Source organism: Lolium rigidum, chromosome 1, assembly GCF_022539505.1.
Source record: "Lolium rigidum isolate FL_2022 chromosome 1, APGP_CSIRO_Lrig_0.1, whole genome shotgun sequence".
NCBI lineage: Eukaryota > Viridiplantae > Streptophyta > Magnoliopsida > Poales > Poaceae > Lolium > Lolium rigidum.
This window is the reverse complement of record NC_061508.1, coordinates 75585768-75656637: the sequence shown is the minus strand read 5'-3', so window position 1 is coordinate 75656637 and position 70870 is coordinate 75585768. Positions and strand designations below refer to the sequence as shown.

At 45.6% G+C, this 70870-nt stretch overlaps 6 protein-coding genes across 8 annotated transcripts; 3 read left to right on the top strand and 3 right to left on the bottom strand.

Annotated features, from left to right (window-relative positions):
• Positions 1–11574: 11574 nt before the first annotated feature.
• Positions 11575–15420, top strand: LOC124675931. Of its 2 annotated transcripts, none has more exons than XM_047212015.1 (2): positions 11575–11630; positions 14335–15420. In XM_047212015.1, exon 2 carries the CDS (start codon positions 14362–14364, stop codon positions 15163–15165), a length of 804 nt encoding a protein of 267 aa, XP_047067971.1. In that variant the 5' UTR covers positions 11575–11630; positions 14335–14361; the 3' UTR covers positions 15166–15420. The 2 variants fall into 2 exon arrangements, with proteins under 2 accessions (XP_047067971.1, XP_047067980.1); XM_047212024.1 differs by lacking the exon at positions 11575–11630 and adding an exon at positions 13560–13635.
• Positions 11764–14035, top strand: LOC124647556 (pentatricopeptide repeat-containing protein At1g11290, chloroplastic-like). The gene has a single exon (XM_047187481.1). The coding sequence runs from the start codon at positions 11764–11766 to the stop codon at positions 13543–13545; it is 1782 nt and encodes a 593-aa protein (XP_047043437.1). The 3' UTR covers positions 13546–14035.
• A 1543-nt stretch (positions 15421–16963) lies between the features above and the next one.
• On the bottom strand, positions 16964–18187 carry LOC124647546 (F-box protein At5g03100-like). The gene is made up of 2 exons (XM_047187470.1): positions 17243–18187; positions 16964–17113 (listed from the first exon to the last, which is right to left on the bottom strand). Exons 1-2 carry the CDS (start codon positions 18185–18187, stop codon positions 16964–16966), a joined length of 1095 nt encoding a protein of 364 aa, XP_047043426.1.
• Positions 18188–24246: 6059 nt separating this feature from the next.
• LOC124660594 (transcription factor BHLH6-like) lies at positions 24247–29448 on the bottom strand. The gene is made up of 6 exons (XM_047198732.1): positions 29258–29448; positions 28981–29170; positions 28663–28878; positions 27362–27532; positions 24766–24849; positions 24247–24561 (listed from the first exon to the last, which is right to left on the bottom strand). The coding sequence occupies exons 1-6, from the start codon at positions 29326–29328 to the stop codon at positions 24556–24558; spliced, it is 738 nt and encodes a 245-aa protein (XP_047054688.1). The 5' UTR covers positions 29329–29448; the 3' UTR covers positions 24247–24555.
• Positions 29449–33049: 3601 nt separating this feature from the next.
• LOC124661514 (transcription factor bHLH168-like) lies at positions 33050–54234 on the top strand. 2 transcript variants are annotated; one of them, XM_047200344.1, is made up of 4 exons: positions 33050–33147; positions 33257–33437; positions 53120–53509; positions 53945–54234. In XM_047200344.1, the coding sequence occupies exons 2-4, from the start codon at positions 33261–33263 to the stop codon at positions 54017–54019; spliced, it is 642 nt and encodes a 213-aa protein (XP_047056300.1). In that variant the 5' UTR covers positions 33050–33147; positions 33257–33260; the 3' UTR covers positions 54020–54234. The 2 variants fall into 2 exon arrangements, with proteins under 2 accessions (XP_047056300.1, XP_047055671.1); XM_047199715.1 differs by lacking the exon at positions 33050–33147 and having other exon boundaries at positions 33189–33437.
• Positions 54235–59969: 5735 nt separating this feature from the next.
• LOC124647535 (F-box/LRR-repeat protein At4g14103-like) lies at positions 59970–61362 on the bottom strand. The gene is made up of 3 exons (XM_047187461.1): positions 60412–61362; positions 60148–60282; positions 59970–60032 (listed from the first exon to the last, which is right to left on the bottom strand). Exons 1-3 carry the CDS (start codon positions 61360–61362, stop codon positions 59970–59972), a joined length of 1149 nt encoding a protein of 382 aa, XP_047043417.1.
• Positions 61363–70870: the final 9508 nt, after the last annotated feature.

The window sequence follows — 70870 nt, the reverse complement described above, 5'->3', positions numbered from 1 at the left end:
CAAGTAAAAGGAAAATATGCATAACACAGCTCACCAATATAGATAACGCACATTACTCGGAAACTTACGTTGCACCCGGAATACAGGGGCGTGAAGGTTTTCCTGCTGTCGAAAGCATCTTCAGGCGTTGGCGTTCTGCCTTCCTGGAATCAAGCGGAGGTGGTTTAACCACTCTGGGTTTCTTGGTGGAAGCCTCACCGCTGCCTCCAGCGTCGGAGCCGGAGACTTTGGCGCGGGAGCGCTTTGTAGGTCGAGGAGCAGCCTTTCGAGGTGCTTGTTCCTCTTCCTCTTCGGGGTCCTCCGGATCCTCTTCCGCCGAGTCACCGCTCACGGGAACTCGGAGTATGGTGCGCAGGTTTTCCTCCGCCAAAGAGTCAAGCTGCGAAAAGAGTGAGCAGAACAAGTTAAACACTTAGAAAATTGTGAAAGGATAAAGGAATGCGAAGGTATAATCGCTTACCGGAGGACATTTATCATGTGTGTTGATATCCTTGACCAGTTCCGGGACCTGTTGGCCTCTAGCAATCTTCACCAACGTTTTGAACCTCCTCTTGAGGGAGTCGGCCGGAAGATCGTGGCGGGTGACTCGGAGGAGATCGTCAGCCCCAGTGTACGCGCACATCAGACGTGCGTTGTAGCGCAAAGGTTGGATCCTCCGCGTGAACCAGCTGAGGGTGAGCTGGGCTCCGGTTAGTCCATCATGAACTAACCAGGAAATCCTCCGCGCGGCCTTCTCCAATATGGGTGTATGGGCAAGTGTGGGGATGAAGCTCCAACTCGCCAATTCTTCCGGAGGCGTGTTGCTGAAGGGCGGGAGTCCGTCGTGGACGCCTGGAACTGGCGCGTTCTTCACATAAAACCATCCGGCGTTCCAATACCGGACGGATTCGTGGGAGTCGTGAGGAGGATACATCCGACCGGAGCGAAGCATGAACGTCATACTTCCGCAGTTTAGCATGGCCTTGTCCTTCGTCTCCTTCTTCACGCGGAAAAAGAATTGCCATAGTTTGATGTCGGGACGAATTCCGAGATGCCCCTCGCAAAGAGTTGCGAAGTTTGAGAGCAGAAGGTAGGAGTTGGGGCAGATGTTGTGGGGCTGAAGCCCGTACGTGTCGAGGACGGAAAGGAAGAATTCCGAGCAGGGGAGCGATAATCCGCGCTCGACCCACGCCTTTGTCATGACACGTTCATCCGCGTCGGGCTTGGGGACGTCGGAGTCGCGCGTGAAACTCCAATGTTCGGAGATCATGCCCTCATTTTGGAGTTCCCGGAGCTCCGCGTCTGTTGTCTCGCAGGGCCACCATTGACCCCGCACCCCTTCACGGCTCCGGGCCTTGGAAGCCTTTTTGTTTTCCACCTCTTGTACCTTGGCTGCCATTCTAGCTTGGCCTTGTAGCTCCTCTTCGAGCTCTTGGGCTGTTGGGATCCGGCCTAGTAAAGTACTGGAAGAGGCGGAGAACGGTTGAGCAAGTCTAACGTCGGAAACATATGGTGGTAGGTATGCAATGGGATCCAGGCAAATCGGTTCCACGCGCACCGGGATCCGGGTTACTCGGAGAACTACCAAGTACGGTGAGGAGAACCGTGAGGCATGCTTCCGGCTGCACCCATGCGAGCTAAGTTGAGTAACCGGAAAATCTACACTACAGCTACTTCTTCTTCTACAAGTCCGGTGCACGTACCGGCAATGACGCGGCGGTCCGGCGAAGTTCCGGCGAAGTAGAGGTCAACAAACTGGCGGCTTCGAGCCTCCGATGACCACGAATCGGCAGCGGAGTTGATTTCTTGGTCAACCGTAGCGATCTTGGTTGGAGGAGAGGCTTGAGGCGGCGGTGCGTGAAGCTCCCGCGCGGAAGGCTCGCCGGAGTTGAGATCCGCTCGGCGGCGCGGCGCGAGGAAGAAGATGAAGTGGTGAGGAGCGGTGAAAGAATGAAGAGTTACCGAGCCGCGGGGTATTTATAGGCCACGCGCGGAGATTCGGGATTCGGATCCAACGGTGGAAACGGAACGGTCGCACCATTGGATAGATGACACGTGTCTTAGGTCAAGTGCGGTAAAACGACGTAGAGGTAACTTAACCATGCGCTTCCGAAATTTCCGGTTAAAGATTTGCATCTGCGAAAATTTAGCGCGGGAAAAAAGGAGGTTGTGCGCGGGAAAAGTGGAATCTCCGTTGCGATACCTAATCTGAAGGTGAAGGATTTCCGAGTGAGCGAACCCGGAATCAAGTAAAAGTTTTGAAGCTCTTCAAGATTCACTTCGGATCCGAGCTGAATGAAGTCGGAGGAATGATGAATCTCGGAGAACTTCGGGGGCTACTGTTGTGGGTATACTTTATGGGTATATCAACGGCATGGCCTAGATCCGGCAAGCCCGGGTGGCCCATAGATGGTGGTGAGGCATGTGGCCCATCGGGCGGCCCAGCTTGCTGTAGATCCCGAAGGATGAAGTCCAGCCCGAGAACAGGAAGCCGGATCTCTACCGACCTACGAAGGAGGCCGGATCCGTGACGGCCCATGAAGTATCCGGATCCAAGCACGTACTTGGAGGAAGGCGGATCCTTGACGTACACGGCAAGACATTGTACCGTAGTTAGACAACTTGTATTCCGGCTAGGACTCTCCATGTAAACCCTAGATCCGTGCGCCTTTATAAGCCGGATCCCGGGAGCCCTAGAGGCACAACCACAACTCATTGTAACAACGCGAAAGCGCCCGGATAATTCCGGCATAAGCAGCAGTAGGCCCCGTCATCGTGCGGGTGTTCCGAAGCCGGGTAAATCGCGTACCACCGTCCGATACGTCTCCGACGTATCGATAATTTCTTATGTTCCATGCCACATTATTGATGTTATCTACATGTTTTATGCACACTTTATGTCATATTCGTGCATTTTCCGGAACTAACCTATTAACAAGATGCCGAAGTGCCGCTTGCCGTTTTCTGCTGTTTTTGGTTTCAGAAATCCTAGTAAGGAAATATTCTCGGAATTGGACGAAATCAAAGCCCAGGGGCCTATTTTTCCACGAAGCTTCCAGAAGTCCGAAAACGAAACGAAGAGGGGCCACGAGGCAGCCAGAGCATAGGGCGGCGTGGCCCCTGCCCTGGCCGCGCGGCCCTATGGTCTGGGCACCTCGCGCCGCCTCTTGACCTACCCCTTCGCCTACTTAAAGCCTCCGTGACGAAACCCCCGCACCGAGAGCCACGATACGGAAAACCTTCCGTAGACGCCGCCGCCGCCGATCCCATCTCGGGGATCCAGAGATCGCCTCCGCACCCCGCCGGAGAGGGGAATCATCTCCCGGAGGACTCTACGCCGCCATGGTCGCCTCCGGTGTGATGTGTGAGTAGTCTACCCCTGGACTATGGGTCCATAGCAGTAGCTAGATGGTTGTCTTCTCCCCATTGTGCTATCATTGTCGGATCTTGTGAGCTGCCTAACATGATCAAGATCATCTATCCGTAATTCTATATGTTGCGTTTGTTGGGATCCGATGAATAGAGAATACTTGTTATGTTGATTATCAAGACTATGTCTATGTGTTGTTTATGATCTTGCATGCTCTCCGTTATTAGTAGATGCTTTGGCCAAGTTGATGCTAGTAACTCCAAGAGGGAGTATTTATGCTCGATAGTGGGTTCATGCCTCCGTGAATCTGGAGGAGTGACAAGAACCACTAAGGTTATGGATGTGCTGTTGCCACTAGGGATAAAACATTAGTGCTATGTTCAAGGATGTAGTCACTAGTTACATTACGCGCAATACTTAATGCAATTGTCTCGTTGTTAGCAACTTAATACCGGAGGGGGTTCGGATGATAACCTCGAAGGTGGACTTTTTAGGCATAGATGCAGCTTGGATGGCGGTCTATGTACTTTGTCGTAATGCCCAATTAAATCTCACTATACTCATCATGATATGTATGTGCATTGTCATGCTCTCTTTATTTGTCAATTGCCCAACCGTAATTTGTTCACCCAACATGCTGTTCGTCTTATGGGAGAGACACCTCTAGTGAACCGTGGACCCCGGTCCATTCTTTAATACCGAAATACAAATCTGCCGCAATACTTGTTTTACCGTTTTCTCGCAAACAATCATCTTCCACACAATACGGTTAATCCTTTGTTACAGCAAGCCGGTGAGATTGACAACCTCACCGTTTCGTTGGGGCAAAGTACTTTGGTTGTGTTGTGCAGGTTCCACGTTGGCGCCGGAATCCCCGGTGTTGCGCCGCACTACATCCCGCCGCCATCAACCTTCAACGTGCTTCTTGGCTCCTCCTCGGTTCGATAAACCTTGGTTTCTTTCTCGAGGGAAAACTTGCCGCTGTGCGCATCATACCTTCCTCTTGGGGTTGCCCAACGAACGTGTGAAATACACGCCATCAAGCACATTTTCTGGCGCCGTTGCCGGGGAGATCAAGACACGCTGCAAGGGGAGTCTCCACTTCTCAATCTCTTTACTTTGTTTTTGTCTTGCTATATTTTATTTACTACTTTGTTTGCTGCATTATATCAAAACACAAAAAAAATTAGTTGCTAGCTTTACTTTATTTACTGTCTTGCACTCTATATATCAAAAATACAAAAAAAATTAGTTACTTGCATTTACTTTATCATGTTTAGATCCTGCAATTGCATCTTTTTGTTTCTTATTTACACTAGTTAGACATAATGGACAACAATGAGCTTCTTATTCTATTTCCTGATTTAAGACATGGATGGTTTGACGCGAAAATTAGAAAACCCATGGAACATGTTAGCATGAATACTTTGAACACCATTGTTGCTAATGATATGGAAAATTCTAAGCTTGGGGAAGCTGGTTTTGATGAGCATGATCTTTTTAGTCCCGCAAGCATTGAGGAGAAAATTTACTTTGATGATACTTTGCCTCCTATTTATGATGATTATAATGATAGTAGTCTTTTGGTACCACCTGTTATGGAGGATAAATTTGATTATGATTACAATATACCTCCTATATATGATAGCTACTTTGTTGAATTTGCTCCCACTACAACTAATAAAATTGATTATGCTTATGTGGAGAGTAATAATTTTATGCATGAGACTCATGATAAGAATGCTTTATGTGATAGTTATATTGTTGAGTTTGCTCATGATGCTACTGAAAGTTATTATGAGAGAGGACAATATGGTTGCAAAAAATTTCATGTTACTAAAACACCTCTCTATATGCTGAAATTTTTTAAGCTACACTTGTTTTATCTTCCTATGCTTGTCACTTTGCTCTTCATGAACTTGTTTATTTACAAGATTCCTATGCATAGGAAGAATGTTAGACTTAAATGTGTTTTGAATTTGCCTCTTGATGCTCTCTTTTGCTTCAAATATTATTTCTTGCGAGTGCATCATTAAAACTGCTGAGCCCACCTTAATGGCTATAAAGAAAGAACTTCTTGGGAGATAACCCATGTGTTTATTTTGCTACAGTATTTTGTTTTATATTTGTGTCTTGGAAGTTGTTTACTACTGTAGAAACCTCTCCTTATCTTAGTTTTGTGTTTTGTTGTGCCAAGTTAAGCCGTTGATAGAAAAGTAAGTACTAGATTTGGATTACTGCACAGTTCCAGATTTCTTTGCTGTCACGAATCTGGGTCCACCTCCCTGTAGGTAGCTCCGAAAATTATGCCAATTTACGTGCATGATCCTCAGATATGTACGCAACTTTCATTCAATTTGAGCATTTTCATTTGAGCAAGTCTGGTGCCATTTTAAAATTCGTCAATACGAACTGTTCTGTTTTGACAGATTCTGCCTTTTATTTCGCATTGCCTCTTTCGCTATGTTGGATGAATTTCTTTGATCCACTAATGTCCAGTAGCATTACGCAATGTCCAGAAGTGTTAAGAATGATTGTGTCACCTCTGAATATGTCAATTTATATTGTGCACTAACCCTCTAATGAGTTGTTTCGAGTTTGGTGTGGAGGAAGTTTTCAAGGATCAAGAGAGGAGTATGATGCAACATGATCAAGGAGAGTGAAAGCTCTAAGCTTGGGGATGCACCCGGTGGTTCACCCCTGCATATATCAAGAAGACTCAAGCGTCTAAGCTTGGGGATGCCCAAGGCATCCCCTTCTTCATCGACAACATTATCAGGTTCCTCCCCGAAACTATATTTTTATTCCATCACATCTTATGTGCTTTTTCTTGGAGCGTCGGTTTGTTTTTGTTTTTGTTTTGTTTGAATAAAATGGATCCTAGCATTCACTTTATGGGAGAGATACACGCTCCGCTGTAGCATATGGACAAGTATGTCCTTGGTTTCTACTCATAGTATTCATGGCGAAGTTTCTCCTTCGTTAAACTGTTATATGGTTGGAATTGGAAAATGATACATGTAGTAATTGCTATAAATGTCTTGGGTAATGTGATACTTGGCAATTGTTGTGCTCATGTTTAAGCTCTTGCATCATATGCTTTGCACCCATTAATGAAGAAATACATAGAGCATGCTAAAATTTGGTTTGCATATTTGGTTTCTCTAAGGTCTAGATAATTTCTAGTATTGAGTTTGAACAACAAGGAAGACGGTGTAGAGTCTTATAATGTTTTCAATATGTCTTTTATGTGAGTTTTGCTGCACCGGTTCATCCTTGTGTTTGTTTCTAATAAGCCTTGCTAGCCTAAACCTTGTATCGAGAGGGAATACTTCTCATACATCCAAAATACTTGAGCCAACCACTATGCCATTTGTGTCCACCATACCTACCTACTACATGGTATTTTCCCGCCATTCCAAAGTAAATTGCTTGAGTGCTACCTTTAAAATTCCATCATTCACCTTTGCAATATATAGCTCATGGGACAAATAGCTTAAAAACTATTGTGGTATTGAATATGTAATTATGCACTTTATCTCTTATTAAGTTGCTTGTTGTGCGATAACCATGTTTACTCGGGGAACGCCATCAACTCGTTGTTGAATTTCATGTGAGTTGCTATGCATGTTCGTCTTGTCTGAAGTAAGGGCGATCTACACCGAGTTGAATGGTTTGAGCATGCATATTGTGAGAGAAGAACATTGGGCCGCTAACTAAAGCCATGATTCATGGTGGAAGTTTCAGTTTTGGACAAATATCCTCAAATCTCTAATGAGAAAAGAATTAATTGTTGTTGAATGCTAAAGCATTAAAAGAGGAGTCCATTATCTCGTTGTCTATGTTGTCCCGGTATGGATGTCTAAGTTGAGAATAATCAAAAGCGAGAAATCCAAATGCGAGCTTTGTCCTTAGACCTTTGTACGGAGCGGCATAGAGGTACCCCTTTGTGAAACTTGGTTAAAGCATATGTATTGCGGTGATAATCCGGGTAGTCCAAGCTAATTAGGACAAGGTGCGGGCACTATTGGTACACTATGCATGAGGCTTGCAACTTATAAGATATAATTTACATGATGCATATGCTTTATTACTACCGTTGACAAAATTGTTTCATGTTTTCAAAATCAAAGCTCTAGCACAAATATAGCAATCGATGCTTTTCCTCTATGAGGACCATTCTTTTACTTTCAATGTTGAGTCGGTTCACCTATTTCTATCCACCTCAAGAAGCAAACACTTGTGTGAACTGTGCATTGATTCCTACATACTTGCTTATTGCACTTATTATATTACTCTATGTTGACAATATCCATGAGATATACATGTTACAAGTTGAAAGCAACCGCTGAAACTTAATCTTCTTTTGTGTTGCTTTAATACCTTTACTTTGAATTATTGCTTTATGAGTTAACTCTTATGCAAGACTTATTGATGCTTGTCTTGAAGTGCTATTCATGAAAAGTCTTTGCTATATGATTCACTTGTTTACTCATGTCATATACATTGTTTTGATCGTCGCATTCACTACATATGCTTTACAAATAGTATGATCAAGATTATGATGGCATGTCACTCCAGAAATTATCCGTGTTATCGTTTTACCCGCTCGGGACGAGCGAGAACTAAGCTTGGGGATGCTGATACGTCTCCGACGTATCGATAATTTCTTATGTTCCATGCCACATTATTGATGTTATCTACATGTTTTATGCACACTTTATGTCATATTCGTGCATTTTACGGAACTAACCTATTAACAAGATGCCGAAGTGCCGGTTCTTTGTTCTGCGTTGTTTTGGTTTCAGAAATCCTAGTAAGGAAATATTCTCGGAATTGGACGAAATCAAAGCCCAGGGGCCTATTTTTCCACGAAGCTTCCAGAAGTCCGAAGACGAAACGAAGAGGGGCCACGAGGCAGCCAGAGCATAGGGCGGCGCGGCCCTGCCCTGGCCGCGCGGCCCTATGGTGCCGGGCACCTCGCGCCGCCTCTTGACCTACCCCTTCGCCTACTTAAAGCCTCCGTGACGAAACCCCCAGTACCGAGAGCCACGATACGGAAAACCTTCCGGAGACGCCGCCGCCGCCGATCCCATCTCGGGGGATCCAGGAGATCGCCTCCGGCACCCTGCCGGAGAGGGGAATCATCTCCCGGAGGACTCTACGCCGCCATGGTCGCCTCCGGTGTGATGTGTGAGTAGTCTACCCCTGGACTATGGGTCCATAGCAGTAGCTAGATGGTTGTCTTCTCCCCATTGTGCTATCATTGTCGGATCTTGTGAGCTGCCTAACATGATCAAGATCATCTATCCGTAATTCTATATGTTGCGTTTGTTGGGATCCGATGAATAGAGAATACTTGTTATGTTGATTATCAAGACTATGTCTATGTGTTGTTTATGATCTTGCATGCTCTCCGTTATTAGTAGATGCTTTGGCCAAGTTGATGCTAGTAACTCCAAGAGGGAGTATTTATGCTCGATAGTGGGTTCATGCCTCCGTGAATCCGGAGGAGTGACAAGAACCACTAAGGTTATGGATGTGCTTGTTGCCACTAGGGATAAAACATTAGTGCTATGTTCAAGGATGTAGTCACTAGTTACATTACGCGCAATACTTAATGCAATTGTCCGTTGTTAGCAACTTAATACTCGGAGGGGTTCGGATGATAACCTCGAAGGTGGACTTTTAGGCATAGATGCGGTTGGATGGCGGTCTATGTACTTTGTCGTAATGCCCAATTAAATCTCACTATACTCATCATGATATGTATGTGCATTGTCATGCTCTCTTTATTTGTCAATTGCCCAAGCTGTAATTTGTTCACCCAACATGCTGTTCGTCTTATGGGAGAGACACCTCTAGTGAACTGTGGACCCCGGTCCATTCTTTAATACTTGAAATACAAATCTGCTTGCAATACTTGTTTTATCTGTTTTCTCTGCAAACAATCATCTTCCACACAATACGGTTAATCCTTTGTTACAGCAAGCCGGTGAGATTGACAACCTCACTTCGTTTCGTTGGGGCAAAGTACTTTGGTTGTGTTGTGCATGTTCCACGTTGGCGCCGGAATCCCCGGTGTTGCGCCGCACTACATCCCGCCGCCATCAACCTTCAACGTGCTTCTTGGCTCCTCCTGGTTCGATAAACCTTGGTTTCTTTCTGAGGGAAAACTTGCTGCTGTGCGCATCATACCTTCCTCTTGGGGTTGCCCAACGAACGTGTGAAATACACGCCATCACCGTCCCGTGTGCACTCCGCCCTATGGCCCCTACTTCTTCTCCCCCTCGTGAGGATCCCTCCTCCGAGGTACCGTCGATTAGGCAACGACAGTGGCTCTAGCGGCACAACGCATTTTTTGGCCGAAACATTTTTTTTAACATGAAAACATAATTTACATAGTTTAACACATGAAAAAAACCCTAAACGCGTGCGCCTACTGCTGCTCGTCGTCGCTATCGAGCACGATGAGCTCCGGTATCGCCCACGGCCAGTTGCCATCCGGGGGAGCGTACGCCGGGCGCGCCGGTGGTGCTAGAGGTGGAGGCGCCCAGAGCTGTGGCTGTGGCGGCGGTGGAGGCACCCAGGGATGCGGCTGTGGCGGCGGTGGAGGCGCCCAAGGATGCGGCTGTGGAGGAGGAGCCCAGGGGTTGTACGGCGGCGGTTGTGGCGCGGCCGAGTCCTGTAGTGCCTGTCGAAGGGCTTCATCCTCCGACAGGCCCGGCGGCATGACGCCGGTGGCGTAGCGGCGGCTGCACAGGCGGGTCGTTCTCGGAGACGAGGACGTCGAGCTTCGCCATCTCGTCGTCCGTCATGTTGTCGTGGAACTCAAAATTGCGGCCCTCCGCCATGGCCTGCTGCCATTCGTGGAAGACGGTCGCGACGTAGTCATCGATGTCGTCCTTGACCTCCTCGTTATGGTACGTGAGCGCCTCGATGTAGTCGTGGTCGTCGTCGTAGGCGTCGTAGGCATCGTCGTCATCGTTGTACTGCGCGCGCGTCGGCGCCTGCTGACGACACGTCGGCGCCTGCTGTCTTCGTGGACGAGTTGGCGGTGGACGCTCGAAGGGAAAATCCCTGTCGCCCATGAAGCCCGCCCTCCTCTTCCTATCCATCTCGGTCGACAGATAGGTACGCCAACTTTCAGAGTCGATGGCGAACGCCGGATCGGTGCGGAGGTCCGGCGGCAGGTACCGCCTCCTTCGCCGGATCTCCGCGGTCCGATCAGGCTCGCGCAGGGACGGGAGGGATGGGCACCCGGCGGCAGCTGAGCTGCCAGGCAGTTGCACGCCCGACCAGGCCTCGCACGACATCCATTTCCCGTGCATCAGCCTCCCCAGCGTGACGGGCAACGGCACCCTCTGCGTCCCCTTTTTGTTGCCGCTGCCGGATGCCTCGAAGTTGTTCTTCTTCCCCATGGCGCTGCGGCGGTGGTGGTGTGAGTGGATGTGTGGGCGAAGGAGGAACGCGGCCGGTGGACTTTTAAGGGCGGCCGCGCGCGGGATACGATGCTATTGAAGACGGCGCAGAAGCCCAGCCGCCGCCTGCCAGTGCACGCGCAGAACAGGCAGCCGCGCGGACGCGAAAGGCTGACCGCCGAAGCGATGCCCTCGATGCAGACTTGCTGCCAGGCGGGCCCGGTGGAGACGCGAGCGGACAGTTTGCGCGTCCGCGCAGCGGCCGCATAGACGCAAACCTGGCGCACACTTTGCGTCGCGCCGCTGGAGGTGGTACCAAACGCATTTTCGATCAAGGTGGACGCAAACGGTCGTTCAGCGTCCTGTGTCGCGCCTCTGGAGATGCCCTCAATGTTTAATACTCCCTCTGTCCAAAAACAGAAAATAAAAATAAAATAGAAAATAAAAAATAGAAAATAGAAACGGTAGATGCTTTTGGGCCGCATTTGGCAGCGGACCCATAAAGGGTACGCCAAGGAGCCCTCAGCTGGGTCCAGAACCCGGCCTGCTCAACCCTTAATCCGTCTCTCCGCCGTTCCTCGCCGGCTCAGCCGTTGGTTCGGTAACGCGCCGCCGCGCCGCCTGCTCCTCTGCCGTGCCGGCCGTCGGCCGTCGGCCACCGGCTCCGCGCCCCCGTCCCCGAAAGACCTCGCAGTCCTCCACTTTTCCTCCTGCTGCCAGCTGCCCTGCCCTCCGCCCCGGCATCTGGTCTCCTACCGGCTGCGCCGCCGAGGAACGCTGCTGGTCGATCCCGGCCGCTCGCTGCTCGACAGTCGCCGACTCGCAGCCGAGCTGCTGCTCCCAGGCCTCGCCTGCACAAGGTAATTTCTAAAAGTGTGTGATTTAGGGGATCACTGTACTTGATCGTTAGGAATCGAGCTCAAATTTGACACGAGCTTTTTCTAGGGATAGTTAGAAGTGCATAAATTTTGGCCGGAGGTTTTGCCTGCCCCGATGACCACACTGCCCCACTGGAACCGCCTGATCCAGCTCGCCGCCGCGTCCGGGGCATACACCCAGTGCCTGGGGCACTACGCGGCCCTCCTCGCCGCGGGTCTCCGCGGCGGCGACGCATCCACCTTCCCTTCCCTCGCCAAGTCCTGCGCGGCGCTCCGCCTGCCCCGCCTCGGCCGCTCCCTCCACGCGCACGCCCTGCTCGCCGGCGCCGCCTCCGACGTCTTCGTCCGCACCTCGCTCCTCGACATGTACGCCAAGTGCGCGTGCCTCCCCGACGCGCGGCGCCTGTTCGACGAGATGCCGGGCCGGACCCTGGTGTCCTGGAACTGCATGGTCACCGCGTATAGCAAGAGCTCTCGTGTCGAGGAGGCCGTCGCGATGTTCAACGCGATGCGGGGCCTTGGTGTGAGGCCCAGTGCGGGCACGCTTGTCGGTCTGATGTCTGGTTCTGTGAACTCCATGGCCACGAAAAATCTCGCCTTGTGCTTGTACGGGTATAGCCTGAAATCCGGGCTTGACGCCGATTTGCCGGTGTTAAACTCAGTGCTCACCATGCTTGTCCGTGGTGGGCAGCTGCACGCTGCGCGGTTGGTTTTTGACTCTATGCGTGAGAAGTCTGTAGTTTCTTGGAGTGCAATGGCATCAGGGTTTTTGCAGGCTGGCAACTATTTAGAAGTGTTTGGTCTATTCAATCGCATGCAGGGTGCTGGGCACAAGTTTGATTCGGTGGCACTTGTTAACCTGATCTCAGCCGCTGTTCTGTTAGGGAACCTGTTGGTGGCCAAGGGTATGCATGCTCTTCTGGTAAAGAGTGGTTTTGAATCTGACCGAGATCTCGTGTCATCACTGGTTAACTTGTATGCCAGGTGTGGGGATCTTGAGGCTGCTCAAGAGGTCTTTGATGCAGTTCACATGAAGGATGTAGTGCTGTGGACTTCAATGATAACTGGATATGTTGAAGGTGGCTATCCAGACAAGGCACTGACGATGTTTGATAGCATGTTGCGCACAGATGTAGAGCCCAATGAGGCAACAGTTTCGTCAGCTCTTTCAGCTTGTGCCAATCTGGGGTCTGCTAATCAGGCAAAAATGGTTGAGGATCATGTGGTAGCACTCGGACTGCAGTCAGATCTGCGAGTTGCTACCGCACTGATCGACACATACTGCAAGTGCGGGAGTGTTGAGCTGGCTAGGAAAATATTTGATGGTGTTAACATTACCAGTAGGGACTTAGCAATCTGGAGTGCCATGATCAATGGATATGCCTGCAATGGTGAAGGCAGTGAAGCTCTCTTCCTTTTCAGTGAGATGCAAAAGGAAGGTGTTCAGCCAGATGCCATTGTCTTTACTCATGTATTAACAGCATGCAATTATTCTGGTCTAGTAGACGAAGGCCTTCGGTGCTTTCACAGTTTGACAGCAAAATATTGCATCGAGCCATCTGTTGAGCACTATATGTGCATAATTGATTTGCTATGTAAATCTGGTCATATTAGTATCGCTAAGGAGTTCTTTAAGAAGATGCCTATTAAATTACAGAATCTTGTTTTGGCTCCTATTGTTAGTGCATCCAGTTCCCACTGTGCTGATTCTTCGATGGATTTGGTATCAGAGGAACTACTTAACCTAGACCCTCAAAATTCTGGTCACTGCATCCTGATTTCTAATATGCTAAGTTGTTTGGGGGAGTGGAAGAAGGCCAGGACTTATAGGAAGCTATTAAGCAAGCAAGCATTAGTCAAGGAACCTGGACTGAGCTGTATTGAACTGAGTGGCTAACTATGCTGCAAACACTTGATCCAAATACTTTCCAATCCTAGTGGGTGTCATTTTTTCTCCCAATGTGAACAGTTGGCACTCTCAGAACAGGTTTTTTTTGTCATGGACAATAATATTGTTTTATGATGTTCATTCTGTATTCTGGAGACTATACTCTTGCAGCCAATGTGATTAAATATGATGTCAAATGTTCAGGATAATATCAGATCTTGTGTCAGGCTACCCTCTTAAAGATCATACGAGCATGGTCAACCTTTTCTTGCCTAATAAGACTTACTGAAAAGTATCTTGATGTGCATTCATTGATTTCAATATACCTATCGAAGTTGAGGTGTGAAGATTCTCCCCAGTTTCCACTGTTTGAATGTTTGTTTTAATAAGCGTATTTCTGTCTCATTGAGCTACGGACCTTGCGGGGAAGCCATATGCTTGACCACCTCAAACAAAAATACTTCATAACTTGTTTGCTGCCAGCTGCTGAGAAGCTAGTTATCACAATTCTACAGAACTAACTACTTCCCCTTTTTTATCTCTTTGCACTAGCTGAACATGAATGTGATAGCATGTTCCCTGGCTTCATTTTTCACAATGTACTGTATATGATATTTCCTCCGTTCCATAATTCATGTCCTGATTGTAGTTCAAATTTGTATTAAAACCACTACAAAAAATTATGGGACGGAGGGAGTATGTTCTATTTTCTCATCTGATTGTATCTTACATATGTTTGTCTGCTGCGTCTTTTCTAGCCCTATGATCAAATTTCCTCATTGATATTCTTATTTACAGGTCCTAAGGTGCTGCCCATTTTAGTGCATGATCATGACTTCTGAAGATGGAGACATCTCCAATCTGCTCTCTGAACCAATTCTACCTGAAGAGCTGGATGAGGCATCTGGACCCGATGATTTCTTGCCTGCTATATTGGAAGCAATCATCAAATCAAAAGAGAAGGAAGTTGAACTCTCTCCTGAGGAGGCAACTTGGGCGGATTCGTGTTTTGTGCAGACCTCTGAACTGTCAGATGTAGACTGGGGAGCAATGAGGAAAGTCTTGCTCGATTCCCTTGAAAAGCCAATAGAAGAACCCTGTGATATTACTGAAGTCATGCATCGCCAAGGTACCCATGTAATTTCAGAGGGAGAAGCTCACGCTGGGCATCTTGAAGAAGATACTCAGAACGATGACATGGACATCGAGCAACAAGGCAGCAGTTATGATGATGAAGATGCTACTGAAGTTGGCGAGGCTGCGAATGTAATCAGAGGTGCAGATGGACATGGTAAGCAGGTGGACGGATACACAACAGCGGAACCTGATGATGGTGATGAGTTGGTTTCATCTGAAGTAGCCGAGCAGGCAGAGTCAAGGGACTCTATCTTCAAAGTTTGGGATCTAGGTGCGTCAGTTTCGGATGATGAGATTGAACTTGTCAAGGATCTGAAGAAACTCCTTAGAGACAAGCCCCAGGAGGCTGCGTATTCACCTCCCAGTGACACGGCCAAGGCTTTGAGCGAGATAAACATCGATGAACTTGTGTCGGGCTTGAGTGACTTGTCACTTCATCAAACCAGTGAATGTCGACCATCCAATGGTGATGCTGTGGCAGGAAAGCAGTGAGATTAGTTCCTTCAGTAAGATTAGTTCCTTCATAGGCGTCTTAGACTTCAGACTTAGTTGACTTTTTTTTTTGTATTCCTGGTTGCCCTTTTCTTTTGTTATTTTAAAAAAATATGGTAAGGTGTCATACTGTTCTTGTTTTAGTGTGCACGTGACTAGTGAGATCCATATTTTGTCTCAGCTGATACTATTTTTATTTGTTATTCTATCTGGAACTCCAGGATTCAGTTAACTGAAAATACGAATTTAGTATTCTTTGACCGAAAGGAATTTCATACTCCCTTTAAACTAACTGATGACACTTATTATGTATTGGAGGGAGTAGATGTTTTTATCCTTTCAAAAAAAAAAAAAAAATCTGTGCAGGTCGTCTAATGCATAGGGATTTGAATGCTACAAAATTTTACCCTGGAATCATTCAGTATTGGAGAATTTTTCCATCCGCTCAAAGTTCTTGCTACAATTTTGTTTTTGTTATGGTGCCAAGCATTCTTTAATGCAATTTTCTGTACTTTCTTTATCTCATGAATTCAATAGTACATGACACGGTCAACCCTATGTTTTTCCATTCAAGTGTTTTGACTTTTGAGAAGTTTGGAAGTAGAGCCCATCCGTACCGTACGGACAACACTGTTGCATATGAGTTTGCTATAAGAGCGAAAACGTTAAACGGACGCCGAGCTACATGTAACTCTTTATTTAAAAAATTCGGATGTAGACAATGATGAAATCTACAAACGTTTAAAATCTCAATTTGAAATTCTTCGTATTGTAGACGACACAAAAATGACAAAATCTGACAGATTTTATAGTTTTGAAATGTGCACTACTCACTATTCTCATATCCACATATTTGTTATTTTTGTGTAGCCTAAAGTACTAAGAATTTCACATTGAGATTTTACATTTTTGTACCATCATTGGCTACATCTAGAATTTTTTTCAGAATTTTCTAAAACTTAAAAATATGATTTACGATTTTTTGAAAATAAAGAACTACATGTAGCTCGGCCTCCATTTATCCACTCATAAGAGCAAAAACTGCAAACGGAGTCCGAGCTACATGTAGCCTTTTATTTTCAAAAATTCGAAATCATAGTTTTAAATTTAAAAAATATCTGGAAAAAAATCCACTCATGCAGGTCCAATGTACAGATTGGGAGAAAACACACGCTGTCTCGTGCAACAACATAGATGGGCAACGAAATACATATGCCGGAACAAAAGAAAATGCTAAATGTTACATATATCATTTAAATTCTTCCCAAACCATGAAATAACTATGGCTAAAGTATCTCAAAGGATATCAACGCTAGAGCATCGACATAAAGATCTATCCATGGGATCATCAGCAGTTAAATCATGGATGTGGCTAATATGTATCGCATCAGCATTGTACGAATCACCAGAAAAATCAATCTCAATACCATGGGAAGCCATATTATCGAGCTGTAGCATTGCGACTTGGTCATCAATCCATTTAGGTTCACGTTTCTCTGGATGGTTTTGAAGGCGTGTTGCGAACTCCATGCGTTCTAGCACCCTTGCATTCAAAAGACAGAAATTTGCAAGATCTACATCTTTCTTTGATCCGTAGTAGTTTAGCAGCACTATTTTCCTGAGATGGAGCTCAAAGCACTCGATATAACCGAGTGGAAAATGATGGCGTTTTCTTTTGAATGCCCCGTCCCGAGATAACTGAAATATGGTACTATGCACTTAGTATATTCTAGATATGGATTGATGGAATACAAAAGGAGTGAAACCACTAGCTATAAAGTAGTAAAGCACAATCAAATTAATCGATTCTCACCACAACATATAACTTCTCCACGCAAGGAAAGAATGTGACGAAGTTTATGAGGTCATCAACACTGGGAGGTGACATGCGCAAAACCAAAACTTTGACGGTTCGCATCACACTCATCAAGCTGGCAGCAGCAGTTCTCTGAATTAAGCAAGACATGTGAGTAATTAGCAAACAAGTTCACAAGGCATATGAGTGGATACCACACGAGATTGTAAATATGATGAGATGTGTCTCTTGATAGAGAGGAAAACAAAAGCTCTTGGTTACCTGAAGAAATGCTGCTTGGAGCTTGGCTGTGGTGAAACCTCGTGGCAGAGAACCCAAGAACTCCAGTTTGGGTGCCCAAACGACGCGAATCGATAGGCAGTACTCTGCTCCATCTAGGAAGAACTTTTCTAGGTTGGGGGCATCCTCAACAATCACCTGTTCCAACACTTCTTCTGGCTCATGTCCAAAACCAGAGGAGACACCTAGGCTCCCTAGGGTGGAGGAGCTGATCCGAACGCCAGAGACGCCATCCAGCTCACTAAGCACCAAGCTCTCCAGCACATGGCATCCGGCAAGAACGCCGTGGAGGTCGGCCTCCGAGATGATGACACCTTTAAACGTGAGCTGCTTGAGGTGGGGGAACTGTACATCGCCGTCGGCCACGCAGGGGAAACGGATCCTGTGGCAGGCGCACTTGACGCTGAGGATGCGGAGGGTGGGCGCGAACCGGAGGACGGACGGCGGCAGCGTGTAATGCGCTCGCCACAAGTCCTCATCCTCGCTGTTTGCCGTGCGGTTGTGCCGCAGATGGAACTCGGGGAGGCCGTTGAGGGCTGGCGAGTGGAGCCAGCGGTTCAGTAATGGGGACACCATGTCGCACTTGTAACCGTACCAGGTGAGGGAGAGCCGGCGGCAGGGCACCTGGTGGTCGGCGAGGATGCGGGGGACGAGGCTGGATGGGGCCGGCTCGTCCTCGCGGCGGAGCTCGACGTCCAGGTTGAGCGGGGCGGAGCGGAAGAGGTGGCGCCACCGGGTGGACAGGGACTGGGTGCGGGCGCCGTCCTTGGTGGGGAGCAGCGAGACGATGCTGCGGAGAGCGTCGACGGGCAGGTTGCTGATCTGGTCGGGCCCTCCTCCGACTTCGCTCGCCGGTGGTGTTAGTGTGACGCCGGCCTCCAGCTCGGTGTTGTGCCATTTTCGCACTTTGACTCTAGGGGTGGCCATCGCCGCAACCTCCAGCGCACGGGCATGGGGAGTTTGACTTTCGAGTTTGATCGTGGCTATGACTACGAGGGCGAGGAGAAGAAGCCTGCATCGGAGCACACTACCACGTCCAATGGCCTAAATTGCCGGGAGGCCAGCGTGTGCATGCATGGCCTTCACTGGCAATCGCAAGCCTGGAAAATGCAGGACATGCCGTAGGTTGGGATGCCTTTTCCATATAACTAGGTAGACTAATATGCTTTGCTACTAGGCAGCGGGCTGCAAAGTGGCACGTGATTAATATGTTCTCAGTGGTAGCTCACACCAAACAAGGGCACGCGGCTAATACGTAGGGCCCACATGAACAGAGGACCATATATTATCAGCAGCAGCGTGCGCTTTCTCAGACACACGACAGGTATATCACGACCAGCTGCGTGCAGGCCTACCACCACGCTACTAATATGTTGGCCCGGAAGGAAAAATTATATGTGAAAAATATATGTATAATACGCTTTTCTCACACGTTGCTCTGCCCGCTGCTTCGGCTGCAGCTTTTTTGCCCCTTTTAACCAGCGTTAATTGTTCTCACCTCGATCGGCCGGCCGACCCCCAAGTGGATAAGGGTTTGGGGTGCCCTGGGTTAGGGTTTGCGGCGCATGGGCATTCTTTGGCCCAGCTGGCCACCTCCCCCCTCCCACTATATAAGGTGGAGGCTTGGGGGAGGAGTGCACACAATTTCCCCTGAGGGAAAAGGAGAGCCCTCTTGAGGCGCCTCTCCTCCCGCCCTCTATCTCTCTCCGACATTTTCTCTCCGGCATGCGGTTCCTCGAAGAATTGTGCGTGGAGAGAGTTAACTCCACCCCAGTACGTCGTCGTGTTGCTAGTGTTCCGATCCAAAAGATCTACTTCCATAATCTTGGCTGGATAAGACGTCCGGGAGTCATCGCCGAACACCGTATGAGGATTGAAAATAACACCGAGGTCGGCGACGAGTATGTACATCATCCATGTTCCGGAGGAACATTAACCGTTTTCGGTCTACGAGGGTAAGGCACCAAAACACTCTCTATAGCATTGTCCTAGATAGATCTGGGTAATCGAGATACGCTAGTTAGAATTTATTTTTCTGCTAAGAACCCCTTCAGGCGGATCGCCACCACCGTCGTCGTCGATAGATCAGGAGTACTTCGAGTTCTTCATCTCCATCCATGAAAATCCTTTGGCCAAGAAGGTACGTATATATATCTCATGTTCATGTCATCATCATGTTTTTTATCCCCCCCCCATAAATGAAAACCCTTTCGGCCTCCCCGCAAAGACTCCCGGAAAATATCGCACAATTTCTTGAAGGCCAGGAACCCGCTTAACTTTATTTGCAGGCAGCCAACTGCGGTCCTTGCGTCTGGTCCGTGAAGGCCATGTTCGGCGGGAAGGCCAGATGTACCTCAACAAAAGCTGGAAGAAGTTCACTCGTGCGCACAGTGTGGATATAAGCTCGCCGTACACTTCAAATAAAAAGGCGATGACGTGCTCACCGTGAAGGTGTTCAACGGCACAATGTGCCGGAAGTACTACCACATGGACATGGACTGAAGCACGCGACGAATGCGACTAAAGCCTTACATTTTATTTATTAGTTTAGGTTTCAGTTCCTCGCCTTTGTTTTTTAATTACTCATTCCGTTTGCAAATAAGTGTCTTAATTAGTTTAGATAGGGAGTACTCTATTTTCTATTATATAAAAATAAATTATCGCAATATATATGGATATATATATATATGCATGCCATCTAAATCAAATAAAGGTATTGCATCCATCTGATTTGTATATATCTCCTTTTGTTTAATTAACTTTCATGATACAATTACATGTTTAATAAAATATTAGAAAAAGAAGGGCAGACTATTGGTGGCGGACCCTGTCAAGGCTCGCTGCCACTAACTTACTCATCGTGTGCCGGCTTGGGAGCCCGCTTCCAGTAAATTACTAGCAGCGGACCTGACAGGTCCGCCAAAAATATGTTTACTTAAGTGAAACGATGCGCAGGGCGACGATAGTTCCCACTTCACTCTCATCTGGATAACCCAACTCCCAACCCACGCATGAACCCTAGCGAGCACAACGAGCTGCCGCTGAACCGCCGTCCCCTGGACCGCCCCGTGTGCCTGCCGCCGCCTTCATCGATCGCCCCACACCAACCACCACCATCCCCTACAAGCCGCTGCTGCTTTTGCCGCGCGCGAAATCTCACATGCTGTAGTCGCGGAGCCACAGGATCCATCGCCGTTGAGCTCATCTGCGCCCCAAGACGTTCGAGGTAAGCCTCCCATGCATGTTTGCCTTTCCATCTCGCCCGTGTTCTAGTGTTCATGATTTGTTGTTATGTACTTGTGATCTGGTATTGTGTTGATGTTTGAGATCATGTATGACACTCTAGTTTTAATGAAGGTTTTAAATAGTGTGCTAAATGAAATAGCGGTAGCTTCCTTCAAACGCTATGGACGCTATATCGTGCTAATAGCATGACATATTTTCAATAGTGTTTTTAAAATAATACTAAATATAGCTTAAAAATAAATAATTTACCTAGAACGAATGGATATATAGTCCAAAAGTGACCGAATCATACATAAATAACCACATAAAAATAGATCTCAAATATTTTAGAAGACTAACATCAGCATTTCACAAGGCAACAATATAATATAAATTATTTATTAAAAGTTATTAGCATTAGCGATATTATCTTCTAATTTAGAAGTGAAACCAACAGATTACAATTCATCACCACGAAAAAGTGAAAGCAACTTACCTGAAAAAATAGCGCGCTAACACTATGAAGTTTTAGCGTGATATAGCATGTTATTTCGCAATAGCGCCACAACGAGCCACAACGAGCAAAATTACTAAAATTTGGTGTGAACCCTCTAGATATGCTATATATAGCGCGCTATTAGCTAGCGGAAAAATAGCGTGCTAGTTTAAACCTTGGTTTTAATATATATTGCTTCAGTGTCAAGGATCCACTTGATGGTTTTGATACATCCATAATTGTGTACTGGGAAAGCTATCAGCATTTACAGATTTATCTCACGATCCACTCGACAGAGTGCTCAAGTGTTTGTGCATACTTCTAATGCTTGTTTTTTTCCATCATGCCTCCAGCATGTCCTTCTTACTTCCATCTGAAACACCACTCTCCGTTGGGCTGGAAATAGTAGATCATTTGAACCCAATAATCATCCTCAAAAAATACTTTGCTACTAGGCATCGGGCCGTAAAGTGGCACGTGATTAATATGTTCTCAGTGGTAGCGCACACCAAACAAGGGCACGCGGCTAATACGTAGGGCCCAGGACCATAAATTATCATCAGCAGCGTGCGCTTTCTAGGACGACACACGACAGGTATATCATGACCAGCTGCGTGCAGGCGTACCGCCACACTACTAATATGTTGGCCCGGAAGGGAAAAATATATGTGTAATACGCTTTTCTCACGCGTTGCCCTTTTAACCAGCGTTAATTGTTCTCACCTCGATCAGCCGGCCAACCCCCCAAGTGGATAAGGCTGTGGGGACGCCCTAGGTTACGGTTTGCGGCGCATGGGCCTTGTTTGGCCCAGCCGGTTACCTCCCCAAAGCATCCTCCAAACCGCGTCGGATTTTGAGCGTTTGGTGGACGTGTTTCGTTCGTGCCGCGTTTGGGGGACGTCGCTCCCCAGTCGCGTCCCCCAAACAAAATTTCGGAAATTTTAAACTTAAGCGAGATTCGATTAGATTCATCCAAACTTGCCATATATTACTTAGATTCGAATGAAATTTGACTAAATTTAAACTAAACCTAATCTAGAAGTACTTACGGCGGCCGGAGACGTCGTAGTACTACTCCTCCAATCGATCCATAATAAGTGTCGCGGGTTTAGTTCAAATTTGACTAAAAATGAACTAAACCCACGACACTTCATGGATCGAAGGGAATACTTTATGTCGTTGCACTAGCTAAATGAATATTACAGCATGTTCCCTGGCTTCATTTTTCACTGTACTTAATATGATCTGTTTTATTTTGTCATCTGATTACCTGTATCTAATATATGTTCTTTGTCTCTTTTCTAACCCTATTATCTAATTATGCCATTGCTATTCATATTTGTATGTGTTATACACTCCTTCCTAAGGTGCTGCTCATTTCAGTGCCTGGCCATGACTTCTGAAGATGTAGACATCTTAGCCCTGCTCTCTGAACCAAGTCTACCCGAGGAGCTGGCTGAGGCTTCTGGACCCGATGATTTCCTGCCTGCTATTTTGGAATCAATTCAATCAAACGAGAAGGAATTTGAACTTCCACCTGAGGAAGCAGCTTGGGCGGATTCGTGTTTTCTGCAGACTTCCGAACTGTCAGATGTAGACTGGGGAGCAATGAGGACGGCCTTGCTCGATTCGCTTGAGAAGTCAATGGAAGAACCCTGTGGTACTACCTGCCGCTCACCGTGTTGAAGAAGATACTCAGAACGATGATGTCGTGTCTGACAGGAAGATTGCCTCCTTCAGCGGCATCTTTAGAACTTATGACTTAGGTTGACAGTCAACCAAAGTCATATGGAACACAGCTCATGCGTGCTTACTTGTTTTTTCAGCTGACACTATTTTCTTTTATTTATACGATAATAATGTGAAATATTTTATGCATAAGTCTTTTGATTCACATGATCGGAATTCTTAGTAACTTTCTCTATGGATCCTTTCGCACTCTTGATCTGCAGGAATATTTCCATTTGCTCACCTCCGTCCATAAAAGGATTCGTGAGATTTATCTAAATTCGGACATCAAGATACATCTAAATTTCAACATCTTTTTATGGAGTATTATGTTTTAGCCCCTTGGTCCACCTCACACCACTCCTCTAGTTCATCTTTACTCTCTACTGCCAGCCTAGCAGCATGTGCACAAAAAATGACATTTCAAATGTCCATTTTTTTTTAAATTTGGAACACGGGTAGTTTACGTGCCAGTGTCCCTTGTGCACACACAAAGTTTGCACGCAAAGAGAAGGTGGAAAAAAGACAAATTTAGTGCTCTAAAAATGGCTTTTTAGAGAACTTTTCTTCTTCTCTTTTCCTCTCGTATCTCTTCTATGTAAAACCTTGCCAAACGGGGAACACAAGATTCAAAGCCCTAAAGACGCAGATTTAGGTTCCTATTATTTTTATAAAAAATCACTAGGTGCTTCTCGTTCCATATTCCTTTCAGAAAAAACAAGCAAGCACGAAGGTGGATTGTTTACATCATTGCTAGCTTAATCGACCAAGGAAAAGTTCAAATCCAAAAAAGGATCACGGTTTTTCTAAATTAATTAAATGACATCACATATTATGTCATTCACATGTGTGATGCTAATCTGTGATGTTCCCTAGCCATGGGATGTTTTGTTGCGCGCCGCGTCACTAGGAGTAATCTGTGATTAGAATTCCATGATGATACTTGTGACGCTCAAAATACGCCACAAAGGGCTCTTCCGTGGCATTTACTGTTATTGCATCATGCTTTGAGCTTGTCATAGTATATCAAATCTCTTGTAGTATCCACTGAGAAGGTAGGGTGCCGAGCATCACACAAATTAATTAAAAAACGTCCCAAACAATACCACTATAACTTCCTAGATACTTAACACTATTTTATAGAACCTAATTTGTCTAATCTATTACTCCGATCGTGTGATCCCATCAAGTCTAATGATTCCATTGCTTGAGAGGACAAAATGGAAACTTGCTTGGTCCATCTCAATAGTGATCCAGTTTGACTCGCTAGCTGAACACTTTAGCCGAGTCGGTATAAATCGGATTGGAATCCCATGCCATGACTAGTGCAACAGAATCATTAGCCGACTTACACATTAGTGTGGGTTGTACTTGTAGCACAACCTTCGTAATAAGGACAAAATATTTAGGATCAAAAAATTAAGCATATAGTTCCACTGCTGAATCTCGCGAGGGATTTGAATTATTTGGATGTGGGTCTAACCATTCTATTTGAGTTTTCGTAATTAAGCTGAAAGTTTGCAGGTACACACCCATGTGTAAAATTAGTTTTAGTTGCAATTTCCATAGACAGAAATATATGAATGATTCGATGGCTCCACATTACAGTTCCATGATAGAAGGGTACAAATCATAAACGAGCTAGAGGTAGTTAGGTGATGCTGATCACCTCATCACCTAACGTTCTTCAACTTATATAGAAAGTATTATACCAATCAACAACTTTCTTCTCGTGGCTTGACAATCGTCAGGTACAAAAGTTTGTACAAAAGCCATACCAGATCCACACCTTATTCCAGTGTGGCATAACAGTGCCCATCTATTGAATCTGTAGGTGCACCAACCTCTACACCTAGTAAACCATGTGACACTTTGATGTCAAACGTAGATAACTGAGTTTCCTCTTAAATTTTCTAATAAAATTGAGATTCAATTTTAACTCTACAATTAAAGAGACTCATGTTCATCTCTCTACTTCAACAATTAGTATATTAACATATATTATGGCAAAGCTTCAGCGGGATGCAACCTGAACATATATCGTTCCAAGTTTTACCTTATCATCTTGCATAAGAGAAGTCTCGGAACTGAAGCCCATTTCATGAAAAATGCGATTTTTCTCTCCTTCCCATTCCTTCATCTGCATTAAAATTTTAAGATTGAGTACACGATGTTCATTTGTCAAACATATGCACCTGCTAATAAGTTTAAACAATACATTATGGACCTAGTTCCACCACCTATTAAAAAAGTGGCATCTTCAATATTACTACTGAACTTGAAATTCTAGATTATGTACTACTCAACGACCGCAATTATTAGTGAATGCTTTTCACCGGCCTACCTACACTTACTATCGAGTTTCCCATTGATGAGACGTACTATAAGACGAGTTTACACGAAGTAATATGGTAAGAAATGCTTGATTGAGATTTATATATTTCTGCCACTTGATCCAGTGCAAAACAATGCCGGTACATTTCATCGAACAAATCGAGTACCAACTCGTGCCAAAACATTTCAGTGAAAATATCGATAATTTATCTATTAACACACATTTTAGCAAAAAAACCATGCATAACAGAATTATCAGCATCAAACAAGTAGACATTGTTTTTTCGACTTTCCCATTCCTTGATTGAGATAGTGCTAGCGTGCCTACGCACCATTAGATTGATCTGACCATTGGTGCATGTCGAGTATGATGACACTTCGAAAAAATCTTGGCACACATGGTGGTTAGTTAGGTGGGGTACCCTTTGACGTGCATGGTGTCATTTTACGCGAGCACTATTTCTTGCTAAATCCAAGTTGTGTGGATTTATTTATAGAGGTAAGATGAGGCTTGAGGTCTGGAATTTCTTTTTTCTCGAGTGGGCCGTACGATTGTTTTATAAGTCCCCAACTATTTGGTCGTATGCACCATTAATGTTTTGTGTACTGATACAAGAGTTTGTAATTATTACTTTTTAAATTTCATGTTACCGAAATTTTTCTAATTATGCTTTTTTGGATAAATCTTTCTTTTTAAATAGGGAACATAGCCCCGACCTCTACATTAAATATGGCATACAATACTTAATTTAAATATTCCAGTGTTAGTTTCAGAGCCATAAAAAGATACAAATAGACAACCTATAGTCAGTATAGCAAACTTACCACCTTGTAACCGTATCTTTTAGTTCACATAGTGGCAAGTCGAATAGGTCAATTAATATGTCTCGTCTTCGAATCCTACTCATATGCATTTTTACGTAGACAACTGTGCAACCTTGCATGAAGAGGCTGACATTGGGGACCCACTATCTACAGAATAACCCGACAATGTACTTTTTCGAACCATAACAAGGTCCATTTTTTCGAAATGGGAGCTAATTAAGCCCCAGCCCCTACATCAAATTGATGCACATGGCTTCACTTTATTTCCGAAGATTCATTATCAAGTAGCAAATATCATAGGTTACAACTCATGGAGTGGACACATAACAAGGCCCACTTAGCGAGGTGGTTCAAAACTAAAGGTAAAATAACAAAAATCCAGAATAACAAATGACCCAACGTAGTACATGTCATTGAGAATTAACGAGCTAGACCACATGCTGACACAACCTTAACAATGTTAAATTAGCGAGGGCAACCAAAAAAAGAGCACTAGCTGCGATCTTATGTGTAAATTATTGAACATAGCTTGTAATTCTTGTATAGAGAAGTAACATCGTGTATCCACCACTTTCAAAATAATGCGAGGATGTCAATGGGAGTAAAATTTGTATGTGCAAAAAAAACTAAAGAAAACATTACTAAATACTAATACTGCAAATAACTCATTCCACAGTCATTAATTTTGTGATAGGATGAGCGGAAACAAGTGTAGATGGTGCTAGCCCTTCTCACTTCACATATACCAAGGATCGACATGAATACATACCATGTTCTGCCACAATCGGGGGTCGATTTGGGGGTTGTCAGCTGCCACAACCAACTCCCATGAAGTCAAAGAGACTGGTAGGTGTGCTCACATCTAACATGAAAATTTTCTATTCGCCGGGGCAAAACATGGTAGATGATCATACTTTTTTGTAGTGCTAATTGCAAGACAAGGGACATCCCAATATAGTCCCAACCATACTATTTGGTTTGCTCATACATGAAACCCTAGCTGTTGCCAGGGAGAGGCTGGTGGACGCATGGGCACCACAACAGCGACGCACTGGCCTGACACCAACTAAACCTAGACGCACATTTAACCAAAAAGGATATGTGGCACCAACACCATTAGTCAACTCACCAAATGGTATGCACGATGAGATAAAAATTTCTTATTGTTGTCAAATCAAAAACCTTGTTGGTACCACCCGCATATCATCCTCCGCTCTACGTATATTCATTCCATTACACATAACTAGGGGTGCCTAGTGGTAGCGTTAAGCTTTTCGAAGTTACTAGATTCGTAATGAAAACCAGCGCATATTTTACTCTATAAACAGTGTCATCTAGTGTATGGAATCATTCGACATCACCCAGAGAACTCAAGAGAAACCGAGCAAAAGAGGTGGCATCTATCCCTTTCCTTCAGCGAAATCAGGACATGATTCTAGAAGATCACATCAAATTAATTGGATGGGGAGAGGCAATAGAGCATGGATGTTTACCTCGATGAACATTGTGTGGATGATGCCACCAGCAATTGTGGTGATGTTTGCTGTGATGACCTCGAGACATAGCGACTCGAGCGCCCTGCACACCGTCGCTGTAGCATCCCTCATCTTGTTATGCTTCACACTCATCATCGCTAGGTTCTCACCTACCTCAGTCAGCTCCATCTGCACAAACCATCATATATAGCTTTGTTGTTCAGTTGTATATTTATAATGGGTTCTCGTCATGAAATTGTCATATAAGAGTAAAGTTTGATGTTTAGCATGTTGTCGAAAAATTGTTTCACAAAAATTAAATACTTCATAGGAATAAACCGAATGTTTGGTGCTCCTCTTTTGACACATTGTAGTTATACTGCAAGGTTTTCGTTATTTTGATCGAAACTATAGTTACCATATTTAGTAATCCTTCTTATGACCAAAGACCTCAAAGTGCTAATTGATGATCGCCCACCAGCGATAATAACTATGACAAAGACTCATAAAACCTCTAATTTGTAGACTATGGATTCAATTTTGTAGCAATAAATTTCATATCTTAGGTTTGAACTGCTGGATTATTTTGGAGTCGGAAGCTTTGACGTTAGAGACCAAATTTAGAGTTGAAAGCTGATGGGAATATTTTAGAAGCAGAATTTCGGTTGGGTCAGGTTCATTTGAATAGGACTGAAAGTTGATCCATTGACAGAGTAGGGTTTTGATAAGGCCGTGCATGATGGCCAAGAGCAGGATGGTACGGGATATGGCAACGGGATGCATGGCCGAAACATGATGGATGACCACTTGCCATGTTTGCTTGTTCTCACAATAACTGCTGCTATGGAAAATCAACAACTCACAGCCCGCTTGACGGTCAATCACTATCTGGAGGCTATTGTATACCCTATTTCTTGTTTCATTCACTAATAAAAAAAGGCTAGTATGTAACCATTAATATTTGTATTTATTAAGTTAAGTGATGATGGTGTGTGTCTACCTTTTTCCGTTTCAATGTTAAGAACTATATTTGATTTGAACATCAAGATCCATGCAGGCTCAAAAGCATACGATCGATGACCTTGATCGGACGATGTCAAACCGTGAAATAGCTTTTTCGGAGTCTGAGTGATCTCTATATATACAACCTTGAGAAAGTAATTTAATACTAATAGTCAGTAAGCTAGGTTTCGTGGAGCATATATTCATGAGTAAATTCAGTAGATGACATTGCCACCCTAGCGTATTTTTGTTCAATGCCAGTATGCGCCAGTGTCATTACTTGGATACTTTGTTTTGACATTTCTTGCAATAATTACCTCGAGGATTTCGACACGCTGATCAGTGGCAAGGGAAAAGACAGCGCCGTCGATGGAGGAGGCTGCCCTCCTCATCTTCTTCCACGGCGGGGAACCCTCAGCGTCCTCCTCCGCCTTGATGACAAGGTCGGATATCTGGGCGAGCATGTGCCGCTCCTGCTCCTGCAGCTCCTGGATGTACGCGATGGCGTCCTGGATGATGGAGGCCTTGTCCATCTATACATATGTCGTCCCAGTTGGATGTTACACAAGAGTAACACACAAGAAATCCTCTTCTTAAACTGATAGTGCATGCATGCGATCGATCCGGCAATCGACCTTGGTGATGTTGGGGACTACGCCGCGGAGGGAGCAGAGCCTCTCGTTGAGCTTCTTGCGGCGGTCCCTCTCGAGGACGATGTTTTTGGCCGCCCTCGTCAAGCACGGGTTGGCGCCCTCCGGCGAGCTCGAGTCGTCGTACCAGGAGTTGAGAGCGGACTGGAGGGAGTCCTCGGCCGGCAGGTACATACTGCAGCAGTTAGGCAGGCTAATCAAGATAGCACAATCACATAGAGACGCCGGCCGAGGAGACGAAGAAGCAGATCGGCCGGCTCACCTGTCGAGAACGGCAACATCGAACACTACGTCCTCGAAGAAATCGAAGCTCCCGTCCATGTCGCCCTCCATTAGGTATTAGGACGTCCGGCTTGCGAACCCGTCTCTTGATGTTCTCGTGCTGTTCTTGTTGTGGTCTCCACGTTAGCATGGGTGGCTGGCCATTTGCTGGTCCAGTTCGTTCTGCATCCCATGGAGATGGAATGATGGATGGAATTCGTGCGCTGGCTGTCGCCGTTTGGGTCCATCTGCTGTCGCCGTTTGGGTCCATATGCTGTCGCTTGTGACCCGTCGCAGGCCATTAATGTGGCAGCGGGCAGGGGCGTATATTTCCAAATTTGGGACAAGAACCCGTGTGAGAACGTGTGTGGAGATAATGCGAACATCGGAGCTGTGTGGCCGGGGACAATACATACGACATGTCAATGACCCTAATGTATGCTTCATCTCTCTTCGTTTATACAGGTATGCACTGTGTAATACTACCTAACCTAATGTAGTATCATCTGGTCTGACAACTGAGATTCGTCTTAAAAGTACATCTTCGTTTATACTTCTATTGGTGACATTTTTCACAAGTATGGTATGATGTCTTCATCTGTTCTGATATTTCCTCGACAAACTGCATGCTTCTTTCAGGACCATTGCTTATTGCTGTCAACTTAGGGACCACCCAATCGCAAGGATATGGGCAATATTTGGAAAACTGCGAGGTGGTCACGTACTGCTTCTTGTTGTGTACTACAATGGTGTGTACTATGCTCCAACACTTATGTGAGATGAAAAGTCGATGATGAACTGTCACTGTATTTGTACATGGATAGTTTGCAGAGCGACGTGCGACGTAGCTGTTCTTGTCTGGACCACTAGCCACAACTGAGTTGGCAACCTCTCCACATGGTTTTCGTGGCTATGTGTTTGGATCTCCGGTACCAGTGCTCCCTCCCGGTGCAATTTTTTTCAAATAATATTACTTTGTGAAAAATAAGTAAATTTTCAGGCACGTAGTAATCTACATATATGTTCAAATGATGAATCTATATAAAATAATGCAAATAATGTGACCTGTGCAAGAAGTTTCGGAGTGTTTCTACATATTTTTAATTTCCTCTTGACTCATGCTTATTATTTTTTTACATAAGGCAAATATCAACATTATGTTTTGAAGAAATGTGCAGGCATGATTTTTTAAAAGAATTTTTTGTGGCCCTACAAGATTTTTTAGCCAAAAAGCTTCACCGGATATACTCTGAATAATGGGTCACACCACAAATTTCTGTGGCTTTTAAATTTGGTCCACGCTAGCTAGATAGTTGCGTCCTTCCGCACATTATTGCCAAATCCATCGGTATAGTTGGCACTGACACCTTCCATACCAAACAATAATACTACAAAGTAACCATATATAATTTTCGTTAGTGTCATTAGGTTTTTACCCCGTTGTGGGTACTCGATATCAAGTATGTATCAGCGGATTTCCAGGTAGTGCGAGAGCGACCTCTTTCCTGTTACCTGTTTTCTGCGTGCGTGTCTGTTGTTACAAAGACTTTGTATTTCTTTTATGCACTAATATAGTTTGATCCCGATCCAGCTAGGTCGATCTATCCTCTCTTATGTACACCTTTACGAATGCAAGTTTCGAACCAAATGGCATGCACTCGGGCCCTAGCTAGATAGCTCAAATCTGGATCGCTCTGATGCTTGTACTCGGGCCCTAGCTAGATAGGTCAAATCTGGGTTGCTCTGATGCTTTCACTGCTTCACATGACCGATAATATGCTGATGTTTCACCGAGGGATCCACATATGCATGCATATGTAGCATGGCACGTGATTTTTTTTTTGCACAATTATTCCTAAGGCCAGGGTAACCTAGTATGTTCCTGCGGAATTTCAGAAAGACTGAAAATTATACTTCCTCTGTCCTAAAGTATAAGGCACACTTTTTCGCACTTTCTTTGATGCATTGTTCAAAAACTAGGCCGATTCAACGATTAATCGCTACTAGGGGCCTGACCGTGTCGATTACCATTAATCTCTTGTGTTAATCTTTTAGCCCGATTAATCGTACCGAAAGTCCGATTACTAGGTATGTTCCCGATTAACTACTGCACTTGCTCAACAAGTTATAAACTTTTCAATGCATATAGCTAGTACATGCGCTACCCCTCCCAAATAAAGTAGGTTTTGCAAAGCTCCCGCTTGATTGCAGTCTCCAACAGCTCGAATTCCGTTGTCGCCAACTAGTTCCTTGCTCTCCCAGATCAGTTACTCTCAGTTGCCTAGATACAGGAGCTCGACCACCTTGAGTAGCTCGTGCAGGAGCTCATGGGCACCTTCGATAGATTAGGTGGTTTAGGTGTAAGAGGGGTCGTACCCTAGGTAGGTGGTGGAAGAAGATAAACTTCAGAGGTGAGAGGATAAGAAGTGGAAGGAAGAAACGCGGCTTCGACTAGTGGATCCTGATTCGCTCGTGACCTTGAAGATTAGATCACGGAGGAGAAGCATACATGTTTTTCTGGGATTTTAGGCTCTAGAGAAGTAGGGGCAGACATATAGAGGCTCATATACTATTATTTTTCTTATATAAACTGTTTTTTACGTGCTAATTTGTGTAGGTTACACCGATTAATAGCCGACCGATTAAATCAGTTAATCGTCCGAATTCCAACTAATCGCTACTCCCAAGCTGACCGAGCAGTTAACGATTACCGATTTCCTTACCATTGCTTTGATGCATGACTTTGACCACTAATTTGTACAAAATTATATGTTCTCAGAATGTATAAACATCCTTAATTTTTTTGGATATATTATAAGTACAAATTATACTCAAACCTAAAATAAAATGTTGAACAGCGAATTTAAGTGTGCCTTCTTTTTGTTTTGCGAAAAGGGTACATATTTTAATACTCCCTCCCCCACAAATAGCATGCATGTGTAGGCTCTCCAAATATTATATATACTAGTACTACTGTAGGTCTGTAGCCACATACATCATGGCTATTGCTCCGGTGTCCCCCCCTCTAAACTTTGTTCTATTTAGACGGCTAGGATCTGCTGATACCCCTTCGTGGGTTGACTTAACATGTGTGTTTGGTTCATGGGCAAACATGTACGGGATGGGATGGGATAAAATATGTTTAATTAACGATTAATAGAAAATATAAATATGCCATTAACACACCGGTTAATATGTAATTAATGGGTCCTTTTCCCTTTGTGGTGGAGGCCGGACCTACCGGGCGGCCGCCTACCCGTGCCTAGCAAGGTCACTACCCGCACATACTTAGCGAGGCCGTTTCTTCGACTGGGTGTGGCGCAGACGTAGCAAGCTCGTTGCTCGCCACGCCATGGAGGCCGCCGCCGCCGAGCTAGGGAGCCACGTTGAAAATCAAGCCCGTCGCTTACCGCGCCCTGGAGGCCGCCGATGTCGAGCTGGGGAGCCACGCGGAAAAGCAAGCCCACCGCTCGCCGTGACATGGTGGCCGCCGCTGAGCTGGGGAGCCACACATACGACGGTGGCAGGTGTCGGAGTCGCGTCAACGGCCATGGATTCTCCGACGGCTAGTGAGATTAGTCATGAAATTCGCGGATCATATGGTCCAGCCTTTCTCATAAATATACGGCTTTTGGGATGGGATCATCCATATTTTCTGGTCACGAACCAAACGCACGTTTACCACTGAACGTCGTTCGCCAAGGGGGGGACACCGGAGCACAGCCCATACATCATATATACATATTTTAATACTAGCTAGCTAGCCATTTGAGCGTAAGTGTGCAGTGTCTTTATGTACATGGCATATTTCTAAGAGCCTATGCAGTCCTCCCTTTGGCCGGCTCTTATCCGTATACACGCATAATATCCCTCCCATTTAGACCAAGCCAGGTACGTTTTCTTCCTCTTATCCTGGTCTTTCCTTCTCCCACGTGGAATTCTTCCTGTCTATATGTAGGCTGAGAGGTGATATCTAGATAGATGGATATTTGTGTGTCAGAGAGATGGAGGTAAAGGAGAAGGCTAAGGCAGAAATGGTAGTGAAGAGAACCAGGATGAACAGCAGCACGACGACTGCGCCAGTGGAGAGGAAGGAGACGGAGAAGGAGAGGAGGCAGCACATGAAGGAGCTTTATGCAAAGCTTGCCTCCTTAATCCCAAAAGAACACTGCTCCTCCACTGTAAGCATTGCTGAATGTAATTTCTTTGTTTAATTACATTCTTATCTTTTTCCCTACATTAGCTATGTACCGCAGTCTCCATTTCGACTAGGAAAGGAAACACGAGAATGCTAAGTAGCGCGGTTTATCCAGCTCCACGTGCATTTTTAACAATAGTTATACATATGTTCTTAACTATAGCCCTTCTCTTCACATAAAATATCGTAATTAAGGAGACCAAATAAGTTATATGGGCATCTAATCTTCTGGCAATATGTTGCTAGCTCTCCTCATCAAGGGCAACACACGAAGTCACATGATACTTTTGTCATTACACACAGGGGCGTGTGTGTTAGTTTTTGGTGAGAGGAAAAGTACCTTATTACAGCATCTCCACTCGCGTCCCCCAAACCGTCCCCAAAGCGATTTGGAGTGTGCCGGACAAAAAAACGTTCCCAGCCGCGTTCCCCAAAGCCGCTTTTTGTCCGGCGCGCCCGATACGGTGTCCGGTGCCCCCAGGCCGTCCCCGCCCCACAGGGACGCTCCGGGCACGCCGGACACAACGAAAAGCGAGGCGCGCGGGCTCCCACATGTCGGCGACTATTTCCATAAACCGTTGGTTCGCGCCTTTTTTCTCGTCGCTCCTTCCCTCCCGCGCTTCCCACCCCTCCGCCGCCGCTGGATTTACCGGCCGTTTCGACGAATGATCTCTTATGAGAGTCGGCACCGTCGTCGCGGCTGGCACTCTCGCCGGTCGTTCCGCCGCCGCCGCTTCGCCAGCGCGTCCCAGAACGCGGCGTCAAATCCGCCCCACCTCCGCGCACACAAGGTGCTCGACGACTTGCCAGGTACGCGTGATTGGCCGCTGTTCGTTGCCACGTCTTCCGCGGCGCAATTTTAACCATTGATTTTGCTTCAGACATGGATAGCGACGACGAGATGATTGCCCTACTGCTGGAGGACGAGCAAGCCTTCGACGATGACCTCAGGGAGCATTTGCTGATCATCGCGTCCCTCCAGGACGTGCTTGACGCCGAGGCGGAGAAGAGGAAGAGGCCACGCCGCGGAGGATCAAGGCCGGGGAGAAAGAAGTCGAAGCCCCGGCAGAGAATGGAGGGGCATACCGTGCTGCACAATGACTACTTCGCAAATGAGGCAACACATGCCGACAAATTTCGGCACCGGTATAGGATGAGCAAGGGTCTGTTCATGAATATCCTCCACGACGTTGAGAGTTCGACCCCTACTTCAAGCTCAAGCACGACGCTGTAGGCGATGTCGGGCTCTCGTCGATTCAGAAGTGCACCGCTGCCATGAGGATGCTTGCATACGGAGCACCTGCCGATACACATGACGACTACCTTCGCATGAGTGAGTCTACTGCCATTGAGTGCTGTAACATCTCAAAAATTCAAAACAAAACAAATGAATTTCCCTTGTTCCAAATTTTGGAACCAACAAAAACTTTTATTAAATGAAGTATGATACATAGTGATCTTGTTTAATTCTTGTGCTATTGCATGATTGATTGTTATAGTAGTTTGAAATAACCTTAAACCCTAAAACTCACCCCTCTTTCCACCATCCTAGCTAAAATAAAATAAAAGAAAATTAAATAAGAAAAAGGTATATGTGCCTATGGTTATTTTTACAAATCTTTACCCTAGACCTTTCTACTTTGTTAGAGGTTTGGAAAACCTTCATACACTCTACCTAGCACTTATCAAACCAAATCCAAAGTGAAACCAAAGAAATTAAAAAGAAACTAAAAATGCCATAGAGGCATATGAGAGTAAAATGCAAATTTATGAATTTGGGAACCCTGACCCTAATATTTGTTATGAATGGTGGGATCACTCCTATATACCATTTCAACACTCAACCACACCATTTGGGCCAAACCAAGTCAAACTAAAACTAAAATGCAACATATGCATAAAGGCATATGTGACACATAGCCATAATAATCAATTTTTGCCCTATGACTTTAAACCTTGACCAAAGGATGTGAGACCATTTCTAAACTTCATATAACCCTAAATTGACCCTAACCCATGTCCAAGTGAAGCAAGATCAACACTTTACAAAAATAATAAAAAGTGACACATCACCTCTTATGTGTTATGGCCATTTTTGCAAATCTTTGAACAAGACCATTTGAATTGGTTTCAATGGTTTGAAAATGTTTCTAAACCAATAAGAATCACATTAGAGTCAACCAAAGTCAATTCAAATGAAGAGAAATCACATAGTGAGAAAATCCCCAAAATTCACTCACATACATTTAGCCAAATTTGCAAATCTTCAACCAAGGCCACCATTGCTTGATCCCTTGCTTGTAAAACTCTTATATGTGATACACTAACACTTTTGCATCCTTGGATCAAGAATCAAATAGCAAGAAATCAAGATTTCATCATACATATGATAATGGTCACTTAACCCAAAATTATTTTCTTCACTACTTTACCCCTCTGTATTTCTCAATTCTTAAACTAAGCAAGGTCAACTAAAGCCAGGTCATCCAAGAACATGTCAAGGTGAGTAACTTTGATGTTGACCACCCTCCCTAAAGTTGACTAGGTTGACCAGAATAAGAGGGCAAAGAGGGAACCCGAGAGAGAGAAGAAGATCACCTCAAATTTGAAATGTTGCAAATCACTTCCAAATTGAGTGCCACCACCACCAATACCTCACATTAATTATATAATTGAGATGTACCAAAAAGAATTCCAAAATTCGACAAAAATATTCATGCGGGCATTGTGTCAAACACTTGGCAGGCAAGAACCCGAATTGTGTTACACACTATTATCCATCAGTTTCTTCACTAAACCACTTTAAACTCGTGATCATTAGCTAGCTCTAGGACCCCTGCATCCTCCCAGTACCTCCTTGATCGATTAAAGTGAGAGAGAGAGGGAGAAGAAAACCCTAAAACCGAACATGCCATTGCACTTTCGGCCACCTTTGGCATCTCCATCCCCGGCCACCATCTCACCTCTTCTTCTTGTCCTGGAGTATCCCCGCAACACAAGGACACAGGCGGTACACGGCCCAGCCTCGCCAAGCCACGGTATTGGCCGGAACGCGCTCGCCCAAAACCCGCCAGATCATGCCAGCACGCGCGGTGATCGCGCTCTGGCCACGCAAGGACGCGCCAGGACGCCCAGCACTTGATCGACGCCGTCCTCCCCCTGCATCCCTATCACTGAAACAAGGATCGCCTACTCGCCCTCTACCAGCTAGCCACACTCAAACGCCGGCGGCCGCCTCGTCACCGTCGTCCTCGTCGGGATAATACCGCGCACGCCGTGGCAGAACTCGCATGCGCCCGAGCCACTCTATCACGCCTTGGACGCTCTAGCTGTACCTTGAGCATCGCCTAGACGTCGCCTACAAGATGCTGTCCTCGCCACGCCCTTTCGCACACCGGAGCGGCCGCGCCATGGACACCCTCTCACAGCACCGTCGGACACCTCGCCATCTATAAATAGGGGCACCCAGAGCACACTCCCTTCACACCAATCTCCTCCCCTCTCCTCACTGACTCTGCCTGACCACCCAATTTCACCTCATCTCGCCGGAGCCGCCCCAATTGGAAGCTCAGAGCCGCCGGAGCTCGCAGACCATCGCCAGTGATCCACGCCTCCTCAAGCTCCGCCACTGTACCAGGAGCCTCTTCCCCCTCGCCAACGTCGCCTCGAACCTCGACATCGACCGCCGGCGACCTACAGCGCCCTCCGACCCCCTAGGTACGCCGCCAGCACGCCGGGATCTCGTCGGAGACGACGAGGCTCCACGGCCGTTCGATCGCGTTCTGATCTAACGGATCACATAACGCATACCGTTTCGCGGGTTATGAACCGCTGACGGGTGGCCCCCACCTCGTCAGGCGGCCCGCGCACACGGGCTGTGTTGCTGGGCCGTGCTACTCTGTTTAATTCGTTTCGGCCCATTCTGTTTTCCCGCGTGGCCCAATAATTCAAATATGATCTATTCCATTTAGTTCAAATCCAATGCTGATGCTGAATTCAAAGTTGAATAGTTTAAAATCTACTACACCAAATTTGACAAATTTTATATAATTGGAAAGCCCATGAAATTGTCTAAATGATGCCACTGGCCTCATATCCAAATTCGTATTAAATTTCAAATGACAAAAATAACAAGGCAGAGACTTTTGCACATTCAAACTTTATTTAAAAATCAACCAAAATAGATTTTGAAGTAATTCCAATTCTAATAAATCGCAAATGATGTCCTCTAATTGATTATGCAATAACATAGCCCTGTTGTTTGTATGATCATGGACTAGATCAAATAAAATGGCTATGTAGTCATTTCTAGAATATTTTAAGTTGAAATTCAAACTCAACCCTAACATGAGATTTACCTCTCATTTAAGTTTTGATCCTAAGTACTAATAACCAAGGGGAATGACTTAGGCTAATGAACCCTTGAGAATTATTACTTAGAGATTTTAATTCATTTAGATGTTAAGTATTAAAACTATGTGAAGTGTAGCACTTCAAATTAAATGGAACTCACATATAATAGATATGAAATGTTGACTTTTGGGTCAACCTATATTTCATACCTTATTATGATATGGAGAGATTAAATCTTAATTTTAGGTAATGCAAAGAAATGAATTCTTTAAAGACCTACATTTCAAATTTTAGGAATTTAAATCTATGAGGTGTAGCACCTCATTTAAATCATTCTCACAAGTAATATTAAGTAATGTGATGACCCTTGTTGCTTGGTCTCATATTTGCTCACTTAAGAATATTAAATGATTGCCATAGTAGCATTTAAATTGTTCCAACTAATTATTAAATCATATGAGAGGTATCCCTCTCATTTAAACCTTTGTCTCAAGTAATTCTACATGAGGTAGAGACCCTGGTCTATTAACTCTCATATGGAATTATTTGATGATATTAAATCATTACTATGTTGGTATTAAATTGCATGAGGTGTATTCCCTCATTTAAATCATGTTTCTCAAATAATAAGTGTGAAGTAATACCTTAGTATTTGAGGAAATTAAATCTTAACAATATTTAATGAGAGGAGATTAGTTCTCCAAATAAATAAATAGAAACATTAATTAATATGAGAGGAAACTATTTCCTCCAAAGCATTAAAGAGTTATACTAATAAATAATTATAATGAGAGGAAATTATTGTTTTCTTTAAAATAAAACAAAGTAAATCACCATGCTAATAAGATGTGATGCTAGCATAGGCTTGTGTAAATCTTTGGTGTGTTTAGTCTAGCATGCAAGTTTTGTGTGGTGATTGTATCCTCGTATTCGTTTATAGACGCTAGTACCGAAGGCTACGAAGGGGACGACGAGAACATCTACGGAGAAGAAGGAGGAACATTTTGATCCATACACCAACCAAGGCAAGCTAATATTCTTGCAAGATACCCTAAGGCAAAGCTCTACAAGAGCAAGGCCTCACCCCCATTTAATTTATGCATAATGATCCTATCCCAAGTTTTTACCTTACAAGTTTTTGACTTTGGTTTATCAAAACTTTACTTGAGTTTATTTATCAAAGTTACTTTTTGATTCATGATTCATTTTTGTTTAGTTATGGAGTAGTGCAAGAGTATCAAACTTAGCCTAGAGCAATCCAGGTTATTTAGCACCCCTCATAACTAGTTGCTAGTGCTAAAGATTAAGATTGACTATTAGAGATGGGAACTTGTGAAAACCAATGACTTTGAAAACCTTGGAATGATGATGCATTCTATTGAAAGATTTTGAAGGTGAATATGACTGGTGAATGACTTGGTGAATTTTACGAAAACTGATGGTTGGGTTCGGATGCGATACCATTCCAATTTACAAGTACCCCCACAATACCTGATTATGAGTAGGGCTTAACTGGAAGTTTATGTGTCTTAGTATGGGTTCCCTCTAAACAAGCGTCATCGGGGTTATGCCCAAAGCTGCCTCCACAACACAACGAAACGACGTTAAAGAAGAGGTGAATGTCCGGCCCAAGCCACCGTGCGGTTCCCGGGTTGACTGCGGTTTCCACCGGGAGGCCAAGCTCATGGGGAGAGGTGCTCATACTAGCATATATAAGTAAAAGGTTATGGTTGATGATCCGCGTATCGAGTTACGATTATTCAGGGTTACCCCGACGGATGTAATCAAAAGTTGTGGCACAAGTGTACAACCTCTGCAGAGTGTAAACCTATTCGAATAGCCGCGTCCACGGTTAAGGACGGTTGGAAAGGCCATACTTGTTCCGTCATCAGACCATTTTCAAAAATGTGACCTATGACTTGTGTTTTAAATTTTGAAAGGTGAAGGGTGGATTTGAATTAAAACACAACCGAGTTGTGGGAATGACACTAATGTTCCCACTTGAGTTAGTCTAGTGAATCAAGCATCTTTACTAAATGTTTATGAAATAAACTTGGCTTTATGCAAATAAACCTAGAGCTTAGTATCCCCTTACTAGAATTGATAGTTCTTACACTAGTATTAGTTTGCGAGTACTTTAAAGTACTCATGGCTTTGTCCCTGGCTATTCAAATGGCCAGACTTTGAAGGAGAACAACCGTACGAGGAAGATGGACAACAGGACGTCTACGACAACTAGGACCGCTCCTGACGTCAAGCGTTGGCCTGTGGATTAGATAGCCACTACTTCTTCGCTTCCGCTATTTGCGATGTTCGTTGATCAATAGATCAACTACTATTGTAAGATTGGATCATGTGATCTACCTTTGTAAGATGATTATGTGTTGTAATAAATGATGACTCTATGATATTCAACTATTATGTCTCGCAACAACAATATTCCTGGGATTGCGATGTATGGCATAATAGGCATCTGGACTTAAAAATCCGGGTGTTGACAAGTTGGTATCAGAGCCATTGTTTGACCTTAGGAGACCCTAGTTAGAATGGACGTTCTGAAAAACCTAAGTTCAAAAACAAAAGAAGTGAATATTTTTGGAAAAACTTAGTCACTTTCGTATCTTTGAGATCTTGTTAAAAATAAGAAGTCATGCTCTTCCTTATAAACCTACATAAAATTTTGACACACTTGTTCACTCTCTAAACTTACTCATCTATTTCCCTTTCAGATGGAGCCAACCAACGTCAAGTTTTACCAGCTTGGGAATGGCGGAGACTTGAGCTTCGAGAGGGACCTTGATGCCCTGTCGAACTTTCTTGGACGCCCCCACCCCGAGTTCCACGGAGTTGAGGTCAACGACCAGCACGGTGGGGAGCTTCGGTGGGTGATCACCGCTGATCCGAGAGGCAAGATGGAGCCTCCTACTTCCGAGAGGATCCTCTTCTCTTTCGGGGAAGGCAAGCGGCTGGACGGACCGACACGTGCTCTTCGAGAAGCACTTGCCCGTCTATGCGGGCAGAATGAGGCCGCCATCCGGGGAGAGCGCTTTGCGCATCTCGCAAGGCGTGACTCCGATGGAGAACCCATGGACCTGCCGCTCCACCCCGAGCTGAGGCACCATGTGGATCACCCGGACTTCATGTCTGTTCCACACCCGGAAGGAGCTGGACAACTCGCGTGCCTACGCCAACCGGACCCACATGGCATTGGCTCATCATGCCGATGCTATCAAGCTGCTCGCCAAGGACCGCAAGTCACTCCGTCCGCAGCGTGCCGAGAATGACGTTACCATCGAGCGCCTTCGCGCCGGATAGTATCCTTGGAGGCCACTGTCAAGGCTCAAGAAGATCAGCTGAATGGGATGGATGAAGACGGTGAAGACATTCAGGGAGGAGAAGCCTTCCTGAGTGATGAAGAGGACTTCGAGGAGGACGAATTCACTGAAGAGGAGGACTATGAGTTTCTGGAGGCCGGAGAGGATGGAATCATCCCGATCGATGTGGATGATGAGGATGAGTAGTTGCACTAGTTCACATGTGTAGGTGTAAGTTTGTATCAGGATCCCCTTGTATCGTAGAGCGATGAATGGTTCTTAAAACCAACGGTGTGTTAGCCTTGTAATGTGTGATGTTTGGTATGAATGAAAAAGTGTTGTTGGTTGTACCCCCTCAACACTACTCAAGTTTTAAAACTTTTCAAGTTTATCTCAAATAAACCATAGAAATTCCCCCCTTACCTTATGATCTACCTATTGTTCAGATGGCCCCTCCTACCCGCAACAACCCCCGTGCCCAAGCCAACCAGACGCACATTGAGCACGCCAAGATGACTGACACCATCAACATCCTTGCCATGGAGCGCAAGGCACTTCGTCATCAACACGCCAAGAAGGACTACCTCATTGCTCGCCTCCGCGTCAGAATAGCATCACTGGAGCAGCTCATCTCAATACCCAACCATGCCCCCAGAGGCAAGTCCACTGTGACTTGCTATGAATGTGGTGTTACTGGTCATTACTCTAGGAAGTGCCCGATAAAAGCCGCCAACAATGCCCCAAGGACTGGAAGCAATGCTGTACCCATTACCCAAAAGGACAAGTCAACGGTAACCTGCTATGAATGTTGAATTGTGGGTCATTACTCCAATGAATGCCCCAAGAAGCTTGCTAGGACTGCCTTCAATACCGCTGCAAGCGCCGCAGCAGCGCGCTATGCCACAACTGGAAGGAAGTTTGCCCCAAACTACCCACACAACCGCAACGGTCGTTACTACCGCTTGAATGCCACTGAAGCCCAGGAAGCACCCCAGACCATGCCAAGTATGTCTGCCTGTTAATAAAATATTCAATCTCTCTTAGGAACCTAACTTTTCTTAAAATCTCGGGACGAGATTTGTTTAAGGGGGAAGGGTTTGTAACATCTCAAAAATTCAAAACAAAACAAATGAATTTCCCTTGTTCCAAATTTTGGAACCAACAAAAACTTTTATTAAATGAAGTATGATACATAGTGATCTTGTTTAATTCTTGTGCTATTGCATGATTGATTGTTATAGTAGTTTGAAATAACCTTAAACCCTAAAACTCACCCCTATTTCCACCATCCTAGCTAAAATAAAATAAAAGAAAATTAAATAAGAAAAAGGTATATGTGCCTATGGTTATTTTTACAAATCTTTACCCTAGACCTTTCTACTTTGTTAGAGGTTTGGAAAACCTTCATACACTCTACCTAGCACTTATCAAACCAAATCCAAAGTGAAACCAAAGAAATTAAAAAGAAACTAAAAATGCCATAGAGGCATATGAGAGTAAAATGCAAATTTATGAATTTGGGAACACTGACCCTAATATTTGTTATGAATGGTGGGATCACTCCTATATACCATTTCAACACTCAACCACACCATTTGGGCCAAACCAAGTCAAACTAAAACTAAAATGCAACATATGCATAAAGGCATATGTGACACATAGCCATAATAATCAATTTTTGCCCTATGACTTTAAACCTTGACCAAAGGATGTGAGACCATTTCTAAACTTCATATAACCCTAAATTGACCCTAACCCATGTCCAAGTGAAGCAAGATCAACACTTTACAAAAATAATAAAAAGTGACACATCACCTCTTATGTGTTATGGCCATTTTTGCAAATCTTTGAACAAGACCATTTGAATTGGTTTCAATGGTTTGAAAATGTTTCTAAACCAATAAGAATCACATTAGAGTCAACCAAAGTCAATTCAAATGAAGAGAAATCACATAGTGAGAAAATCCCCAAAATTCACTCACATACATTTAGCCCAATTTGCAAATCTTCAACCAAGGCCACCATTGCTTGATCCCTTGCTTGTAAAACTCTTATATGTGATACACTAACACTTTTGCATCCTTGGATCAAGAATCAAATAGCAAGAAATCAAGATTTCATCATACATATGATAATGGTCACTTAACCCAAAATTATTTTCTTCACTACTTTACCCCTCTGTATTTCTCAATTCTTAAACTAAGCAAGGTCAACTAAAGCCAGGTCATCCAAGAACATGTCAAGGTGAGTAACTTTGATGTTGACCACCCTCCCTAAAGTTGACTAGGTTGACCAGAATAAGAGGGCAAAGAGGGAACCCGAGAGAGAGAAGAAGATCACCTCAAATTTGAAATGTTGCAAATCACTTCCAAATTGAGTGCCACCACCACCAATACCTCACATTAATTATATAATTGAGATGTACCAAAAAGAATTCCAAAATTCGACAAAAATATTCATGCGGGCATTGTGTCAAACACTTGGCAGGCAAGAATCCAGAAGTGTGTTACACACTATTATCCATCAGTTTCTTCACTAAACCACTTTAAACTCGTGATCATTAGCTAGCTCTAGGACCCCTGCATCCTCCCAGTACCTCCTTGATCGATTAAAGTGAGAGAGAGGGAGAAGAAAACCCTAAAACTGAGCATGCCATTGCACTTTCGGCCACCTTTGGCATCTCCATCCCTGGCCACCATCTCACCTCTTCTTCTTGTCCTGGAGTATCCCTGCAACACAAGGACACAGGCGGTACACGGCCCAGCCTCGCCAAGCCACGGTATTGGCCGGAACGCGCTCGCCCAAAACCCGCCAGATCATGCCAGCACGCGCGGTGATCGCGCTCTGGCCACGCAAGGACGCGCCAGGACGCCCAGCACTTGATCGACGCCGTCCTCCCCCTGCATCCCTATCACTGAAACGAGGATCGCCTACTCGCCCTCTACCAGCTAGCCACACTCAAACGCCTGCGGCCGCCTCGTCACCGTCGTCCTCGTCGGGATTATACCGCGCACGCCGTGGCAGAACTCGCATGCGCCCGAGCCACTCTATCACGCCTTGGACGCTCTAGCTGTACCTTGAGCATCGCCTAGGCGTCGCCTACAAGATGCTATCTTCGCCACGCCCTTTCGCACACCGGAGCGGCCGCGCCATGGACACCCTCTCACAGCACCGTCGGACACCTCGCCATCTATAAATAGGGGCACCCAAGCACACTCCCTTCACACCAATCTCCTCCCTCTCCTCACTGACTCTGCCTGACCACCCAATTTCACCTCATCTCGCCGGAGCCGCCCCAATTGGAAGCTCAGAGCCGCCGGAGCTCGCAGACCATCGCCAGTGATCCACGCCTCCTCAAGCTCCGCCACTGTACCAGGAGCCTCTTCCCCCTCGCCAATGTCGCCTCGAACCTCGACATCGACCGCCGGCGACCTACAGCGCCCTCCGACCCCCTAGGTACGCCGCCAGCACGCCGGGATCTCGTCGGAGACGACGAGGCTCCACGGCCGTTCGATCGCGTTCTGATCTAACGGATCACATAACGCATACCGTTTCGCGGGTTATGAACCGCTGACGGGTGGCCCCCACCTCGTCAGGCGGCCCGCGCACACGGGCTGTGTTGCTGGGCCGTGCTACTCTGTTTAATTCGTTTCGGCCCATTCTGTTTTCCCGCGTGGCCCAATAATTCAAATATGATCTATTCCATTTAGTTCAAATCCAATGCTGATGCTGAATTCAAAGTTGAATAGTTTAAAATCTACTACACCAAATTTGACAAATTTTATATAATTGGAAAGCCCATGAAATTGTCTAAATGATGCCACTGGCCTCATATCCAAATTCGTATTAAATTTCAAATGACAAAAATAACAAGGCAGAGACTTTTGCACATTCAAACTTTATTTAAAAATCAACCAAAATAGATTTTGAAGTAATTCCAATTCTAATAAATCGCAAATGATGTCCTCTAATTGATTATGCAATAACATAGCCCTGTTGTTTGTATGATCATGGACTAGATCAAATAAAATGGCTATGTAGTCATTTCTAGAATATTTTAAGTTGAAATTCAAACTCAACCCTAACATGAGATTTACCTCTCATTTAAGTTTTGATCCTAAGTACTAATAACCAAGGGGAATGACTTTGGCTAATGAACCCTTGAGAATTATTACTTAGAGATTTTAATTCATTTAGATGTTAAGTATTAAAACTATGTGAAGTGTAGCACTTCAAATTAAATGGAACTCACATATAATAGATATGAAATGTTGACTTTTGGGTCAACCTATATTTCATACCTTATTATGATATGGAGAGATTAAATCTTAATTTTAGGTAATGCAAAGAAATGAATTCTTTAAAGACCTACATTTCAAATTTTAGGAATTTAAATCTATGAGGTGTAGCACCTCATTTAAATCATTCTCACAAGTAATATTAAGTAATGTGATGACCCTTGTTGCTTGGTCTCATATTTCCTCACTTAAGAATATTAAATGATTGCCATAGTAGCATTTAAATTGTTCCAACTAATTATTAAATCATATGAGAGGTATCCCTCTCATTTAAACCTTTGTCTCAAGTAATTCTACATGAGGTAGAGACCCTGGTCTATTAACTCTCATATGGAATTATTTGATGATATTAAATCATTACTATGTTGGTATTAAATTGCATGAGGTGTATTCCCTCATTTAAATCATGTTTCTCAAATAATAAGTGTGAAGTGTTGACCTTAGTCAACATGTGCTCATACCTTAGTATTTGAGGAAATTAAATCTTAACAATATTTAATGAGAGGAGATTAGTTCTCCAAATAAATAAATAGAAACATTAATTAATATGAGAGGAAACTATTTCCTCCAAAGCATTAAAGAGTTATACTAATAAATAATTATAATGAGAGGAAATTATTGTTTTCTTTAAAATAAAACAAAGTAAATCACCATGCTAATAAGATGTGATGCTAGCATAGGCTTGTGTGAATCTTTGGTGTGTTTAGTCTAGCATGCAAGTTTTGTGTGGTGATTGTATCCTCGTATTCGTTTATAGACGCTAGTACCGAAGGCTACAAAGGGGACGACGAGAACATCTACGGAGAAGAAGGAGGAACATTTTGATCCATACACCAACCAAGGCAAGCTAATATTCTTGCAAGATACCCTAAGGCAAAGCTCTACAAGAGCAAGGCCTCACCCCCATTTAATTTATGCATAATGATCCTATCCCAAGTTTTTACCTTACAAGTTTTTGACTTTGGTTTATCAAAACTTTACTTGAGTTTATTTATCAAAGTTACTTTTTGATTCATGATTCATTTTTGTTTAGTTATGCAGTAGTGCAAGAGTATCAAACTTAGCCTAGAGCAATCCAGGTTATTTAGCACCCCTCATAACTAATTGCTAGTGCTAAAGATTAAGATTGACTATTAGAGATGGGAACTTGTGAAAACCAATGACTTTGAAAACCTTGGAATGATGATGCATTCTATTGAAAGATTTTGAAGGTGAATATGACTGGTGAATGACTTGGTGAATTTTACGAAAACCGATGGTTGGGTTCGGATGCGATACCATTCCAATTTACAAGTACCCCCACAATACCCGATTATGGGTAGGGCTTAACTCGGAAGTTTATGTGTCTTAGTATGGGTTCCCTCTAAACAAGCGTCATCGGGGTTATGCCCAAAGCTGCCTCCACAACACAACGAAACGACGTTAAAGAAGAGGTGAATGTCCGGCCCAAGCCCCGTGCAGTTCCCGGGTTGACTGCGGTTTCCACCGGGAGGCCAAGCTCATGGGGAGAGGTGCTCATACTAGCATATATAAGTAAAAGGTTATGGTTGATGATCCGCGTACTGAGTTACGATTATTCAGGGTTACCCCTGATGGATGTAATCAAAAGTTGTGGCACAAGTGTACAACCTCTGCAGAGTGTAAACCTATTCGAATAGCCGCGTCCACGGTTAAGGACGGTTGGAAAGGCCATACTGTTCCGTCATCAGACCATTTTCAAAAATGTGACCTATGACTTGTGTTTTAAATTTTGAAAGGTGAAGGGTGGATTTGAATTAAAACACAACCGAGTTGTGGGAATGACACTAATGTTCCCACTTGAGTTAGTCTAGTGAATCAATCATCTTTACTAAATGTTTATGAAATAAACTTGGCTTTATGCAAATAAACCTAGAGCTTAGTATCCCCTTACTAGAATTGATAGTTCTTACACTAGTATTAGTTTGCGAGTACTTTAAAGTACTCATGGCTTTGTCCCTGGCTATTCAAATGGCCAGACTTTGAAGGAGAACAACAGTACGAGGAAGATGGACAACAGGACGTCTACGACAACTAGGACCGCTCCTGACGTCAAGCGTTGGCCTGTGGATTAGATAGCCACTACTACTTCGCTTCCGCTATTTGTGATGTTCGTTGATCAATAGATCAACTACTATTGTAAGATTGGATCATGTGATCTACCTTTGTAAGACGATTATGTGTTGTAATAAATGATGACTCTATGATATTCAACTATTATGTCTCGCAACAACAATATTCCTGGGATTGCGATGTATGGCATAATAGGCATCTGGACTTAAAAATCCGGGTGTTGACAAGTGCATGTACAGGTTTTGCCGAGTTGTGGTGGGAAAGTTTGGCAAATACTACTTGAGAGGGCCAACTTAGGAAGAGACTGCAAGGATCATGGCACAAAATGCTGCCAGAGGATTCCCTGGAATGCTTGGAAGCATCGATTGCATGCACTGGTCATGCAAGAACTGCCCGTTTGCTTGGCAAGGTATATACAAAGAGCGTCATGGATATTGCAGTGTGGTGCTTGAAGCTTTGGTAGATTATGACCTCTGGATTTGGCATTCTTTCTTTGGCATGGCGGGATCACACAATGACATCAACGTGTTGCAGCAGTCTCCGGTGTTCAGCAGATTAGTGGAAGGTCATGCTCCACCATGCACTATGAGGTCAATGGCCACCAATATACCAAAGGCTATTATCTAGCATATGGTATATATCCAGAATGGGCCACTTTTGTCAAAACAATCTCGAATCCATCAGGTCAGAAGAATTCCCACTTTGTTGCGCGACAGGAGGCTTGCAAGAAGGATGTCGAGCGGGCATTTGGTGTGCTTCAAGCTTAATTTGCAATTGTCCGGTACCCTGCTCTAAGCTGGTCTCACGATCAAATGTGGGATGTGATGCAGGCTTGTGTGATCATGCACAACATGATCATCGAGGATGACCGCAAGAATCATGTCAGGACACATGTTGGTCCCTATGAGTGTCAGGGCCCTCTTGCGGAGGTTGATCATGAGTTGCCTGCAGATTTTGCTGATTTCCTCGCCATGCACGCAGAGATCCGTGACAACAATGTTCACGAGCAACTTCAAGTTGATCTAGTTGAGCATTTGTGGAGGATCAAAGGATTATCAGCAAATACCGCGGCACCTTGATCTAGCCCTATTTATTACATTTGTTTAGTTGTTTTATTGTTTGTTGTATTTTAATTTGAAAACAATCTCCGCATACTAATAAATGGTTGTGTTTTCAAAAACCATTATTTCATGTTTGGGGCGGCGTTTGAGGGACGTGACTAGGAAGCGATGTCCCCCAAACGCGGCACGAACAAAACACGTCCCCCAAACGCTCGATCCGGCGCCGTTTGGGGGACGGTTTGGGGAACACGACTGGAGATGCTCTTACCTGAAGTACATGTTCTTAAACCTAGGTCCAGTTCTCCATTCTACTTAGTTGAATCTAGCTACTGCACTGCAAATTGTTAGCTTAACGACTATTTGAGTATATATTCTGGCATAATCTGAGTAGCAACAAGTCTTCCTGTAAAATCAAAGGTCCCATTTGAAATGCCTGTTTGTTTTGATGGAAGCTGACACAAATTATATGGTTTATCTTGCAAAATTACTGATCCAAATTGGTAGGTCAAAAAGTAAAAATATAACAATAATATTATTTCATTAAGTTTGCTCGTGAGAGGGATCAATGTCTTATGTGACTTTCCATGCGACCATTCGTCAAACTCAGAGTATAATAACTCTAAAAGGAAATCAAATAGACAAACTAATCATACATGCCATTACTGTTGCTCATACTTTATAACAAGTATGTGAAGATCTAACATTATTAGGAGGTACTCAGGTACATATCTCTCTAAAGAAATATCAACATGCTGGCAAAACGGAACCTCAACGATCGACTCGCAATCTTGAATGGATAATTTTTTTTTTATTATGAACACTCAAGTGATGAAGAAAAAATAGCAGGTTGTAAGTAAAGCTCCTATGTTTAGAAAGTATAATATGACACCACGTGCAAAAAACGGATTCTTAGAAACTTAGAATACATATGTAGACATAGAGTTTGACAAGGATTGTAGACCTAGTTTCTTGTACTCCAAGAGTCTTGTCTCTAGCTAGGTGTCCCTTTTTATATACCTCTTGAGGGTCATGTACATATTAAAAACATATATTAGGGTTCTACAACTTTTTCATGGTACCAGAGTGGTTAGTCACATGAGAGCGATCCTATGACTTCCTCCACTTTCACATCGCACGCCGCCCCCGAGGAAATCAATATTTTCTCCTTGGGGGGGGGGGGGCGACACCCGGTCTCAATCAACGATGGGACCGGTTCTTAAATTTTCAAATTTCCAGTTCCTAAATTTTCACATTAGATCGATTTTTCATTTACCCACATTCCGACGATCTTTGAGATGCCCTCAAATTCCGGTGAACCCGTTGACACCTAGTGCCAAGCGTTCAGCACATGGCCGAGTCTAGTGGACAAGATCCATCTTATGGTGCATGGCGGTAGTAATAAACATCCAGAGAAGACACGCGTTGGCTTCAGTACGCCGCCATGAATCTATGGAGATAAGCCGCACCATGCCACCATGAATCTCTAGAGGACTCCAAGTGCCACATGAGCTTGCATACCGGCCGGCTGTGTCAGGTTCTCAAGAATGTTTTTTTAAACAGTAGGCTCACTAGGAGTCCAGCTTTGAGTTAACAAAGCCAACAACCAGCCAGGGATTACACAAGGCGAACCGAACAAACACCCACACACACAACACCACACAACACAACATAATGGCCGAACGATACAAGGGCACACCCTGAAAGGCTTACAACTCAACACTACTAGCAAGCACCAAAGAGACATGCAAAGCGAAGACTACAACTCTCCAGCACCGAGGGCAACGAGCAGTGAAGGCGCGACGAGGCAATGCTAAAGAGCAGGATGGAGATTCATGAGCGAGGAAGGCCCCCTGAACTGGAAGCACCAAAACACATTCCAGTTCCCACACCGAAGAGGGCCCCTACCCGCCTTGGCTCGAAGGCGTCGAAACATCGGTCATGGGAAAAGCTCACCCGAGAGCTGGGGAAGTGCTGAACTTGAGCTCCGAGGCAGCCCCAGTACACGACCACTAGGAAGGGGGAGCACACCACACCGGCCAAACCGCCGCGGCCTAAGGACGGCCAGTGAGAAGCAGGAAAGCCACCTGGAGCAACTGCACGAGACCGAAGTTTCCACCTTCAACCTCACCGAGCATCGCACTCCCCAGGCGACGCCTCCAAGGAGGATACGGCGTGCAGCACATCGACGCCGCCCAATTTGAGAGATTTTGGGCTTTCACCCGGGAGGTTGGTCGGGGTGGAGACAGGGGACCTCAGCCATGCCTCCAAGGAGGAAGAACGGCGCCCGCAGGTGCGGCCGCTGCTGGGCCGAGCCAGCCAACCTAGGGTTTCCCCCGGTCCCGAACCACACACCAGCTCCCACCGCAATCCAGAGCGAGTAGCAAGGCGCCGCTAAGCCAAAATCAGGGAGGAGAGAGAGAAGAGGGGGAACAACCTCGATCTGACGGGGAGGTGGCCTCCATGCCGCAGCCACCACCCGCCACGGTCCAACCTCCCAAGAGGTCGCGACCGACGGCCAGGGTCACCCGCGCCGACGCCTACCGCGCGCGTCGTCGCCTCGCCTGAAGGACCGCCACCCCGGTCATGTAGTCCTCCAAATCGAAGCGGAGCGACGAGATCCTCGCCGCCACCGTCCTCAGCAGCCGCACGGCTTTCCGGCGGTCACCTCAGGGGGCGGCAAGGGAGGGGGAAATGTGGAAGGAGGGGCCTGGCGGCGCTAGGTTTGGACGCCGCCCGAGTCGCCCCAGCGGGAGCGACGCGGGGGCAGGAAGATTGGGTTCGTGCCCACCATCGGTTCTCAAGAACGTGTGCGCCTCGAGGGCTCTACATCCACAACTAGATGGTATCACCGAGCGACACGATTTCACCAACTCACCATGCTTCTCCACATGGCACCGACCACCGGAGGGTGCCCTCCTGGACCCTCGGTCACCCAGGAGTAAGCATACGATCCAAGTTCCACATAAGTTGGCTCCAGCATCGCAACTACAACGATCATAATTATGCATGTGCGAGAATTGCATCAGAACAAACTCTGCATCGGATCCACCGAGCCGAACAACGACAATAAGTCGTACTACGACTTTTCATAGCTAGGCTACAAGCCAAGATATTCGTCGAGCACGATAAGCGACATCACCATCCAAACACTAGGCCAAGATCCAATTATCGGCAACTTCTAAATATAAGGCCATAGACCTGACTTTAAATATAAAGCCCGAAGATCTAGATAATATAAGTTTTGAACCCACACGCAACACAGTATCGAAATCATCACCATCGTGAGAGACGCCTTCAAGAGGAACGCCATTGGCCACACCTCTGCTGCTCCGACATGCCTAACAATCATCGCCAAGGTCTACATCAATGTGGTCTTCATTAACAAAACAATCTCGTCAACACATCACCCGCTGATAGTACAATGATAGTACAATTGAAAGGGAGACGACCACGACATTGAGTGTGTCCCACGACAACAGCGACGACATTACAAGCGTCCAATGGCTAAGACTGCATCGACACACTACAACCATGCACATGATTCTTGCAAAACCGGAGTGTGCTCGGTGGATTTCCTCCCGTTCTACCAAAGCTGGTGGTCTCACCTACACCACGTCCTCTTATATCCACAAAATGCCTCTGACGGTATCCCTGAGGGTGCAAAACGTCGTCCACGGTAGTACCTTTGAAGGTTCAACCAAAGCTGGAGGTATCACCACCGCGTCCTCTTATATCCACAAAATGCTTCCGACGGTATCCCTGAGGGTGCAAAATGTCGCCCACGACAGTACCTTTGAAGGTTCAAAACGTCGCCCAAGAGTGCATCTCCATCAAAAAAGGAAAAAAGGAAGCGCGCATTTGCTTGCGCTTCCGGAGAATGTGGCTACATCGACTACGACTAGCACTACATCGACTACGGAGAGTACTACATCAACCACGACTATCTCGACCACGGCTACATCATGTTCGACTACCTCGACACATCAACAACAACTCCAGTCAACATTGTCCGCGTCATTACTTGGCGTACATGACACAGAGTGTAACTGCGAGATGGAAGAAAATGCACTAGAAAGGGACATTGATGATGACAAGGCAAATAAGGAGACAAAAATGTGAGACATCAAATCCAGTCGCAGGTCATCCGCTTCAATAACGCTACGACTAAGAAGAAATTTTATAATACAAAGGCGGACGTTAAGTTAGAATAGGACTCTAGACCTAGCTTCTTGTACTCCAAGTCTCTTCCCTTGTGCACCTTTTTATATGCCCCTTGAGGATCTTGAAATATAAAAAAACAGATATTAGGGTTCTAGAACATTTACACCAAGACGCTGGGGCTGGGGGTTATCCTATTTAGAAAAGAATCATATAAACATAATGTATCCGAAACCATTATTCCACAAGGAGATGAAATGGCCCGAATTAGAAATTTCAACTTCACAATGTTAATTATATGGGATGAAAGAAATCAGCATATTCGAATATGAGTTTCTGTTTTGCTCTAATGCATGTTTCTATTAACTTTATGGTGCAAAAATTATGTAGGATACATTGACATTGTTGGGCAGCTTGGATGAAGCAGTAACATACATCAAAAGGCTCAAGGATAGGGTTGACGAGCTACACAAAAGGAGGAGCTCTGCACAATATGTGGCTAGATTAAGAGGAGGAGCTTGTAGTGCCGTCTCGACGATGATGAGTGGTAGCATAGGGTCAGAGTTAGAAGTTGAGAAAGAAGAAAAAGGGTTGCTTGCACCGGTAGTGGAGGTTCGGTATCACAACGATTCGAGCATGGACGTGATGCTGATATGCAGCGTAAAGAGACCGATAAAGCTCCATGAGGTGATCGCCATACACCAGGAAGAAGGCGCGGAGATTGTCAATGCAAACCATTCCGTGGCTAGGCATAAAATATTCTACAGCATACACTCCAGGGTAATCAAATATGACCTACAACGCCATACCCAATCAAATGCATCCTCTGTTGAAACTTGATGACATTGTACACATTTTTTAGTGTTCTGCTTATATTTTTAACTTGCTAGAAAATGCATTAAGAATGTATAATGATATTTTATTTTTGAGCAAAATCTAACAACACTACTTGTAGTATATTAGGCTTAACTGTTTCCATTTTTTACGGCGGAAACTGTTTTCATATTTTACTAGGCAAAATTAAGAAATCTAGACATCACACTCTCTCGGAATTTATGTATTTATGAAAGGAGACAATATACATAAGAAGGTACAGTCGATGCTTTCTTTCAAATGATGGTTATTAATTTTTTCTCTTTTAATTATTTTCCATAATCAATAGAATCATATTCTTCTTTTACACATCAATAAATCTTCTCCCTGTAAACTGTGCAGGCTTTCAGCTCAAGAATTGGCGTTGATGTTTCAAGGGTCTCAGAAAGACTGGGAGCATTGGTATATAATGGATAAGTCATATCAATCAATATACCATGGAGAGAATATCAGAAACATCACTCAGGCGATACATGATGGTTAGTTAGTTACCCAATACAATGGATTAAACAACATATGTAATCATTCTCCATGTTTACTTCACAACATCACCGGTTTACACAGAAAATTAAGTTGGTCTTTGTTCGATCCATCAGCATGTATAATTTTATTCGCAAGTTTATCTGTCACAACGTTCTCAGTGTTCAATTTCTTGAAAAGGAGACTTCTGTATTCCAGGTTACATATTTTAAATCTGATGCAAGCCCTCAAGAGCAAAGACTACGACAAATCTGAAATCAATGTGTTGGTAAAGGAGGCTAGAAGTCTTTATATTCTAAATTTCGAATCCTTCTAATTTTCTTTTAGCCGCCGCACCTATAATAATGTTGCCCATGAGCTTGCAAAGCTGGATGCAAGTTCTGAGTTTGAGGACTCTTTCTGGGATGTTTCTTCTCCCAGCTGTATACTCTGTTGGACAGCGTATAAGTTTTTTTTTTTTGAGAAACATAGTACAAACGCAAGATGCTTACATACACGCGCAAACATTTACCCCAATGATCGCACACACGCACACACTACCCCTATGGGCACCTCCGAAAGAATGAGCCGGCAGATTGGATCTTGAAATTGACGAAGTCACCACGGGCGTCTCGCTGTCGACGGGAACGTCGCCTCCTACCGAATGAATATCCCGCCTTTATGATACACACATATATCAAACCTGGGTTTGAACATTGGTGGGCTGGAGGGTACAACCACCCTCCTAACCACCCAACCTCAGGTTGGTTCTCGGGACAGCATATAAGGTAATGGTGGTTAAGTAGCAGTTATTTGTGTAAAGAAAAAAGTGAACACAATATAAGTTACTTCTGATTGTACCATTTTTATGTTAGAAAAGTAGTTACCTAGCACATTGCACCAAATTAGCCAATACCTGAAATTTCCCCTCTTAGAATGAAATATTTGGAAGACCAAACATGTATACAATCTGTGAAGTTGTGTTCAAACAAAGTGCAATATTCGTAAGAATCAATATCCCAATGATTATAACCAGTTTGCAGGATAAGCCTAAAGTAGAAAAAATCATGTGAAAAAGAGAACAAATAAGAAAAGAGAAATATTGATAGGTATGACCACACCAATCACGTGTGAGCAGAGAAGCTAGCTCATGAAGATTACCGGCACAAATGCACTTTCATCACCACCACATGTGTTGTGTGTACCTATACCTGGCCATGTTTTGGGCCGGGCCGGACCTCGAGCCGGGCTGAGGAAAGCCCGATGCTGGAAAATAAGGCCCAAGCCGGGCCTGTGGAGGGCGGCAGTGCCGGCCCTGGAGCTTCCAGCTCCTCTTCCTCCTTCTCTTCCATGCTTCCGTCACGTCGTCCTTCCCTCCTCGATCTTCTGTGCTGCCCTCTCTTCTCTCCATCTGGGACGATGTATCCTTACCATTGACACGAGACGGATTATCAAGTAGTATACCATCCTCGAGGGTAAGCAGCGGAGTCACAAAGAGGATTGAGTTCACCTTTAGTTGACGCGTTGGCAATGCCGCACATGATACGGTGAAGGCCGAAGGTCGGGCTGCATCATCTCCCCCCACTTGAAAAAGAGTCGTCCTCGATGACAAATCTTCACGAATGTATAGAGGAGGTAGATGACATGAACGCTTGAATGTCCAATTCACTTGTCAAGAGCCCCATCAATAGCACAAGAAAAGCCAAGCAACACTCAAAGGGTAGCCAATGTTCCACGGGTTTATCAAGAGAGCGCAAGTAGAAGGAGGTCGCCTTAGTAAGATGCCGGTGTGCTCTCATCGAGAGATCTTGTGCAGTCGAAGTGGTGGGTTCGATCTTCTCGTTGAAGCACTTGTGGAGGTAGCTCTCTAGAGCTCGTTTTGTCAACTCATGCTCCATAGAGGTTGACGTTGTCATTCTTGCACCTACACACACAATAGCCATATCAAATAACGTGTGTGCATGGTATATGAACACATCATCCATCATGATGCGCTATTTCTTTTGCACATCATCATTAGCGTTAAGCAAAGCATCATAATAGCTATGGTGAATATGCGGAGTAAATATGAGAACATGCTCAACATGGATATATGCAAAGTCTCCAAAGTTTGAGAGAGTTATGGGGGCAATCTCATTCACAAGCATATTAACATAATTGCAAACCAAGCATTGGAAAAAGCAATTGTTTATCATTTTGGTTGCATTAATGGGAGAATAGTGCAAGCATGTAGCACAAAACATGTTCAAGTTTTTATCATATCATGGCATGGTCAAAGTGTCACAAGCAACTAATTCCACATGATCAACAATAGTGGTATCACAAGTATCACAAGGGAAAGTGAAAGAAGCATATGACATAGCAATAGGATCATCCAACGCATGCATGCACTCACAAATCATCATGTCCACTAGTGGGATCATGGCATCATCAACACCTATGTTGTTACCTTTGTAGTCTCGCTCATGTGAGGTAGGTGTTGTGGAAGTGGTAGGCTCCATGTGGCCTCCATGTTCATCTTCAAGCAAGCATGGTGTGATATCATCGTCTTCATGCACCATGTACATCTTCTCCATGATCGGTGTCTCGTCATCCATGGAACCTAATGAGACACAAGAGAACACACTAGAGGAAGAGGGTAAGTTGTTAGAATGTGAATTGGCCTCCATGAACCTATCAGCTACCTCTCCCATCTCACTTGGTGTATCACTCATGTCCTCAAAGTGGTGGCTCTCAATCTCACATATAGTGGATTCACTCATCTCACATATGGTGGAGTCCCTCATCTCCATGGAAATGGCGTCGTCGATGTCCGAGCAACCTAGCAAAGAGGAAGTCAACACAAGAGGAGTAGAGGTTAACTTGTTAGAAAGCAAAACATCCTCACTCAACTCATCTGGTGTGTCACTCTTGATCTCAAGGTGTTTGAAATAGGTTTTGCACTCGGCTTTGTCTTAGGGGGTCTGATACGTCTCAAACGTATCTATAATTTCTTATGTTCCATGCTACTTTTATGATGATACTCACATGTTTTATACACACTTTATGTCATATTTATGCATTTTCCGGCACTAACCTATTGACGAGATGCCGAAGAGCCGATTCTGTCGTATTCTGCTGTTTTTGGTTTCAGAAATCCTACAAAGGAAATATTCTCGGAATTTGACGAAATCAACGCCCAGGGTCTTATTTTTCCACGAAGCTTCCAGAAGACCGAGGGAGATACGAAGTGGGGCCACGGGGCGCCGACCCCATAGGCCGGCGCGGCCAGAGGGGGGCCCGCGCCGCCCTATGGTGTGGGGCCCCCGTGCCTCTTCCGACCCTGCCCTTCCGCCTACTTAAAGCCTTCGTCGCGAAAACCCCAGTACCGAGAGCCACGATACGGAAAATCTTCCAGAGACGCCGTCGCCGCCAATCCCATCTCGGGGGATTCAGGAGATCGCCTCCGGCACCCTGCCGGAGAGGGAATCATCTCCCGGAGGTCTCTTCATCACCATGATCGCCTCCGGATCGATGTGTGAGTAGTTCACCCCTGGACTATGGGTCCATAGCAGTAGCTAGATGGTTGTCTTCTCCTCATTGTGCTATCATGTTATATCTTGTGAGCTGCCTATCATGATCAAGATCATCTATTTGTAATGCTATATGTTGTGTTTGTTGGGATCCGATGAATATTGAATACTATGTCAAGTTGATTATCAATCTATCATATATGTTGTTTATGTTCTTGCATGCTCTCCGTTGCTAGTAGAGGCTCCGGCCAAGTTGATACTTGTGACTCCAAGAGGGAGTATTTATGCTCGATAGTGGGTTCATGCCTCCATTAAATCTGGGACAGTGACAGAAAGTTCTAAGGTTGTGGATGTGTTGTTGCCACTAGGGATAAAACATCGATGCTTTGTCTAAGGATATTTGTGTTGATTACATTACGCACCATACTTAATGCAATTGTCTGTTGTTTGCAACTTAATACCGGAAGGGGTTCGGATGATAACCTCGAAGGTGGACTTTTTAGGCATAGATGCATGCTGGATAGCGGTCTATGTACTTTGTCGTAATGCCCTGATTAAATCTCATAGTAGTCATCGTGATATATGTATGTGCATTGTTATGCCTTCTCTATTTGTCAATTGCCCAACTGTAATTCGTTCACCCAACATACTATTTCTTATCGGAGAGTGTCAAGACCCGGATTTTTAAGTCCAGATGCCTATTATGTCATTCATCGCAATCCCAGGATAATGTTGTTGCGAGGCATAATAGTCGAATATCACAGTCATTATTTATTACAAGCCATAATGTCTTACAATCCTGAATCACCTGATTCTTCTTACACAAATAGTTGATCTTTCAATCAACATACATACACAAGTTCATACATAGCGGAAGCGTAATAGTAATGGACTCTCTAGTCCACATGCCAACATTTGACGTTAGAAACCCCTAGTCGTCGTAGGCATCCTGCTGATCATCCTCGTGATAGTTCTGTTCATCATCGTACTCTGGCCATTTGAATAGCCAGGGACAAAGCCGTAAGTACTTCAAGTACTTGCAAACTAATACTAATGTAAAATGCCAACTAAAGGTACTAAGCTCTAGTTTAACTTGCTTAAGCCAAATTTTAGTTCACCAGCTTGGATCATGTGCTAACTAACTTAAGTGGGAAGATTAGTGTCATTCCCACAACATTGGTATAATTTCAAACGAGTCACCAAGTCACCATTCACATTTACTAAAGTTTTCAAAATTCTGACATAGGAAACTGTATGGCCCTTCCAACCGTCCGTAACCGTGGACACGGCTATTCGAATAGATTTACACTCTGCAGAGGTTGCACACTTGTGCCACAACATTTGATTTCATCCGTCGGAATAACTCCGAGTCACCGTAACACAGTACGCGGATCATCAACCATAACCTTTCACTTACACATCCTAGTATGAGCACCTCTCCCCATGAGCTTGGCCTCCCAGTGAAAACCAACTGTTAACCTGGGAACTGCACAGGGCTTGGCCGTACAATTTCACCTCAATTCACATCATTTCTCAACAACGGAGGCAGCCTCGGCATAACCCCTATGATGTGTGTTCAGAGGGAACCCATACTAAGATCTATAAACTTCCAGTTAAGCCCTACCCATAATCAGGTATTGTGGGGGTACTCAAAAATTGGAAAGGTATCGCATTCAAACCAATATCAGTTTTTCATCAAAAATCACCATCTGCTCTTGTTCATAACAACCTCAAATCATTCAATGGAATGCTTCATCATTCCAAGGTTTCAAATTCAACCATTCACATGTTCCCATCTAAAGTAGTCAAGTTTTAGTATTTTAGCACTAGCACTAATCATGAGGGGTGCTACTTTGCTTTGCTATCTTTACTCATCTAGTAATCTTGTTCTCTAGACCAATTTTATTCCATCCTTTGAAAACACAACGAGTACAACTTGTATAAGATAGGCTTGTATGAAGAAAGGTAAGAATCATGGTGCCTTGCTCAAGGAGAGCTTTGCACTTTGCAAGAGTATTATCTTGCCTTGGTAGTTCTCTAGGTTTTCCCCTTCTTCTTCTGGGTAGAATCCTTCTTCCTCTTGGTAATCTCCGGTGCTAGCGTCTAAATTGGAATACAAGGTATAATCACTAAACAAGCTCAAAAGCTATACTAAACACCTCATTACTTCACACAAACTATACTAAGCACACACATAAAATAAATAGGTGCATTGGTTGGGTGACTTGAGGAAAATAATTTCCCCTTATTCATATGTGACAAGTAAATTTCATATGGTTCTTGAGGAATAATTTCCTCTCATTGAAATCTTCTTAAGATTTAATTTCTCAAACAATAATACATGAACTTATGTTGACCTAAGTCAACCATTCATTATCATCATTTGAGAAAATGATTTAAATGATATAACCGAGTGGAAAATGATGCCGTTTTCTTTTGAATGCCCCGTCCCGAGATAACTGAAATATGGTAGTATGCACTTAGTATATTCTAGATATGGATTGATGGAATACAAAAGGAGTGAAACCACTAGCTATAAAGTAGTAAAGCACAATCAAATTAATCGATTCTCACCACAACATATAACTTCTCCACGCAAGGAAAGAATGTGACGAAGTTAATGAGGTCATCAACACTGGGAGGTGACATGCGCAAAACCAAAACTTTGACGGTTCGCATCACACTCATCAAGCTGGCAGCAGCAGTTCTCTGAATTAAGCAAGACATGTGAGTAATTAGCAAACAAGTTCACAAGGCATGTGAGTGGATACCACACGAGATTGTAAATATGATGAGATGTGTCTCTTGATAGAGAGGAAAACAAAAGCTCTTGGTTACCTGAAGAAATGCTGCTTGGAGCTTGGCTGTGGTGAAACCTCGTGGCAGAGAACCCAAGAACTCCAGTTTGGGTGCCCAAACGACGCAAATCGATAGGCAGTACTCTGCTCCATCTAGGAAGAACTTTTCTAGGTTCGGGGCATCCTCAACAATCACCTGTTCCAACACTTCTTCTGGCTCATGTCCAAAACCAGAGGAGACACCTAGGCTCCTTAGGGTGGAGGAGCTGATCCGAACGCCAGAGACGCCATCCAGCTCACTAAGCACCAAGCTCTCCAGCACATGGCATCCGGCAAGAACGCCGTGGAGGTCGGCCTCCGAGATGATGACACCTTTAAACGTGAGCTGCTTGAGGTGGGGGAACTGTACATCGCCGCCGGCCACGCAGGGGAAGCGGATCCTGTGGCAGGCGCACTTGACGCTGAGGATGCGGAGGGTGGGCGCGAACCGGAGGACGGACGGCGGCAGCGTGTAATGCGCTCGCCACAAGTCCTCATCCTCGCTGTTTGCCGTGCGGTTGTGCCGCAGATGGAACTCGGGGAGGCCGTTGAGGGCTGGCGACTGGAGCCAGCGGTTCAGCAGTGCGGGGACAATGTCGCACTTGTAGCCGTACCAGGTGAGGGAGAGCCGGCGGCAAGGCCCCTGGTGGTCGGCGAGGATGCGGGGGACGAGGCTGGATGGGGTTGGGGCTGGCTCGTCCTCGCGGCGGAGCTCGACGTCGAGGTTGAGCGGGGCGGAGCGGAAGAGGTGGCGCCACCGGGTGGACACGGACTGGGTGCGGGCGCCGTCCTTGGTGGGGAGCAGCGAGACGATGCTGCGGAGAGCGTCGACGGGCAGGTTGCTGATCCGATCGGGCCCTCCTCCGAATTCGCTCGCCGGTGGTGTGAGTGTGACGCCGGCATCCAGCTCGGCGTTGTGCCATTTCCGCACTTTGACTCTAGGGGTGGCCATCGCCGCAACCTCCAGCGCGCGGGCATAGGGGGTTTGACTTTCGAGTTTGATCGTGGCTATGACTATGAGGGCGAGGAGAAGAAGCCTGCATCGCAGCACACTATCGCGTCCAATGGCCGAAATTGCCGGGAGGCCTGGATGTGCATGCATGGCCTTCGCTGGCAATCGCAACTCGCAAGCCTGGAAAATGCAGGACAGGCCGTAGGTTGGGATGCCTTTTCCATGTAACTAGTAGACTAAGAGCATCTTCAGTCGCATCCCCAAAGCGTCCTTCAAACCGCGTCGGATTGAGCGTTTGGTGGACTTGTTTCGCGTGCCGCGTTTGGGGGACGTCGCTCCCCAGTCGCATTCCCCAAACAAAATTTCGGAAATTTTAAACTTAAGCGAGATTCGATTAGATTCATCCAAACTTGCCATATATTACTTAGATTCAAACGAAATTTGACTAAATTTAAACTAAACCTAATCTAGAAGTACTTGCGGCGGCCGGAGGCGTCGTAGTACCGGTGGAAGTTGTACATGTCGTCGGTGATGACCTCCTGCTTGACGCGCTCGTCGGGCTCGTCGACGGGCTCGTCCTTCACCAGGCCGCTTGACCCTACCTCGCCGTCGTCGGTGAGGTCCACGAGCGGCTTGCTGGAGTCGCGGATGGACATGGCGATCGCCGTCAAGACGTCGCCCCTCCAGGCGTCCTTGTCGTTGAGCGACGCCAAGAACGCCGCTCGCAGCCCTGGGCAGGCCTCGGGGTCGTCGCTGCTGGCGATGAGCCGCTGCTGCCGCTCGTACTCCACCAGCCCGCTGCCTGCGCCGCTTCCTCTGGTTCCTCCTTCACCTCCGGCTTCGGGATGAGGAGGGCGGCGCCACGACTCTCTTGCTGCCGCCGGCTGCCGCTGCCGCCACGCCTCGTGTTGATGGGCGTCGCCGGCTCCTCCTTCACCACGCGTTTGGGGACGGTGCCGAGCGGTACGATGAGGACGACACCGATCGGGGCCGGTCCTGAGGAAGAAGAGTTCGAGGAGGACGAGTACGTGGTCCTCCTCGGCTGCCATTGTGGTGGTCCTCCTCGAGGAGACGGTGGCGGTGACGGCGGCGTCTCCAAACTTGGAGCGCCGTTGCGGATGCCGCGGATGACGCTGTCGAGGGTGCGCCTCGGAACGCCCCAGAACAGGGCGCGGTCGTCCCTGTTCCAGCTGTTGGGCCCGCCGATGAGGCCGGTGGTGTTGTGCATCTCGATGTCGTACTTGGCCTTGAAGTACGTGGCCCACCAGTCGTCGTTGTCCTTAGCCGCCCATGTCGGATCCGCCCGCTCCTCGGTGGTGAGTTGAGCCCGCCGGGCCTTGATGCCGTCCCTCCATTGCTCCGTGCCCGGCTTCGGCGGCGGCGGGACGCCAATGCCGTTCACGGCCATCTTCCAGCCGCCGCTGCTTGGCAGGCGCATATCCGTCGGGACATGATATCCCGCGTGGTACAGCGCCCACGCCTCCGGCATGGTTAGGCTGCCGCGGCCGAAGCCATTCGCCGCGGCGATCTTGCGGGAGGACGAGGTCGACATTGTCTAGAGCGGCTAGGAGAAGATCTGGGCGGGGGGGTGGGGGGGGTGACGAGAAGGTTTGGGAGCGGTGAGAGATTGGGACGAACCGCAGGGCGTCTTAATGTACAACGACGGCAGCGGGTGGTTGCACGCAATAACGCCGGCGCGAACGGCCACGCGGCCATGCACGACGAGACGCTTCCCTGCGTCGCCTAGGAAACCAGGGACGCCATTAACGTCGCTTGACCAAATGTAGGCGACGGAGTTTTAGGCTTCCGTGCCGCTGACGCGTCGGGCCCGCGTCGCTTCGCCTCGCTTTTCGTTGTGTCCAGCGTGCCCGGTGCGTCCCCTGTGGGACGGGGACGGGCTCGGGGCGCCGGACACCGTATCGGGGCGCGCCGGACAAAAATCTGCTTTGAGGGACGCGGCTAGAACCGGTTTTTTGTCAGGCGCGCCCCAAATCTGTTTGGGGACGTTTTGGGGACGCGACTGGAGATGCTCTAATATGCTTTGCTACTAGGTATCGGGCCGTAAAGTGGCACGTGATTAATATGTTCTCAGTGGTAGCGCACACCAAACAAGGGCACGCGGCTAATACGTAGGGCCCACGAGAACACAGGACCATAAATTATCAGCAGCAGCGTGCCCTTTCTAGGACACACGGCACGTATATCATGACCAGCTGCGTGCAGGCGTACCGCCACGCTACTAATATGTTGGCCCGGAAGGGAAAAATATATGTGTAATACGCTTTTCTCACGCGTTGCCCTTTTACCTAGCGTTAATTGTTCTCACCTCGATCAGCCGGCCAACCCCCCAAGTGGATAAGGGTGTGGGGGCGCCCTAGGTTACGGTTTGTGGCGCATGGGCCTTGTTTGGCCCAGCCGGCCACCTCCCCCCTCCCACTATATTCAGTGTCAAGGATCCACTTGAGGGTTTTGATACATATCCATAATTGTGTACTGGGGAAGCTACCACCGATGAAGCAGGAAGCTCGTACGGTCCTTGCTGCCTCTTCTTCCCCCTCGTCGGCCCGAGCGTCTCCCCTGGTTTCCCGTCTCCATTGACCTCGTCCATGTCACCCCGGTGAGCGCCGCGCCGACTCCAACCTCCTCCGTTTGTTTTCTGCCGGCACACACAACCGTTTTCCGACCGCCGTCGACGTTCTCTCCCCGCGCGCAGCTGCACGTTTTCAGTTTCGTCAGAGAAACAACACATACAAGGTTCGCCAGCTTGGCGCCGAAGATACTCGGAACGATGATGTTGACATGGAGCAACGGGGCAGTAGTTATGATGACCAAGACGCTACCAAAGTTCTTGACCGTGCTAACGTGATTAGAGGTGCAGATGGACATGGTAAGCAAATGGACGGATACACAGCAAAACCTGATGATGGTGGTGAGTTGGTATCATCCGAGGCAGTAGCCGAGCAGGCGCAGTCGAGGAGCTCTATATTCAAGGTCTGGGATCTAGGTGTATCTTTTTGCGACGCTGACGAGGATGAGATTGAACTCATCAAGGATCTGAAGAGACTCATCAGGGATAATCCCCGCATAGGAAACGAGACAAGGATCATCAGAGAGAGGGAGAGAGAGATGGGCGAACTTCGGGATATCAAACCTGTGTCTGCGCTACCGTTTATCTCACGCGCGCCAACTGATCGATCCATCCATCCATAGGCTGTCTCCCCTCTTTCTTTTTCTCCATCTCCTCCCGCGCGACGCCATGTCCGCTTCCGCCAAATATAACATACGCCCGTGAAAGTCATCGTTCTTTCACCATTTGCGGAAAAAATGCTGGATCACGATGCAAGCAATGGATCGATTCATGAGAATAGAAAGAAAGACAAGAGGCATGCCTACCTGCTAGACGGATCAAGACGAGCCCCCGGCCTGCCCTTTCTTTTTTGTCTTTCCTCCTATCCATCAGACAAACTAGGATTTATTAGGTCATCCGGTGGATCACGAGACGTGCTCGCCGCCGGGCCGGAGAAACGGCGGTCGAGTCGGCGAGGAAAACGACCGCTCGATGAGGACGGAGTGAACCATTAGATCGACCTCTCTCCTCTCCTCTCCTCTCCGAGCAAGAGTCAAAGTCTAAGTCACACACGACGCACGCGTTGGTTACACCCCTAGCCGTATTTATAGACCGAAAGCGAGGCTAAGATTGAGGAGTTTTTGCTCAAATTTCGAAACTAGGCACCATTCTGTTACGTCTCTCCCGCTATACTTTCAACCCACCTAGTTTTCGTGGATCTCTCATCTCCGTTCGTTTCGCTATTTGACGAGAGATGATGAACGGTAGAGATGTGTGAAACCACGGATCGGCCGACATGGAACGTCTTCCTTGTCAAACGTAAAACTGCATGTGGCATGTTTCCTAGGTAGTCAATAAATCCAATTAATTTACCGCCGGACGGCTCGATTCTTATTCTTCCGGATATCCTCAAATCCCTCCGTTGTTGTCCTGTCCCCAATTTACTCCCATCAGGTTGATGGCTCACAGCCCATATCTACACCTTAACTTTTCCGCGGCACCCTTGTAAATCCCAAATTGCAATCCATGGACTATTTCGCCTTTAAAACTACTTCAAACGTCTTGCTTATGTAATTTGTCCAACTCAATGAAGTAAGAATTATGGTGTGTATGGCGGCACCGTGATGCGGATTTTGCCGAACGTGGGACTTGGCCACCGGCAACTACCACACAAACATCCGCCGGCCACAACGTAGCGACCGTTACCTTCTTGGCCCACTGATAGCTAACATAGACTCGGTGCCCCACTGACACTGTAGTTGTGAGACTTGAGATGGATGAGAAAGGCCGATCGATTAATGCGCGCTGCTTGATCGTTCCAATAGAAATTCCTCATGATTAAACAAGCGGTTTTCTCTTTACAAATGTATAAGTAGAGGAGTAGATGTGAAAAAGCTAGATACCAATGGTAAAACTTTCTATTCAGCGACTAGAGACACACCCTTCTTTTCCTAGCTCAAGACGTAAAAGTCTTAGCGCAGGAAGTATGGAGCGATGGAGAGGCGAGAAAAACTTCCTAGTTTGACCCTGCATGCATGCACAAACATAACTCTCTCCCATAACTTCTCCTTAATTATCTCGGGCGTTGCCCTGGCTCCTCGTTTCTAGCTTGGGCTGTTGCCAATCTCTCTCTAGCCACATAGTGGCACGCGGAGTCAAGCCACACGCCCACACCATCCTTGTTATTTCTGTTTTTGCGGATCCACGTTTGCGGTAGTTTGGGGAGATTACCGACCATCCCGCACCCGTGACCGTCCGCGCCTTCTTCTATGACGAAAGATCGAATTTCTTTTTACCTCTATAAAGCATGGGATCGGAGGGAGTATTAACCTAGCTTAGCTAGCTAGATCAATTGTAGTATAAAGCAAATAATGATGATTGGATTGATAGAAAATACTAAGTCAAACATGTGATTCTACTCGATCAGGTGCCTAATCAAAGACAGATTCTTCATGTACGACATGAAACTTTCTGCAATCAAATGATGGGATGGTTATTATAACACATTCTGATCTTGCGAATATGAAATCTTGGATCCACGCATTTTAGCAATGTTGTAGATTTAATAAAGCTGCTAGGCAGATGTTGCCTAGAGATACAGTCAAACTCATACGGCTATCTACCAACATTGTTGTGTTCTTTCTTGTCCTTGCCCTCCCGCCAGACTCCGGCGGCTTGCAGCTGCACTTCACATCCTCGATGTCCTCTTTGTTGGTGTCCAAGTTGGGCGCACGTGTTGACAGACACAGCAGCTACTGGTCTCTTGCTTTCTCAATTTTGGCAGGCTCCTACACATCACATGTGAAGATAATAATAGTGTTCAAAAAACTGTCATGAACTTTGCTTTTTGGGGGCACTGAGATCACGGATGAAAAACGAAAAATTTGTGTGAATTCAGTCATATAGTTAAACTAGACTCACAATTCTTACAAATACTATTACAACTTTAGTGAAGTGTTCTATATCAAGCTACAGGCTGGTGCTTGACCACATGCTTGCTTCTTTCACACATGATAATCAGGTATAGGATGGACATATTAGATATATTTGTATTCTAGTCCCCCCTGATAACGGTAACCATTATATAATAGAAAAACAAATCGCCAACGGTAACACACTATAACACCAAAGAATATGCTAACAAAAAATTTGTTCACAGCCACACAATCAAGATTCATCGATCTCACCATACAATCGACGCAACGAGAGTGGGGAAGCGCGGCAGATTGGGAGATCAGGCCCGTTACCTTGAAGGTGTCGAGCTTGACGAATCCATTACCACACAATTGCCGATTTGAGTGCGAGCATTAAGATAGGTGTCAAACATCACCTGCACACACAAATTTCGGAGCATACGTACGGATCGGGCCACATGTCAATTTCCTTGCTATGGATACCGACCGGGTTAACTAAACTACTACGGGATAAAAAAATCATGGCAAAGTTGAAAGCGAAGGCTACTAGCCGGACCAGGAGTCACCCGTGAGCTGTGATCCGTGATCGAGAATGGCGTCTCAATCAACATGGCACACACCATCATCCTTCCGGAGCCTTTTTGTTGTTAAGAATACAAAGCACATAGAAGTATATATATGTTGTTTCATGGAAACAACACACATATAGGAAATCTAAGCAGTATAGAATTATCCATCACAAGTATATATGCATCAATGGAAGCGAGAGAATAATTGATTAATTAACAAGGGAAACAACTAATGGAGTTTCAGAGCTAGTCATGGACTTGGTGTAAAGGGAAACAACAACATCGTGGGAACTAATTAACCTTGGTGTGAGTAGGTCATAAATCACAAGTACAAGCTTCTGCTATATCATCAACATATATTTTTAGTTAACTAAAGGTATCGTAAACACAAGAAAATTACAAATATTGCTAGAGAGGGTGTATTTTTAGTTTTTTACATAGTTCCTCGCAACAAAATCAAGATTTCAGTTGTCGCTAGGGTGGGTGTACTTTTACCTAGTTCTTACAAACTAAAGCAAGTTCACAAGTGAATATTATCTTAGAAACTTGTAGAACCGCACTATGTCATGTTGGAACCAAGCGATGCTCAAGTGATGCTATTATCAACCACATAAGCTAAAAATCTGAATCCAAATGGTAGGTGCACTGTACTGAAAATAAATGCACAAATATCATGCAAATAGATTGGACGTGGCACAATAACCTTACTCGAATCCATGCCTATGCTGCAACAACCTGCTGATCCAATCAAATTCCTGCTGGGGAGAAATAGTAGAGGTGATGCGGCAATATTTTGAACCACTGAAGCATAAACAACACTCCCGTCTCAAATTTTCAAACGAAATTGATGGAAAAAACAAGGTAAAGCCGCGGGCCGGAGGTGCGGGTGTGGTGTACCTGGATCGCGAAAATGGACCCAAGATCGTATATATTACATATATATAGGAAGTCTACACTACGACGTTGACTTTCCAAGTTGCTTCCCGAGTGTCATGCAAAGTAAGGATGTGCCTCCACAAAGGATCCTTTCTTAGTCTCCTTCATCATATTCTATCTTCTTTACCTCGCTTCTCAAATACCACAATACACACCAAGAAATTAGTGGAGCTACAAACGATTTCCATGTATGGCAACAAAAGGTTAATTAATGGCAGAAATCGATCTTTCAAGATAAGCAGCAATACAGGACCAATAAGGCAAGGTTCATATGTAAAAGGCAGCACATGTATGGTTAAGAAGCCACCGTTACACAACATATATATACACACATCGATAATTCAAATAACCATGTCACCTTTTACGCACGTCGCAACGGTCAACCCAGCAAATAGAATTTATCTTATTAGGCAAAGATCTAAAACAAGGCACTTTGGAGATCTACTACTACACATTAGCAACAACAAGCTCCAGGTGTAAAACTGTCATGCAAAAATAAAACAAATGGGATAGAGAACACAAGTGTATCACTGGGTTTCAATTAGAGTTCCTATTTGCACCTTGATTCAATTTACACGGCAGTGGCATCGTCAGGTGCCCCATTTGGTCTCCTTCTTTGTCAGGATCCTATGTATCACACAAATGAAGATGACCATTCTGCCTTCCATAGGTTGCAGTGCTCATCTCCATTTGACATCAACAAAACCCTTGATAACCCTATGAAAGTTCAAATGATGAGCAACACTCTAAAAACAGCAAGAGCAAGGCAATGCCTTTGCTGCAAGGTTGAATCCAACCCTCATAGCAAAACAGTCTAGGGAAAACAATGGTTATATATAGTCACCAGAAGTTTTGTTTAGCTAGATATATTTCCTCAGTATGGAACAAAAAAAGATTTGGGCGTTGAAGATATCACCACGAGGATAATACTAGAAAAATGAAACAATACTAACACAGTAACGCACTAAGTGTGCCACCTGCGTTTGCATGACCAGCCACTTTTGCCATGATCACAACAACAGAAGCACTCTGTCTAAATGAGTTCCGCTAGGTCTTGTTTCTGCAAAGAAACATAAACATGTGGGTGATGAGTTCCGCCTCGTAAGAAGAAAGATCAAGAACTAATGCTTGTGTAGAGAAGTGGATTTGGATTGGGGGTTTCAACACATCATACCTTCAACCGCTGGAGACAAGGTGGCGGAAAAAACAGGTTGCCGACCGCATCCCTGTGGCCGACAAATCAACACCGTTGGGCATGAGCAGAAAGGCCCAAGCCGATGGCGCTCATCGGAGAGCTCCACTCGCACGGTGAAAGGCGCCGGCAGGGGCACGTTGAGGGGATAGCCTAGAGCTGCTCGCGCCAACGCATTCCGATGTCTAGCACCGCCTCACCGTAACAAGGAGTGCCAAGCATCGGTCGTGAGAAGCATTGTGTTTGTGTGCAATTTGTAGTTTCAATGAAAGCATGCATCGATATCATGTATCGAATGCAAAGCTAGCTAGAAAGTAACGATATAGCAAACGAGTGAAGAACCAAGGAAATTTAGGGAGAAAAGTAGCAATAAAACTTAAATAATAATTAAATTTAAAATACCAATATTTGGCATGGCCTTTACCATTTTTTGGACATTTGGGGCGTCTCCAGCTCCGTTTGGGTTAAATCGGACAAATATCCAACCAAGCAACCTCACCCAAACGGACAAAAATGTCCAGGCCAACGAATTTGAGACCAGTTCAAGTCGACCCGGACAGGTCCGAGCGACCATTCTCGTCCGTCCGTGGTCTCGTGTGGCCCATATGTCAGCCATAGATCCCAACGATGGTCTCTCCTTGCCCCCGCATTCACTGCCATCTCCACAGCTAGGCCGTCCCTGAGCTAGCTCCACTGCCGCACGCCGCCACAACTCCTAACGACTCCATGCTACCGCCGACGGCAAGGCTCCCAGAGGTGTGCTCGAGGCGAAGCTCCTTGCGCCAAGCTTGTTGTGGAATTCCTAGCGGACGCGCGCTGGTGTTGAGTGTAGTAGCCTCCCTCTGGACGTCCTTGCACATGCCTCGATTCTGCTGCACCATGCTCTCCTGCCCTTGATTCAATTTCTCAGCGTGTTTCAAGTTGGCCGGCCTGCATCGATCTACACGGCAACTGCTTGCATCGTGTACTGCTAGCAAATCCATCATCTCTAGTACTACTTGCTCATTGTGCTCGAGGCGAAGCTCCTCGCGGGGAGCTTGTGGTGGAACTACTAGCAGACGCGCGTTGGCGTTGAGCATGGTGGCAGCCTCCCTCTGGATGACCTTGCGCTTGCCTCAATTCAATTGTTGCAGCATGCTCTCCTGCCCTTGATTCAATTCCTCAATGTCTTTCAAGTAGGCCGACCTGCATCGATCTACACGGCAGCTGCTTGCATCGTGTGCCGCTAGCAAATCCATCATCTCTAGTACTACTTGTTCATCTACTCTAGTAGGCTAGTTGATATTTTGTGCAACTTTGTGTCAAATTTTAATAGAGATGAAAATCCAAA

Excerpts from the sequence above, each read along its gene's own strand:
- LOC124647556 (XM_047187481.1), top strand. The coding sequence starts at position 11,764 with ATGACCACACTGCCCCACTGGAACCGCCTGATCCAGCTCGCCGCCGCG.
- LOC124675931 (XM_047212015.1), top strand. The coding sequence starts at position 14,362 with ATGATCATGACTTCTGAAGATGGAGACATCTCCAATCTGCTCTCTGAA.
- LOC124647546 (XM_047187470.1), bottom strand. The coding sequence starts at position 18,187 with ATGGCCACCCCTAGAGTCAAAGTGCGAAAATGGCACAACACCGAGCTG. Across the intron at positions 17,114-17,242 it reads TCCAAGCAGCATTTCTTCAG|AGAACTGCTGCTGCCAGCTT; the intron begins GTAACCAAGAGC and ends TGCTTAATTCAG.
- LOC124660594 (XM_047198732.1), bottom strand. The coding sequence starts at position 29,328 with ATGGAGGGCGACATGGACGGGAGCTTCGATTTCTTCGAGGACGTAGTG. Across the intron at positions 27,533-28,662 it reads AGCGTGTCGAAATCCTCGAG|ATGGAGCTGACTGAGGTAGG; the intron begins GTAATTATTGCA and ends TGGTTTGTGCAG. Across the intron at positions 24,850-27,361 it reads TCCACACAATGTTCATCGAG|ATGAAGGAATGGGAAGGAGA; the intron begins GTAAACATCCAT and ends ATTTTAATGCAG.
- LOC124661514 (XM_047200344.1), top strand. The coding sequence starts at position 33,261 with ATGGAGGTAAAGGAGAAGGCTAAGGCAGAAATGGTAGTGAAGAGAACC. Across the intron at positions 33,438-53,119 it reads AAGAACACTGCTCCTCCACT|GATACATTGACATTGTTGGG; the intron begins GTAAGCATTGCT and ends AAAATTATGTAG. Across the intron at positions 53,510-53,944 it reads TCTACAGCATACACTCCAGG|GCTTTCAGCTCAAGAATTGG; the intron begins GTAATCAAATAT and ends TAAACTGTGCAG.
- LOC124647535 (XM_047187461.1), bottom strand. The coding sequence starts at position 61,362 with ATGGCCACCCCTAGAGTCAAAGTGCGGAAATGGCACAACGCCGAGCTG. Across the intron at positions 60,283-60,411 it reads TCCAAGCAGCATTTCTTCAG|AGAACTGCTGCTGCCAGCTT; the intron begins GTAACCAAGAGC and ends TGCTTAATTCAG. Across the intron at positions 60,033-60,147 it reads TGGAGAAGTTATATGTTGTG|TTATCTCGGGACGGGGCATT; the intron begins GTGAGAATCGAT and ends ACCATATTTCAG.